The following is a 70,594-nucleotide window of genomic DNA, read 5'->3' as shown; positions in this document are numbered from 1 at the left end:
TTGTACATAGAGTTCCTCTGCCTAGAGCTCTCTTCTGCCCTTACATACACATCCCTTCTTTCTCTTGGCATAACCAACTCCCACATGCCCTTCGGGCCTCACTCAGGTGTCATATTCTCAAGAATGCCTTCCCTGACTGTCCCCTACCATCACCAGTCAGTCTCAGAGCTTTCTACACCTCTCCTTTGCAGCATTCATCACAGTTCCGGTTACTAATTGTGTATCACTCCCATTAGAATGTACATTCTACAAGGATTGGGTCCTTGTCTCCATAGTTCATCACCATAGCCCAGCATCTAGTACATAGTAGGTGCTCAACTAATATTGATAAAAGAATAAATGAATTCAGACACAATCACACATACAAATTACAGATGAGAAAAGTAGGCCGGGAAGCAGGGAGTGGCACTGTGGTTCACACAGAGTCACTGGTTAAGCCAAGATTAGAACTCAGACCCCCCAGCAACCGAGCTATGGGACCAATTCCTCTCCGACATCTGGACAAGCTCCTGTGGCCTCCAAGCACAGAGTGAGGTAAGCACCAAGACAGAGGCTGGTGTGAATTAGGTCTCCTTGCCTTTCTGTTCCCACACTGGGCTCTGAAAGTCTCTCCTCCCCCAAGTCACTGCCAAGGGCTGGGCCTGGAAACTCCTCCCAGCCCTAATCCACTACATCCTCCATCAAAGCCCCACTTGACTACCTACCGCAGAATGACAGGCTTGGATGGAAACTAACAAGCCTCTGTGTATCAGAAACAACTGTTCTGACAATTTGCTCCTGAGCCTCCACCTGCTAATTGGGGCAGTTCAGCGTCCCAGCCTTTGGAAGCCCTTCCTGCCTCTCCTCACTCCACATGGAGGCATCTATCAAGGTGTTATTACATTTCATCTTCACATTTCTACTTCACAAGAAGTAGATACTATTATTATCCCTATTTTACAGATTAGGAAACTGAGGCTTAGAGAGGTGAAGAACTTACCCAGAACTACACAACAGAAAGAAACAGGGTAAGATCTATCTAACTACAGAAGCAGTGTGCTTTGCCACTGTACTACCCACCCTCAATCCCTTCTCAGGCCTAGCACCAGGCCAACATGCAGTAAGTCCCGTGGATATTGGTAGGGTTCAGCTTCTTTCGATCAGTGAGGCCCTAAGAGTTCTATGAAAATATCTAAGGGACACAGTGGAGCAGAGAGGGAACCTGAGAACCCAGAGTTTTAGAACTCAAGCTTAGGAACAAACTTGCAGGTACACACATGTACACATGTGCATCCACACGCATATCCTTCAATAAGAGTAGGGCCAGTCTCCATTGCTTTTCCATGTAAGATGTGACTGAACAGAAGTTTCTGCTACCAAAAACCATCTGAAGAGCAAACCATGGCCTCCAGAGTCTCTCCAGATGAAGGATCCCCTCTTGTCTTCCCAGTGGGCAGGGAAGGGCAGCCTCCCCAGCTCCTCCCATTCCAGTCCCTCGGCAACAGGGGCTGGGCCTAGGTGGAGAAGCCCTGGTAGGATTTGGTGAGATCCACGGGCGGGTGAAGCATGCGGCAGCCTGTGGGTGGGATGATCCCAGGGAGAGAGAGGCCGGAAAAAGGGAGGAGAATATTTCTGCCAAAAATGCTTACCCTGAAACTAGTCATGAAGAAACACTTAAAAGTCTAAACCAAGGGACATTTTGCTAAATAGCCAATCTAGACTCTTCAAAAATGTCCGTATCATGAAAGATGATCCCAAGACAGGCTGGGAAATTGTTCAAGATTAATAGTGGCTAAAGAGTCATGACAACTAAAACACAATGTTCTAGAGGACATTATTTAGAAAATTGGGAAAATTTGAAAGTAGGCTATATATTATATAATAATATAGATCAAAGTTAAAATTTTAGGGCAACAATTATATTGTGGTTATAAAGGTGAATGTCCTTTTTTAAAGAGACACATGCTGAAATTTGAGGGGTGAGGTCTGTTACAAATGAAGAGAGAGGTGAGAGGAAGGAGGGAGGCAGGGAAGGAAAGAAGAGAGAGAGAGGAATTATGTGAATGACTGGTGGATCTAGATAAAGTATGTAGGAGTATTTGTTGTATGATCCTTTTAGTCGTTCTGTTCTTCTAAATTTTTCAACATAGAAAGTAGGGTAGGGTTATTTAGCTAGACTGAGAAAATAGGAGATGGCATCCCAAAGGCAGAGGTAGGAATGTCTAGAGGGTCGGTGGGGGAAAGAGTGGAGCCAGACTGCACTGGGAGAGAAGGATGGGGATGGGGAGCCTCCTGAAGCCAGATCACACAGCGCTTTCAAATCCAGGAGGAAGATGAGCTCCCGTTCCATGAAGCAATGGGCAAAAGAGAGGGTGGAGAGGAGGTCTTAGGGCAATGCATGGGACAGCAGTGTGGATGGGCTGATCACAAGACAGAGAGAAAGAGACAGCAAAACAGAGAGACAGAAGCAGACAGAGAGAGAATGAAACAGACAGAGATAGAGGCAGAGAGATAGAGAGACTTGAAGCAAGGAGAAGCCAAAAGAGAAGAGGCCCGGCCAAATGCTCTGGGGTGAGATCGGCCAAGATGAGTCTGGGCTCATCCACCAGCAAGTCCTGGCAATCGGTGGGAGGCCAAGAGGTGAGGGGCGGTGGAGGTTCTCAGGCTTGAACACCAGCTCACCCCAATCCTGGCATTTTTGCAGCACACGCACACCCAGTTGGGTGCCACTGGCGAGGCAGGAAGAGGGACTTTAAGTGGCAGTCCAGCCAGGACCAATCCTTACACCATCATCACTGCCTTGGTTTTCTTTGCACACATAAGAGTGACCACAGCCATGCCCAACTTATGGATTGGTTGCTGTGAGCATTGGCAAGCTAGAGTGTGTGAAGTGAGTGATAAATAGAAGAAACACAGAAAGCGAATAATAAATACAAGCTGTTACATTGCAACCCCTACTAACTCTCACCAACGATACAGGGATTCGCACATCTGCTGCTGTAGGTGTGGACGCAGCCGTGAATAAAGCAGACAAAAAGCCCTGCCCTCCAGAGAAACAGACAGTAAACAAAGCACATCATTAAAAGATACAGAGTGTGAGATGGCAGGAAGTGCTGAGGAGAAGGATGAGGCAGGAGGGGAGAGTGGGCACCCAGGTGGCAGGGCCAGACAAGGCAGGTTCCACGCAAAACCTGCTGTCTGGGAAAGATACACTGAAAAGATGACATTTGGGCAGAAACTTGACTAAGAGGTAAGGGAGGGCATTTCCAGATCCTGGGAAGGCCATTCCAGTCAGAGGGAAACAGTTCATGTCAGGTTTTTCTGGTGGGAGGAACAACCTGGAGGCCCGAAGGGAGAGAGGAGGAGGAATAGGAGGGGAGGGGAGCAGGGGAGTCTAGGCCAGGCTAACCAACATGTTCACCCAACCTCTGGCTCCAAAACTGACAGCAGACTGAAGGGAAGTGGGGCAGAATTTAGGATGTTAACTTAAGAATCCAGGAGTGAGATCCAGGAGGTGATGGTGTCTGGGACCTGGAGGGTAGCAGTGGAGGCTGAGAAGTGGTTGGATGATGAGTAATTGTTTGAGGGTAGAATCAGCAGGGTTTCCTGCCTGGTTACCGAGGGGTCTAGCGAAATGTGTATGAAGGTCTCAGTGCATATGCCACAGGCACAGACCTGACCCTCGGAGTAGAAGATCCCTAAGTGGGCTGTTAGGCCCCATGTAGGACTGTGTGGAAAGCAGGCGACTAGCAACAACGTTGCACAAAAAGCCTCCCTATTACAGCCAAGCAAGAAAGGGGTATCCCCAGAGCCTGTGAGCCCCTCCCCACCACTCCCTGCCCGAATAGGACTGCAGAGGCCACAGGTTATGGAGAGGGAGCTCACACCCCGGCAAAGATTGATGCCTTTTAAACAGACCCAGAGTGAGAAGGACAGAGAAAGTCAATATTTGTCCGAGCAAGCCAAACAGGCAGGCTCGCCCAGGAATGTGAGGGAGGGAGGGAGGCCCAGTGCCCAAAGAACATTATTTCAACAGACAGATATTTGGAAACCGTCGCTGTCCTGGAGGTGGGGGAAGGGACAGCTCACCCAGCCCTCATTCCTGCCCAGGGATGGATGGGACCAAACCTGGCAGCAAGGAGGCAAGAAGGGAAGGGAAAAGGGGAGGGTGAAGAGGGAAAAAGCAGATCAGGGCAGAGGAGCTAGAAACTGAGGGTCAGAAAGTGGAAGGGATTATCCAGGACGTACAGGTGAAATCCTCCAGTGGGTTTTCACATCTTTCAGGTTCAGCTGCAAACATTGTAGCCTGCTCTGGGTGGCTTTCCACCATCCTGACGCTGCCTACCTGTCTCATCTCACCTCCCTGCACCCCCTAGCCAGTCTGAGCATTTTATGGTCCCAAAGCACACTCAGAGCTGCGCTTGCTTTTGCATACATCGTTCCTCCACCAGACACACCTTTTTTTTTTAACTCCGATTCATTCTTCAAAATCTAGTTCAAGGTTCAGCTGCACCAGAAACTTTCTTGCTTTGAGGTTAAGAGCTGGAAGCTCAAATCCAAGGAGTGCGGGAATTGCCAGTTACTAGCTGTAGAACTTTGTAAGTCCTAGTTTTCTCATCTGCAAGACAGTGTGGGAGACTGAATAATGCTCCCCACCCTAAATATGTCCACATCCTCATTCTCAGAGTCTGTGAATATGTTACCTTACGTGGTGAAAGGGACTTTGCAGATGAGATTAAATGCAGGATCTCAGATGGAGAGATTATCATGGATGATGCGGGGGGGTGGGCAGTGTAATCACAAGGGTCCCTATAAGAAGGAGGCAGGAAGATCACAGTGAGACCAGGAGATAGGATGACAGAAGCAGAGATTGGAGAGATGCAGGGGCCATGAGCCAAGGAATACAGGTGGCTCCCAGAAGCCAAACAAGGCAAGAAAACAGATTCTTCCTCAGAGCCTCTAGAAGCAACAGCCCAGCCAATACCTTGACCTTAGTCCAGTGAAACTTGTTTTGGACTTCTGAACTCCAAGCTGCAACAGGATAAATTTAGGTTGTTTTAAGACACTAAGTTTACAGTAATTTGTTACAATAGGAAACTAATTCAGCTAAGTACCACATTCATACCTACAAGGTTCTTGTAAGAACGAAATAATTTTATATATTAAGTTATAGCATATATGTATATATATACTATATCTACATAGTTACTATATATGCACACACACACACATATACACATATATATATAGTCACTTAGTTCTTATAAGAACGCTGGAGGTAGGTATGAAGACCCCTTAGTATTGTACCTCATACAGAGAAAGCGCTCAGGGGCTGTTGAGTATCCTAGTCATGCTACCACATCCCTGACCTCTTCATAATTTCTTCCGGCTTGGTCTTTAATTGCCTGTCTCCATGTCTGCCTGCCCCTCCAGATAGTGAGCAATTTGAGGGTAGGCACACAGTGTCTATATTAGTCTTGGTATCGTCAATACAAGCCACTTAGCAAATGCTCAATAAATGTTGAATGAATGAATGAATGAATAAATAAATAAATGCTGGCATTTGTCCATACACAATGTGGCTTTAATCATACAAATTCTATAATCCATGGGACCAAATTTTAGGATCTAAACCCCAGAAGAGATCTCTGGAAATGTTGGGGTCCTACAGGGCAGGCAGGTGGATGGAGGATGGCAATCACCCACCTAGGCTTGTCTCAGAATTTTCAAGTGGCTTCTCCTTATTGACACTGTGAGAAGCTAAGGTTTCTTTTTTCTTTCTTTCTTTCTTTTTTTTTTTTTTTTTTGAGACAGCATCTGGTTCCATGACCCTGGCTGGAGTGCAGTGGTACAATCTTGACTCACTGCAACCTCTGCCTCCCAGGCTCAAGCCATCCTCTCACCACAGCCTCCTAGTAGCTGGGACCACAGGCGCACACAACCATGCCCGGATAATTTTTGTATTTTTTGTAGAGATGGAGTTTTATCATGTTGCCCAAGCTGATCTCAAACTTTTGAGCTCAAGCAACCCACCCGCCTCAGCCTCCCCAATTTCTGGGATTACAGGCATGAGCCACAGGTGCCCAACTCAAGATGGCTGACAACCTCTGGACCCAGGTTCCCACCTGTGGCTGCTGCCTCCAAGTCAAAGGTAGTGCCTTGGAAGGCAGCACATGCAGTCAGCAGCTTTGGGCATGGATCACAGTGATGAGGAAGTAGATGGTCAGCATCCAGTGGCCTTACTATGTGCCAGATATGTGCCTTGTGTAGTGTAAAGTGCTTTACATCATTTTTTCATTTCATGCTCAAGTGTCTGTTATTCTGCCCATTTACCAGGGAAGAAACTAAAGCTCGGATAGGTTATATAATTTGTCCAAAGTCACATAGCTTGCAAATCCCCGAGCTGCTTGCCTCAAGAGCCTGTTCTTATCACCACCACCCTCCACTGCCTGTCAAGCTGTCATGTTCTCAGATTCGTATTGTCCCTTCTACAGAAGCTGGATGGGACCTCAGGACAGACAGCTTAGTGTATTTGTTTTTGCCCCCTCTAGAGTATTCAGCAAACATCTATCAAGCCTCCTCTGGGTCAGGACCTACTCTGGGCATTGGATTCAGAGAGGTGACCAAGGCAGAGGGACAGACCCTGAACAATTGCAGCACAGTGCTGCATCCTGAAATAGTGGGACATATGAGGCCATGGGGGACCAGAGGCAGGCATCACTATCTGATGGACTTCTGAAATAAAGCTCCCTTGGTAATAGCCAAACACATGGTGGGGGATACCCTTTGGAAGGGGGAATTCCAAGCCAAGAGAATAGCATATGCAAAGGCCCAGAGGCAAGAGCATGGCACACACAGGAAAGTACAGATCACTGCAGGTGGCTGAAGAGTAGTGGGTCAGAGTGAAATGAAGCTGGAGCATGAGCAGGGCCAGATGTAGACCACAGTACCGAGGATTCATTTGAGCCTGAGAACAACAGGATGCTATGGAAATGATTGAAGCAAGAGAAGGACTTTGTCAAAATGTCCAATCTTATTAAATTAATAACAACAAGATCTATCATGTATCCAGTTCTTGTTATGTCTCAGCTACTCTTCTAAGCAACCTACATGGATTAATTCACTTAATTGTCTCTACAGCATCCTTGCTATCCTATAACGCCTCCAGTTTACAGATGAGGAAACTGCAGCACAGAGAGGTTGAGTAACTTGCCCAACACCACACAGCTAGTAAGTGACAGAAATGAGATTTTGAACCCAGATCATCTGGCTGTAGATCTGAGGTACTCACTCTGGCTGAACTCTTCTCCTGGGAGGCATGGTTTAGATGTGGCTGTGTGACACCAGAACCCAGCAAAGAGGAAATGTCCAGGAATTCTGGGCTAGGCTGCCCAGCAAATGGGCCTGGCTCAGAGAAATACAGTCTGCTCTTCAAGCTGCTCTGGGCCCAAGGCAGCTGGATGACTACTTGCAGCCCTGCCTCCCTTGGACTTGGATCTCCGGGATGGGCTGATGCTTCAGGAGCCCCCATCTGCCCCACTGCCCACCCGCCCACAGCGCTGCTGTGAGTTCTTGGGCATTGCCTTATCATCTTTGTAGATTTCTTTGGGGTTTCTCCCAGCTCTAATTTTCTGAAGGGCCCTCCGCTTTGCTGCAGATGCTATCTCCCTGTGTGTTTCCCATTAGCAAAACGATTAGCACTCATCCATTTTACATCAGCACAGAGGCCCCCCAGACCCAAGCGAGTCACAGCCTCTCCTTGGCTGGAAGGAAGTTCCCCGGCAGAACCTGCCTAGATGCCTTCTCAGCAGTCACTTGTTCTCTCTAGGTGCCTCAGTTTCTTTATCTGTAAAGTGAGGATAATGATATCTCATACTTCACAGGCTATTGTGATGAATACCTGTATGATAAGCATAAGCAACATGTATTCAAAATAGTTCTATACATAGGGGGCTATAATTATTATTGAGGTTACTTCTGCCATCCACTCATCACAGTTAAAGAAAGAGGTAGATTGAACATCCGATTCTGTCATAATCATTCTCTTTTTTAAAGAAATTAATAATAGTTTTGACAAATAGAATTACATATATTTAGGGTTTACGACGTGGTTTTTGATGTACCTATATCTTGTGAAATGATTACCACAGTCAAGCTAACATATCTAGCCCTCACATAGTCACCATGTTTTCGTTGTGTGTGCTGAGAACTTTAAGATCTACTCTCTTAGCAAACTTCAAGTAGACAATACAGCATCATTAACAATAGTTATCATGTTGTACAATAATTCTCTTGAACTTATTCTTCCTATCAAAATGAAATGTTGTGCCCTTTGACCAACATCTCCCAGCATCGCCTCCCCCTCACCCCAGGCCCTGGTAACCACCATTCTACTCTCTGCTATGAGTTCAACTTTTTTAGATTCCATATATGAGTGATATCATACAGTATCTGCCTTTCTGTGTCTAGTTTATTTCATTTAGCATAATGTCCTCCAGGTTCATCCTCATTGTCACAATGGCAGGATTTCCTTCTTTTTAAAGGCTGAGTAGCATTGTGTTGTATATGTGCATGTGTGTGTATGTGTGTGACAGGCACTTGGATTATTTCCACATCTTGGCTATTGTGAATAAGGCTGCTATGAACATGGACATGCAAAGGTCTCTTCAACCTTAGACCCAAAAGTGGGATTGCTGGGTCTGATGCAGACATTCTGAACAGCAAAAAGCAACAAGCCCACATGAAGAATCACTGACTCCGGGCAGGCAGCGAGGGGAGCTTTCATGACATTTCATGATGCTCTCTCGCCTAATTCCTCGGCTTCTCTGTGAGGTAAGAATTGTTGTCCCCATTTTACAGATGAGAAAACTGAAGTGTGGTGATCTGAGGTCAGCTGAGGTCATCTACCTTGTAAGTGGCTTTGAACCAGGGCCGCATAAGCCTGGGCTCACTCTGCTGGACCATGCTACCCACACCATGAAATGCAGCGAAGGCGGAGAGCCTTTGTGGAGCTGCCACTGACCCCAGTCATAAGACTCATGGCTTGGCATAGTGGCACATGCCTGTAATCCCAGCACTTTGGGAGGCTGAGGCAGGCGGATCACCTGAGGTCAGGAGTTTGAGACCAGCCTGGCCAATATGGTAAAATGCTGTCTCTACTAAAAATACAAAAATTAGCTGGGCATGGTGGTGCATGCCTGTAATCCCAGCTACTCGGGAGGCTGAGGCAGGAGAATTGCTTGAACGCTGGAAGTAGAGGTTGCAATGATCTGAGATTGCACCACTGCACTCTGCACTCCAGCCTGAGCGACAGAGCAAGACTCTGTCTCAAAATAAAGAAAGAAAGAAAGAGTAAGACTGACAGGAAGTATTCTTGTGCAAAATAACACACACAAGAGCCAGAATTTCTTAGACTGTTACTACATGTCAGCATTCTCATGAATTTAATCCTCACAACAACCCTGTAAGGTAGGTTATCCCCATTTTACAGATGAGAAAATGAAGGCACAGAGTAGAGGGACTTGCTTAAGGTCCTACAACTAGTAAATGGCATAAGCAGTATTTGAACCTGAGCAGTCTGGCTCTAGACCTTGTGCCCTTAACCTTAACATCTACACACAATACTGGAGATGCTGAGAGATGAGACATGTCCCCAATCACCACCACCACACACATATTCACACACACACACACACTCACACACACACACCCCACAACATCAGTGTCCCTAATGATCTAGGCCACTGTACCCATTCTGGCCCAGCCCTACCTTCCATAGTAGTGTATCCATTATGTCCCTGGATAGAATACCTGGGGGGAAGGTACATGCCCAGGTTCCCTTGCACCAGGTTCCAAGGCACCCGCTTTGGAGTGAGTCACCCTGTGATGTAAAGGAGGTCATCGGCCTCAGGGCCCACTTCCCTACCAGACCTTGGTGTCATTTTAATGTCACAGGCTTCAGATTGTGCTCGCAGTATGATGACTTGCAGCTGTTTTCCTGGGCTTCACTGTGATTCACAAGTTATGTTTAGTAGGGGCTCAGTGGTCCTGGCTGAGGGGCTGAAGCAGTGGCTATGTGTGTATGAGCATAACCCTCTCTGCTACCCTGCAAGCACGCGTCCCCAGCTTCCTAGTGGGCTTTGAGAAGAGAAAAGCACTCTGGTGCTCTCCATGTCTTCCTTTCCTTCACGGTTTCCTGGGTCTCTGGGCCCTGCTTCTCTTCTAGAGATAACCTGGGAGAGATGCTGCCAACCCTCCTGGGGACTCAGCAGGCCCAGGAAATGCCCAGCATTTTAACCATCAAGCATCCAAACCTCAGAACCATTCACTCTCATCCTCACCATCCCAGGATTCAGCTCATCCCCAACTGTGGGGATCGCCTGGGAACCCCAACCACAGAGGCCTTTGCAGATAACAAAGCCTTTCAAAGACTCTACTTCCAGTGGCTTGGCTGACAGAGACAAACAACTGACTGACCAACAGACAGAGGCAGTATCTGCACAAGCAGCTAAATTTTGGAGGAAAGGACACTAGTCTGCTGGTGTGAAAACAACTGCCTGCCAAGAAAACAACCTACTGAGTGCCGAGCCCATTGGCCCAGGCCTCCATCGTCTAATTTGTTCCCTGGATCAATGCCTACTGGACAAAGAAGCCAGTGAACTAAACTCAACACGAGATCGGAATCCTGGTGTATCCATTCTGTCACTGGCTTTCTACATGATTGATCTTAAGAGAAGACTTCCTTCCCTGGGCCCCTATAAAATGAGGCTTTGGCCTCTGCACCCTCCTAGAACTGAATGATACAGATTTCAAGGGCTCTGGTCCAGCATGATTCTGCTCTTATCAACTCCAGATTCTTGGTAAAGCACTCACTAATAACCAGATATGACCACAGAAGGTGTTTTCACTCACCCCACCATGCCTTATTCCAGTTTGCCCATACCTTGTCCCTTTTGGTAAGAGAAAGCAAAGAGGCCTGATGCTGGGACAGGCTTAGAGGAGATTCTCAGGACATCTTGGATCTGCCAGGGGGCGGACCTGTTGGCTGGAAGCCCCAGCCCTTGAGCCAAGCAATTGTCTCCCTAATTAAAGACATACCCCAGACTATAGAGAGAGCCAGTGGGGACTGACTCATTTACACTTGGACCATGAGCCAGGGTGTGCTGAGGAGTCTGCTCCATGGCTCAGAGGAGGAGGTGGACCTTTTTGTGGAAATGACTTGAGATTTTCCTCTCTCAAGAAAGCAATCTCTTTTTTTTGGAGTAAATAAAATATCTCAGCCAAGATAGAGGTTCTGCCATCAACTCCAAACCAAGAAATCCAAGTCTCATTGTAGGCACCTTCCCTGGAGGTTTCTCTCCTCTGTGGGGGTACCGGCTAAGGGACAATGAGACATAAAGGGACAGAATTGCTCAGGTAAGGCTGTAGCTCCAAAACCTGAAACCTATAAGATGCTCCAGAAAATGATGGGTCCAGATGGATAGGGGCCATCCCTTCTTAAGGTCCACCTGACTCAGACACCCCCCACTGCTTAGCACAGGGTCTCCCCAGAGCTTAGTAAGAGCCTAGCATATAGTGGGTACTCAGAAAAGGTGGGTTAAACTGAGCTGAACATTTTCAGGGAAAAATAAGGAAAAGTTGAAGGAGTTGGTAGGTTTTTATGTTGAGTCAAGAAATGCCCAGTGAGCTCTGTGTGCCAGGCTCTGCGCCATGGTACAGAAATCAGTCACTTTCATAGAATTACAGAGTAGAATCAAGAGTGATGAAATTATCCAGTACCTAGCAAAGTGCCAGAAACAGACTAAGTATTCAACAACAACCTGAATGGATGAATGAATGAATGAGTGGAGTACTAGAGGTAAACTCCAGCTGCCTTTATCCCGATGAACCACTAACCACCTAAGAATGGCCAATTTTTAATTTCTTTATTAAAAAGCCATGATTGGAAACTCCACCACCTGCCATTCTTCTTGACTATAATTTATTCTCTTCACAGGAAAGATAGCCTTTCTGTGTAACAGAATCCCTCCTGCCCTCTTGGATGCTCAATTCATCTTGTTCCTTCCAGAGAGAGGTCATTCCTCCCTCTCCAGCTGCCTGCTCTCTCACCTCCCTGTCCCACACAGCTGGATTGCTGCACTTGCTAGGAGAGCTATGGAGAAAGACTGGCTGCCATCTCTTCCTGTAGCTATCCTCATGGGACTCAGTTAGGGTAGCAATGAGCCTACCTCAGCTTTCTTGGCCCCACTTTCCCACAGGGAGCCCCCATTCTGAAAGGAGAGACACAAGCCATTCCCACCCCTAAGGAGGGGGTAGTAGGAAACCCCAGCCCCTCCCACTCACTGCAGAAGCAAGGGCTGTAGCTGCAGTCACAAATAGAGATGATAGGCCTTGCAGGAAGACGGAGGGTGAGATGAGTGGGGGAGGACCCCTGCTCATCATGTTCCAAATGACCCAGGCAAGAGGCTTGCCAAGGGCCCCTTCCCACTGAAAGAAGCAATCAGGAGAACCACATGCATATTTGCATAACATTTGCATTCAATTTGCTTCTGATTTACATACATCCCCTAGCCAGGGCCCATCTTCTTGGGCAGTTCTCTAGGTAAACATGTCTCTCCTATCCCAGAAAGCACCAGCCTTGTCTCAGCACATCTCAAGGCTCCTCTCTTAGCCTGCGTAGGTCACCGAGGGCATGGGCTGGGGGCTGGATTCCCAAAGATCAAGCAGGCCAGGCTGGCCAGGGTCCTGCAAGACACACAGCTGTGAAAACAACCCACAAAGAGATGGGAGCAGAAGAGAGGTGCCTGTCAGTCTCTAAACGGTACCTGTTCCCATTCTCCCGCACCATCTGCCCTTCAACAAAGCACAGGAACAATTAGAACAGAAAGCAGGAAATTCTGACAGGAGTGGAGAAAGCAAGGAAGACTTTATGAAGCAAGTACTTCAGCAAAGCTGTCAAGAAAGAGCGGGATGTGAATAGGTAAATAGGGACCACAGTGGTAAGAAAGAGGTCATTCATCCACAGCATGATTTAACTATTCATTCAATAAATTAGCTAGGTAGGTAGAGAGATGACAGATAAAAAAAAAATAGATAGATGGTAGGTAGGTAGGTAGGTAGATAGATAGATAGATAAGGGCCAGGTGTGGTGGCTCACACCTGTAATCCCAACACTTTGGGATCCTGAGGTGGGAGGATCAATTGAGATCAAGAGTTCAAGACCAGCCTAGGCAACATTTCTAAAAAAAAAAAATTAAAAAATTTAAAAGATAGATAACAAATAATTAATAGATAACAGATACATAGTTTACACTGATGGATGATAAACAATTGATAGATAATAGATACACAGATTACATAGATAGATAGATGACAGATGAAAAATAAGAGAGAAAGAGAGCAAGCAATAGATAGGTGGATGGTTGCTACTGGCACCCAGCTCTGTGCTGGGTGCCAGAGATTCAGTGATGGGTTAAGTGTGCTCCCTTCAGCCAGTAAGATGGAAGAGCAAGCAATTAATTAAAATTCATCGTGGCGAGTGCTATGCAAGAGAGAGGTACAAATTGTTGTGGGAGCACAGAGGAGGGAACTATTAATTTGGCTGGGAAAGGAGATACAGAAAGACATGAAAGAGACGGTGTCACAGAGTGACATGTGAGCTGAGTGTCCTGAAGAATAAAAAGGTTGGTGAATAGGAGAAGGTATAAGGAAGAGCACTCCAGGTAGAGGAAATGGTCTGAGGCATAGCGGTATGGATGAAATACAAAAGGGCCAGGCAGAAAGGGAGAATTTCAGTCCGAGGCAGTAAGACTAAAGCAAACCATGCCAAGGGATACCCTAGTAGAAGGACAGCTACAGAGTCTAGAAAACTCTCTGAGCTTTAAAAAAAATTTTTTTAAGTAGTTATAGATGCTTGTAGAGGTACCTACAGTGTTAAAGGGACAGTTATAAATTGGAAGGTAAGGAGACTGGGAAGGCCACTCAGAGAAACTGAGTAGCTGAAATAAAGATATGCCATGAATGAGTCCTTGTCTGATATTGGGGGAAAAGAAAAAAAAAAAAAAAGAAATGCTATGGAAAGGAAATCGTGAAGGATGGATGAATGGATGAAACATTAGGTTCACTATCAGGTTTATCATTGTTATAAATATTGGGTGAATTGAATCGGTGAGTGGGTAATTCCTGGTGGGTGGATCAGCGTATGCAATGGAAGAAAGGGAGGGAGGGAAGGAGGGAAGCAGGCAGGCAGACAGGCAGGCTGACTGAGAAGCTGAATGTACACAAATGATGACCCCAGTGTGGGACAGGAACCCGATCATCTGTAAGGAGACGCAGGAAAAGACCTCCAGGTTGATAGAGAAGATAATTGCTCACCTCAAGGAAGATGTGGAGATGCTATTAATAATAGTAATAGTAATGATAAACATTTACATTTACTTTTGAAGATTAACTCTTTTTTTTTTTTTTTTTGAAACCGAGTTTCGCTCTTGTTACCCAGGCTGGAGTGGAATGGCGCGATCTCGCCTTGCCGCAACCTTCGCCTCCTGGGTTCAAGCAATTCTCCTGCCTCAGCCTCCCAAGTAGCTAAAATTACAGGCACCCACCACCATGCCTGGCTAATTTTTGTATTTTTAGTAGAGATGGGAGTTCACCATGTTGGCCTGGCTGGTCTCGAACTCCTGACCTTAGACGATCCTCCCACCTCAGCCTCCCAAAGTGCTGTTATTACAAGCGTAAGCGACCATGCCCAGTCATTTCAATGAAAATTTTTTAAGATGTGAAACTCAGGTTTGACACCCTAGACCCACCTCAATTGGAAATTGTACATACCTAGTGACAAGATTTTCCTACCTGACATTCACCACACCTGCTAACTCCCGCTCTGGGAAATAGAGTGATAACAGAGTGGAGCATATGACAGAGGTATTGTCCTGAAGAACCTGGGAGCTGTGGTGGCTGTCAGCATGGCTCCAGTCACCACCAACAATGATGGCGAAGGTCTAACCCACAGGCATCCACTGGGTGAGAAGGCGGGAAGGGAGAGGAAGGAGAGTAGTGAGTGGAAAGGGTATATGAAAGGGAAAGAGTGGGCACACACGCATCCTAGACCAAGACCGCACAGAGGCACCAGTCCTGCTAAGCCTGACATGACCAGAGCTTGGCAGAGGGAATCAGGGAAGCTTCCTGGAGGAGGTGACACCTAGGCTTAGGTGAAAGATAGTGTCTTTGCTGAGACAGGGATACCAAAGGAGGAGCAGTTTGGTGGATGGGAGTAGAGGTGGCCAAGGGGACATGGAGTTGGCAAATTACAGATTCAATTAGCCCCCTTCTTTCCATCTATTACTCCATCTGTCTAAAAACCTTCCCATGCTTGGAGTTTTAAGGGGCAACTCTGGAAAAACATGCCCACAGCTCCACTCACATGTCTCCTGCTAGAGCTCAAATATCTTTCTGCCTGTCGTAGGCCAGCTTGGCCACTTTCCCTCCCCTCTTCCTGCGTTCCCCAGCTGTCATAACTGGAAAGGATTTCTGCCTCCTCTATCCAGAAGAAACAAGGTTAGCCATGTGACCTTAATCAAGTCAGAAACTTCTCCAGTACTCAATTCCTTTGCCTGTAAAACAAACTTAATAATCCCAGAGGTTTTAATGAGAATGAAATAAAATGCAAACTGTCACCTACTGTACATCCATCAAAGGTAAACAAACACAATGACATTAAGCTAATTTTTTATTCTCTTTTTTTTGCTCATGGTCATTTTTAATGTTTTTATAATGAATAGGAATTGTTTAATAAGGTGAGAAGGCAAAAATTTGAAAATATAAATTATACTTAGGGATTGAGAAAAGTTAGCATTTTAAAATTATAAGGGATATTTCCTGTATTGCTATTTCTTGTAAGGTTTCTGGATTATAGGTACTGTTATCATCATTAATTATGGATTATTAGGAAACTGAGGCTCAGGAATACTAAGTAACTTGCCCAAACAAGTGTAGCCAGTAACTGATGCTGTCAGCACTCAAATCTTTTGTCTCCAAATCTAGTGGCCTTTACGTTATAGGACATATGTGCTTTTGTATGAAATCTTCCCAGTGTTGACAGGGTGCAGTGGCTCATGCCTGTAATCTCAGCACTTGGGAGGCCAAAGCAGACGGATCACCTGACCAGGAGTTCAAGACCAGCTTGGTTCAACATGGTGAAACCCTGTCTCTACTAAAAATATAAAAATTAGCGGGGCATGGTGGTGGATGCCTATGGCATCTGTAATCCCAGCTACTCAGGAGGCTGAGGCAGGAGAATTGCTTGAACCCAGGAGTTGGAGGTTGCGGTGAGCTGAGATCCCACCACTGCACTCCAGCCTGGCAACAGAGCAAGACTCTGTCTCAAAAAAAAAAAAAAAAAAAAAAGAAACCTTTTCAATGTTAACTGCACTTTCGTTTAATTTTTAATTATCACATGTGTCCAACTGTCACATATCTAAATATATATATGGTAAACTTCAGCTATCTGGAACCTTTGACTAATGTATTATTCCAAATACCTAAGCTTTTGGATGACTACAGACTTAAGTATCAATTAATCATTTTTAGAAATTGTTCTTTAAAAATATGATACTCTTTCGTTAACTTTTTTTTTTTTTTAGACAGAGTCTTGCTCTGTTGCCAGGCTGGAGTGCAGTGGCATGATCTCGGCTCACTGCAACATCTACCTCCGGGGTTCAAGCGATTCTCCTGCCTCAGCCTCCAGAGTACCTAGGCCTATAGGCTCATGACACCATGCCCTGCTAATTCTTTTGTATTAGTAGAGATGGGTTTTCACTATGTTGGCCAGGATGGTCTCGATCTCTTGACCTTGTGATCTGCCCGCCTCGTCCTCCCGAAGTCCTGGGATTATAGGCATGAGTCACACACCCTGCCTCTTTCTCTAACATTTTAATCAGAATATGCAGAAAGCAGTTTACCTGTATCTTAATGCCAAAGGGCAGTCATTCTAGTCCCAGCTCAGCCTGAGTGCATGCAGCCCTATCATCTCTCTTCTTTCTCAAACTTCCATTTTCTCAATAATAATAATTAATGATACTTTTTATCATACAGTTGCCACATGTATTGTTCTAAGCAAGTCTTACTTCCATTTTCTCAATAATAATAATTAATAATCACACCTTTTATTACACAGTCACCACATGCATTGTCCTAAACAGGCATTAGCTCATGTCACCGTCCTACCCCCTGGCAGGTAAACGTTGTTACTCTGGCTTTGTAGACAAAGCAAGGCAGGCACTGAGAGGTTAAATGGCTTGCTCAAGGTCACAGAGCCGGCAGGCTGTGGAGCCAGGACTTGAACCCAGGCTGTGCAGCTCTGGCAGTGGGACCAGGTGCTTCTAGCTCTGGCATCTAGGGCCTCATCTTCCAAGCCTGAAGAGGGGTCTAGTGGGCACAGATCCCTACCCCCAGTGTAGCCAAGGCTCTGTGGAAAGAAAGCACACACCCTCCTCCAGTAACTCCACAGAGCCTTCCACAGGCCACAGCAGATGCTTCGTGGAAATTCTTCTTTCTCTTTTTCCCCAGCTCCTAATGGTTGCCGCAGCTTACAAAACTCAAAGATTCTCAGCCCTTCCCCTGTCTGCCCTCCAGCCCCTGCCAGTTCTGAACTTTATACCTTCCGTTTTTTTCTGACTCTTGACAAACGGAAAAAAAAATCATTCTTAGGATTGGGGTGTGTGTGTGTGTGTGTGTGTGTGTCCCTATTCATATTTTAAAAAGGACATTTGAGGCCCCTCCCCCAACTCCCAGTTTCATAACACCAGAAGAGACAAGGAGCTGGACAGAAACTCCAGGAGGTGGCCGCAGACTCCTGCCCACCCACCTCCATCCCACCATGGGCCACACAGCAAACCCTCTGTGGCCTAATCCTTTCCCTTTCCCTTCTGCAGGGAATTACTGTTGTGGCCTCAACTCCAACCTGGAAAATGTTGCATTCCTGCCCACCTTCCAACCTCATTGCCCACAACTCCCTGGCACAAACCCTTTTTTCCAGACAAACCAGGCTCCTCATTGATCTTAACACATGTTTCATGCTTTCCTACCTCTGTGCTTTTGCCCACATGACTTCTCCTCCAGGAATGCCCTCCCTTCTCCCTCTCTCTCCTTCTCCAAATCCTACCATCCTTCAAGGCCCTGCTGGAGACAAGCACCTGACTGAGAACTTACGATGTGGTGGTAGGTTCTGGAGATTCAGGGGTGAGTGGGTAGGGTCCCTGCTCTCAAATAGTAATTAGAAAGGAATCACCCCATCGCAGGAGTTTGAAGCCTTCCCGGTTATCCCTCTGCTCAACTTCCCTCTGCCTGAGCGCATACTCCATCAATTCCTGCAATGCGTGCACAGAGTGGCAAATAACCGTCCATCTCTCCCTTCCACTACCATCTCCACTGCGAAAATTCTCCTAAATCTTTTAAGGCCTTCAACCAGTGCCCATCTCCTTCAGGGAAACTCCCATAATGTCCTGGCCCTCTAAACTACCCCCCATTGGGCAAGGGGGGCTTCTCTGTGGGCAGCCCTGTGCTGAATCTCATTATTTCACCTTCCACAGTGGGTGTCATCACCAAACCCACAGCCTCGGGGCCTCTGACCTGCAACTTTCCTTCCACTTGTCCCAGTGTACATTACAAGGACCATCACATCTGATGTGTGCCATGCCACAGCAAATCTAGGAGCACTTCAGTGGAACACCATGATGTATACAGGGTATTTCTGATGTTGTAAAAGTCTGCTGGTGCCAGGCATGGTGGCTCACACCTGTAATCCCAGTACTTTGGGAGGCCGAGGCAGGCAGATTACCTGAGGTCGGGAGTTCAAGACCAGCCTGACCAACATGGCGAAACCCCGTCTCTACTAAAAATACAAAACTAGCCAGGTGTGGTGGCATGTGCCTATATTCCCAGCTACTCAGGAGGCTGAGGCAGGAGAATCACTTGAACCCAGGAGGGGAGGTTTCAGTGAGCTGAGATAGTGCCACTTGCACTCTAGCCTGGGTGACAAGTGAGACAACGTCTCAAAAAAGAAAAAAAAAAGGCTGCTGGTCTGTAATATGTCAGTGTTAACTGCACAGATCTAGATGTTTGTGCTGAGCAGTGTCATTCTTATGGTTAAAGGCAGATCATTTTGAACTTTATTTTGCTCAAAATTCCTGTTCTGGGTGGTCCTTTGATACTGCCTTAGTAGCTGTTGAATGGGTTGCTTGACAAACAAGACATAGCCTGGCAAACAGGTACAGCTTCAACCAGCAAAATTCAGCTGTCCATCTACTGCCCCAACATTGTTCAGGAAGTGGAACAATGAAAAGTTTTCATTAATGACTACTGGTCAGAAATAATCTGGTAAGATACGTAAACTCAGTGTGGAAAGGGGCCAAATCAGTGTAAGGTGGTGTTCTTTGTAGAGTACATTTAAAAGGAAGTGAAAGCTAACTCAAACTCTGTAATTCCAGCAAGCACATTATCACAAAGATAATGAGAAGCCAGTCAAAGATGCACTCATGTCTCAAAACTCTTGGACTTATAATTTGACTTTCCTACTCCCCATCAGCACCGAGACCTGCCCATTCTATTAGGCTAAGCAGTAACCTCACTTATCTGCTTATCCTAATAGAATGGGCAGGTCTCGGTGCTGATGGGGAGTAGGAAAGGCTTTGCTACTGAGCGGAGTAGAGATATAGTTTAGAAGATGTAATGTGATCTTGCTCCAGCTTACCACACTCTCATCTGATGATCCCATGACATGCCCACCCAGGCAGCTGCAGGGGCAGCCATCTGCCATGCTCAGGATCATCTCTACTCAGCCAATAGCTTTAGAAGCCACTGTCCCAGGTGGCTCAGCACGTGGCCACCAGAAAGACAATCATCAGAAAGACACATCAGAAAGACAAGCATCATGGTATAAAGACTTACCTTTCTGTAGAGGGTCCTCATACCTCTCTGGGCTGTGCTTGGAGATAAACGCACAGAGTGCTCAAGACTCATCCAACAGACCTGAAACCATTGGTTCAGATGTCGTGAAGGAGCAGAAAGTACCTGGAAGCCTTCCAGCTTACTCTAAAATGGAAGAACTCCCTCCTGCTTCTTCCAGGCACACACCTGTCCAAGGCACCATCACTACAGGCAGGACTTCACATAGGTGAATTCAACATCCAAAAGCCAGTCATTGGAATCGAAGCAGGGCCACCCATTAGTGCATGAAGAAAGAGACCTTTGTGGAGAACGGAAAGCTGCAGATAATCACAATTATTAGTAGTAACCATTATGAATATTATTAGCTTGAGGAGGAGTGGAGAGATTCACTGCTCCTTTTATTTTTCTTATTTTTTGAGATGGGGTTTCGCTTTTGTTGCCCAGGCTGGAGTGCAACAGAACAATCTCTGCTCACGACAACCTCCGTCTCCCGGGTTCAAGCAATTATCCTGCCTCAGCCTCCTGAGTAGCTGGGATTATAGGCATGCACCACCACCCCCGGCTAACTTTGTATTTTTAGTAGAGACAGGGTTTCTCCTTGTTGGTCAGGCTGGTCTCAAACTCCCGACCTCAGGTGATCTGCCTGCCTTGGCCTCTCAAAGTACTGAGATTACAGGCGTGAGCCATCACATCCGGCTGATTCAATGCATCTTTACAAAAGAAAGTAACTACTCTAGTAACCATTAAATGACTCAAGCCATAGGGATTTGAGCTACTGGAGAACTTGGTCCCCTCCACTTGATAGGAAACTCGTTCCTCAAGTGGGTCTGATGAGGAACACTGAATGTGGTGCATGAGGGAGTTGGCATAACCTAGCCAGACTGAGAGGGGTCTTGCAATAATTTACTGGAGAAGGGTAGAAAAAGAAAAGACACCTGCTTACAATGTATGACAACATATCAAGTTCTTCTGCAGAAAAACAAACACCTCCATGGATATAGTTCAGTGGATGATCAGACTCCCAGTGCAAATGATGCATCTATCCCTACCTCACAAAGTTATAATGGGATCTCTAAAAAGGTGGAAGATAGATGAAGTAAAATCTTGAGGCATCTAAGTGGTGGGTATACAGGGGGGCTTATTGTACTGTTCTTTCTACTCCTACATAGGTTTGAAAATGTTCATAGGAAAGAAACGTTCATTCTTTCACCCAGGCTGGAGTGCAGTAGTATGATCACGGCTCTCTGCATCCTGGAACTGGACTCAAGCAATCCTCCCACCTCAGCCTTCCAAGTAGTGGAGACTATAGGTGCGCACCACCATGCCCAGTTAATTTCTTTTATATATTTAGAGATGATGTCTCACTATGTTGCCCAGGCTGGTCTCCCATTCCTGAGCTCAAATGATCCTCCTTTCTCAATCTCCCAAAGTTCTGGGATTACAGGCTTGAGCCACGGCAACTGGTCAAGAAAGAAATTTCTAAGAAGTGGCCTCAAAAATTCAGACACTGCTCCTTCTTTTTAAAAATGGTTGAAGCTTTTATTTGTGGTCTAGGTGACTTTTGATTATACCAGACTTAGAACTACTCTCTTTGTGATATATGCAAAATAAAGATTCTTGTGTGATTGCAGTAAAAAGAAGGTGGGAGTGAGGTGGGAGAGGAGAAGGACAGGGCAAAGTGAGGGGGCACAGCAGAAAGAGCATGAGATTTCACAAGAGCTGGACAAGTTCCCATCCCAGCTCCATCACATTCTAGCTGTGTGATGCTGGGGAGGGATGTGCTACTCTCTGTGCATCTGCTTCTTCTGGAAAGTTAGAATACTGCCCCCCATAGGCTCGTTGTGAGGCTATAATGAAGTAATAGATGTTGAATATTTGGTATACAATAAGCACTCAAGAAATCCTGACTATTACTACTTTATAAATATCAGTACTTTAAAAAGTAGATACATGTAGGAGATTCTTTGCTTTACAAAAGAATTCACCACAGGGTGCCTGTAAGCCCTCGGTCCTGCCAGTGCATTTTAAATGGGATTGAGTTTGCAAACATCCATTTACTCATGACTTTTTAAGAATGCAGCCAAGGTACTAAAGAAGCCAGGCGGATCTACAGCAAGAGCTCCCCGGGCACACTCTCTCAGTCTCAGATCCTGTCCAGCAGGATTCTCTGAAAGATTGGAGACTAAAAAACATTTTCTCTGAAAATCCGCAAAGACCCACTGGCTGCCCTCTGGGAAGCCTTTTTTCCATGCATATTTGGAAGGGCTATGGATCCAGGCTTATGAGGACAATAGCAATAGGCTAACAACATTGCCTAACTTTTATTGAGGGCTTCCTATGTGAGAGATGCTGTGTTAATTCCCATGCATTATCCTGCACAAAGCAATAAAAGCTAATGTCTGCATAACCACAACAAGTGCTTTCAGATGAAAGAAGTCCTGGTCACTCCTCACAAAAGTCTTGCAGGGTATTATGATCAATGTTGTTGTTGTTTCACATTGAGAAACTGAGGCACAGAGTAGAAAAGTCATTTGCCTAAGGTTACCCAGCTGTAAATGATGGGTTATTTAGAACCTGTCTGGCTCTGAAACCCACCCCATTACAGACTCACTGCTTCCCATACCATACCCCCTCCCCAGTAGCACTAGATCCAGCAGAGACCCTATGGTAGAGCAGAGGGTCCCTGTGGGAGGCTCTGCCCCTCCCTCTGCCCCCTCCCCATCTCACTTAGCCCTCTACAAGCTGTTGTCAATTGCACTGAAGTATTTACAGCAACCAGCAACCGATGACACCTCTGCCCACGTGGGCTATAATTTGATGCTCAAGTTGTTAAACAGCCGCTTTCAAGCGCTGAGCTCTTCATACATGAGTGTTTCTCCCAAGAGCCAGACTAGCTGCCTCTCTACTGCCCCTGATGCTTGCACAACTTCTGCTGGCGCCAGGTGTGCATATATGTGCACACATGCCAAATACACCATCACACACAGACCTCTGCACACACACCATCACCATCACACAACAATCTCAATTTGCTATTGAGGACACAGCCACCAACACACACGATATGTTTCACAGACGCCCAGCCTCCCCTAGTTCACACCCCTCTTGTCATCAGCATGCGAGACACTACAGACAGAGATAATGGCCGTAGATACTCTGTGTAAAGCAGTATTCACGAGTGAGTGATTGCTAGTAATGCCCATCCCAAATAGAGTCCCAGGAAATACATTCTTCCCCCATAATTATCTATCAGAAAATTACCCACATGCTCAACTCTGTATTAGGGTAACCAGATAAACACTAAACATATTTTTTCATTTCCTTGTGCTAAAAGTAGCTTTCACTTGGATGCACTGCATTTGTATGTGGCTTCCATCCTGGTGTACTGACTCCATATCTATTTGCTAGGGCTTGTATGTGTTGTGGGATGGGGGTCAGCGATTGTGGTGTACATGTGCTCACACACCATCAGATGCCTCTATGTGTCTGTTTGAGCAGATACAGCAATTTCTTGATGGACTCCCCAGGGAGTCTCTGTAGAGTAAAACTGCCTCTGTATAGCTATCCAAGAGCAAACACATCCCTAAACCAGATCCCCAGCCACTCCCCCCATTCATATAGCAATGGGGGGTCAGAAAGAAGAGAGGGCAGAGGATAAGGAAGAGGAATGAGAGGGGTTAAGGCCCATGTGAGCAGAGGAAGAAATGAGTCCATCCACTCAGGAGAGAACAGGTTCCAAAATATGTGCTGTCAATATAAAGATGGCCCAGAGGCTGGGTGCAGCAGCTCACACCTATAATCCCCACCACTTTAAGAGGCTGAGGCAGGCGGATCACCTGAGGCGAGGAGTTCAAGACAGGGCTGACCAATATGGTGAAACTTCATCTCTACTAAAAATACAAAAATTAGCTGGGCTTGATGGCGGATGCCTGTAATCCCAGCTACCCAAGACGCTGAGGCAGCAGAATGGCTTGAACCCTGGAGGTGGAGGTTGCAGTGAGCCAAGACCATGCCACTGCACTCCAGCCTGGGAAAGCGAGACTTCATCTTGGTCTTAAAAAAGAAAAAGATGGTGAAACCCCATCTCTACTAAAAACACAACAAAAATTAACTGGGCATGATGGTGCACTGCTGTAGCCCCAGCTACTCGGGAGGTTGAGGCAGAAGAATCTCTTGAACCCAGGAGGCAGAGGTTTCAGTGATCCAAGATAATACCATTGCACTCCAGCCTGGTGACAGAGTGAGACTCCAGCTGAAAATAAGATGGCCCAGAGTTGACCAGCCAAGGATCTGAGGAGGATGCAGGTTTCCAAGCCCTCTGGGGCCCTCCTGGATCCTTCCTGGATCCCCTGCTCTGTGCAGTGCTTTGGGAAGGGTGTCTAGGAGGCTCCATAGGATGCAGGCAACAGAGTGAGCTCCAGCTAGAAGCCCTGCACAACTGCTTTTGTATGGAGGTTTGGGCCTGTGTAAGACAAGGAGAGTCAGACTAGGCCCAGAGATTGTCCAGAAAGATAAATGGGGAAAGAAAGAGTGAGACTAGCAAGCGAGAGGCAAAAGAATGCCTGAATAGGATGCACGGGGAGACGCAAGCCCAAGACAGATCCAGAGCTACACTCAGAGACAAACCACAGGAACTGTTTCTCGTAGCAAGAGCTATCGATGTAAGGACTCAGGGCAGAGGGATCTCTCCTGCAGCTTTAACAGGCCACTGAGAAACAGCAGGTCCCGCCCTGTGCCCCTCTCAGCAGATCGGGATAGGAACAATCCCAGGGGCCTATAGCGGCAGACCAGGAGAGGAGTGAGCCTACCTCCCAGCAGACCTGCAAAAGGATCTGACTAGGGTCCCTAGGACAAGCAGGAAGCCAAGGGGAGAGAATAAAAAGCAAACCTTTGAGTGGGGGGTGGGGAGCACCTGGACCCATGGATTCAGATGTTCAAGTCCTGATGCTGCCATTTATGACGCAAAACTGCGGCAGCCACGAAACTTAACCAAGTCTCATCCGGAAAATAGTGGCTACAAGTGCCCATTATGGCACTGTGAGGACTCAATAAGGCAATAAAGATAGAAATGCTTTCTAACAATTTCTGTGAATCTCCTAGTTAATCAAGATTGCCAGGAGGGGCCGTGTCCAGTGGCTCATGTCTGTAATCCCAGCACTTTGGGAGGCCAAAGTGGGTGGATTGCTTGAGCCCAGGAGTTCAAGACCAGCCTGGGCAACATGGTGAAACTCCATCTCTACAAAAAAATACAAAAACTAGCTGAATGTGGTGGTGCACACCTGTGATCTCAGCTACTTGGGAGGCTGAGGTGGGAGGATCATCTGAGCCTGGGGAGGTTGAGGCTGCATTCATAGTAAACTATGAATGCACCACTGCACTCCAGCCTGGGTGACAGAGTAAGACTCTGTCTCAAGGAAAAAAAGGTTGCCACCAGAAGGGGAGAAATCATAAATCACAAGGTGGAAATGACAGAACGTAGTTCTCCATCAACATGGAGATTCTATTATCACTAATACTTATGTATGCTTGTGTGTCCTGCCTAATTCCACAAAGAAGCTCATTCCACATATAAACGTGATCATGCAGCCAGGCGCGGTGGGTCACACCTGTAATCCCAGTGCTTTGGCAGACTGAGGTGAGTTTGAGGCCAGCCTGACCAATATGGAGAAACCCCATCTCTACTAAAAATACAATTAGCAAGGCGTGGTGGTGCATGCCTGTAATCCCAGCTCTGGGGAGGCTAAGGAAAGAGAATTGCTTGGACCTGGGAGGCAGAGGTAGCAGTGAGCCTTGTCCAGCCTGGGCAACAAGAGCTAAACTCTGTCTCAAAAATAAATTAATTAATTAAATAATAAATGTGATCATGCAGTATTTGTCTTTCTGTGTCTGGCTTATTTTCCTTAACATAATATCCTACAAATTTATCCATGTTGTCGAAAATGACAGGATTTCATTCTTTTTTATGACCGAATAGTATTTCATTGTCTATTTATACCATATTCTCTTGTGGATTTTTTTTTTTTGAGACAGAGTCTTACTCTGTTGCCCAGGCTGGAGTGTAGTGGCATGATCTCAGCTCACTGCAACCTCTACCTCCCAGGTTCAAATGATTCTTGTGCCTCAGTCTCCCAAGTAGTTTGAACTACAGGCACATGCAACCATGCCCAGCTACTTTTTGTACTTTAGTGGGTTTCACCATGTTGGCCAGGCTGATCGCAAACTCCTGACCTCAGGTGATCTGCCAGCCTCAGCCTCCAAAAGTTCTGGGATTATAGGTGTGAGCCACCATGCCCAGCCAATACTACATTTTCTTTATCCATTCATTCGTTGTTGGGCACTTAGATTGATTCCAGCATTGTGAAATAATGCTGCAGTAACATGGGGATGCAGATATCTCTTCAGTATATTGATTTCATTTCCTTTGGATGTACACCCAGTAGTAGGATTGCTGTATCATATGGTAGCTGGATTTTTTTATTTTTTTGAGGAACCTCCATACTGTTTTCCATAATGTTGTACTCCACAAAGGATTTGAGTTGGCTGAGAGGGCAAAATTACTGACAGACTGTCTGAAGGACAGATGGACAGACAGAGGAATGAGGACAGAGGCAATAAGAGGGCAAGAGATCTCCAGGGAAAGAGCATCATTCATTCAGGTGTTCAATTCAACATTTATTTAATGAGGACCTATTATGTGTTAGGTACTGTTTAAGTCCTGGTTATGATAAGGAATTCAGGTGACTTTACCCAAATCAAAGTTATGACAAATGTGACTTGATTCCTCTCCCTTCCACACACACTCATGTGAGCCTCTTTCATGTACCCAAGTCCTACCATTCTCAAAGAAGGATAAATTCCAATGGCATTTGGTGACGAGAATGAAGTGAAGATTGAAAAGTATTATCCATGGAGCAAGTATCCATCTGGGGATCCCGCAGCCTGCTGGGAAGGCTGTTCTGGGTAACCTCTCTGTGCAGGGTAGTACATAGGGTGTGGAGGAGCAGGAGAGGGGAGAGGTGTACTTGATTCTAGGAGCCACTCAGCAAAGATCAGAGCTCAGACATCTGCGTGCCACCTGAACTGGACTTACTAGACTTGGAATGTCTCTGTCCTCCTCTCTCCTTTTCAAGACATGATGCCCTCTGTGTTTGCCAACCAAGCTAGTCACAGTCTCTCACCTGGACCTTTAAAACACTGAATGGGCCCTGGGTGCAGTGGCTCATACCTGTAATCTTAGCACTTTGGGAGTCCAAGGCAGGTGGACTCCCAACCTGCCTTGGCCAACATGGCAAAACCCCATCTCTACTAAAAATACAAAAATTAACCAGGTGTGGTGGCACACACCTGTGATCTCAGCTACTCCAGAGGCCGAGGTATAAGGGTCACCTGAACCTGGAAGATGAAGGTTGCAGTGACCTCAGATCACACCACTGCACTCCCACCTGGGCGACAGAGCAAAACTCTCTCTCAAAAACAACAACAACAAAAAAGAAACACTGAATGGAACAGAAGACTCAAGAAGGAGACTACATGGCAGAGTCAACATTGCACAGTCACCAAATCCCATTTCTCTTTCCTCTTGCACATATAGCAAGACTTCATTTCCCACTCTCCCTTACAGTTCAGTGGAGCCAAATGACTGGGTTCTGGCCAAGAAATGTGGTCAGAAGTGACATTTGCCACCTGCAGACTTGACCCTCTAAAAAGATGATTTCCCCCTCAATTGAGCATGGTGGACCATGCCTGTAATTCCAGCACTTTGGGAGAGTGAGGATTGACCACTTGAGGCCAGAAGCTCGAGACCAGCCTGGGAAGCATAATGAGACCCCATCTCTAGAAAAAATTAAAAATTATTTAAAATAAACTAAAAAGATGTCCCCCTAAAATCCTCTATACTCTCTTTCTCCCTCTTTGGCTGAGTTTAGAAGACCCAGTGTGGGATGTCAAGGGCCTAGAACTGGGTCTGGATAGAATTTGTTGAGTGTGGTTAGGCACAGTGGCTTAGCCTGTAATCCCAGCACTTTGGGAGGCTGAGGCAGGCAGATCGCTTGAAGTTAGGAGTTCGAGACCAGCCTGGGCAGCATGGCAAAACCCCACCTCCACTAAAAAATACAAAATTAGCTGGGTATGGTGGCACATGTCTGTAGTCCCAGCTACTTGGAAGATGGAGGTGGAAGGATGGCTTGAGCCTGGGAGGCAGAGGCTGCAGTGAGCCAAGATCACGCCACTGCACTCCAGCCTAGGTAACAGAGCCAGACCATGTTTCAAAAAAAAAAAAAAAAAAGAAAAGGTCGGGCACAGTGGCGCCAAGGCTAGTAGACTGCTTGAGCCCAAGAGTTTGAGACCACTCTGCGCAAAATGGTGAAAGCCTGTCTCCACAATAAATACAAAACTTAGCCAGGCATGGTGCCACACACCTGTAGTCTGGAGGTGAGAGGGTCACTTGAGCCTGGATGGTGGAGGTTGCAATGAGCTGAGATCATGCCACTACACTCCAGCCTGGGCAACAGCGTGAGATTCTGTCTCAAAAATAAATAAATGAATTAAATAAAAGGAGAAGAAGAATTTGTTGGATAGGAACTCCATAAACTTAGACGGGAAAAAAATTGTATCTGTATTTACAAGTCTCTAAATTCAAATTCTGCATTTTATTCAATTATTAAGGGAGGCAACAACTCACAGTAATTCCCCATCCCTGTAATTTTGCCAGCCATAGAAATTGCAGATATTGGCCAGACACAGTGGCTCATACCTATAATCCCAACACTTTGAGAGGCAAAGGCAGGAGGATCACTTGAGCTCAGGGAGTTTGCTCAGGGTAACACAGCAAGAACTCATCTCTACAAAAATTTAAAAAATCAGTCAGGCATGGTGGCATATGCCTGTAATTCCAGCTACTCTGGAGGCTGAGGGAGGAGGATCACTAGAACCCAGGGGTTCGAGGCTACAGTGAGCCATGATCATACCACTGCACTCCAGCCTGGGCAACAAAGCAAGACTGAGACCCTGTCTCAAAAAAAAAGCAACAACAAAAAAAGAAATTGCATGTATTTTTTATATAACATGTTAAGTTGTTGCAGAAATATCAAAAGGTCATTTGTGCCGAATACACTTTGAAATTACACTGTTTTATTTAACTTGTTATATTATTATATCACAAATTTATTCAATTGTCTTATCACAAATATTTTTATGTCACTAAATTTTTAAATGACTTTGATAATTGAATCACAATATAACTGACTTATTTTGTAGTCCTGTAAATTTGACTTCATGCATTAAAAAATCTTTATTTTCAGGAGTCCATAGCTGATCATTAATCTACCTAAGGGGGTCCATGGTATAAAAAATATATATATATACCAGCTCCACCCCTAGAGAATGATGCAAACCCAAGATGGAAGGCCATTTGGTCTCTGAATGACTCTGTAGAAGAAAGCTTCCCCCCATCTAACTACCACCACTAGAGATCCAATATTTGGACTATGAGATGAGTGGAAAATAACCTTTATTTGTTCAATAACTGAGACCTTGAGGAGGACCATTTATGATGTAGAGGGAGTCTATGTGACCACAGGAAGAGTAGAGGGAACACCTCTCAGCTTAAATCAACTTTGAACTCTCTCAGTTCTCTCAAATACCCTCGCTCATGAAGGCTGAAATGCCCTAGATGCTTTCTCTTCACATCCAACCTTCTACGGTCCAAATTCTCCCCAACCTTCAAGGCCCAATTTAAATGCCACTTTCTCCAGGAAGTCTCCTGTGCCTGCTCTTCACTCACAGAATGTACACCCCAACTTGAAGCGCCAGAAGCTATTAACTTCAGACTATGAGCTTTCCCTGGGGAAGACAGTTGCATAAATTCCCTTCCTGTCCCCAAACCTAACCCCATGCCCACGGTGGGCCTTGTCCAGAGATACCCAGCCATGGTAGGATCAGTAAATGTTGCATGGGAGGCAAGAGGGTAGTCAGAAAACAGTTTGATTCAGCTCTATCCCCCGACAGCCTGGCCCAGGTCCCCACATGTGTTTAAGGAAAATGTATGATCCAAGCAGGGTTTGGGGGAAGTACTAGTGCTTTCCCACATTAGGGCCTCAATTTCCCTTCTTTAAAACTATCTCCACCCAGTCTGGATTTTCAACTGATGTATATCATCTTCTAAGTCTTTGTAGTTTTGGTAGCCAGACAAGACTAGAAGTCATGACAGGGTTAAAAGCAAGACGGGTCCTCTCCAACTCTGGAGAATGACACCTCCTCAAGGGTCCCAGGCTAGTCACGTCACCCTCTTTGTCCCACAGCCTTGAAAGCCGCTCCCTCTGTTCAACCCTCCCTTCTTCTCTCACCTCTGCCCCATCCCCAACAAGCACTTGGAGCCTCTGTCCTTGGGCTGGGAACACTCATCTTCTCTGTGGAGCGCTAGAGAGCTAGGGCCTACTCCCTGGACAGCTGCTGCACCATGGGAGTGTGGGGATGGTGGGGAGACCGCTCTCTAGCCCCCTCCCTGACTCCCCCAGGCCAAGCTCCTTTTGTCTTGAGAATGGAGATGCCCCAAGCTTGAGTACAGGTTCCCTCTCTCCCTTCGGGTTATCTTGCAACACTGGGGCTCAGGAGCCCCCAGCCACTGCTGCCCTGGACACTGTGCCCCTACTCCCTCTTCCCTACAACACCAAGTACCAGAGATCATCATTGCTCTATGAAGGGCCATATTTCTGAACCACATTAATTCCACTTGTCTTTGGGCAATTTGACACATTTTTGGAGCCCTTCTACACATGCAGTTGATTCATTCTTTCATGTGTCAGGCCTTGTGCTGTGTACTGGAAAAGATGAGGGAAGGAGAAGAAAATAACACAGCACAGTAAGTTCTTAGGATTGGGAGGCTGAGGGGGAGGATTGCTTGAGCCCAGGAGTTTGAGACCAGCTTGGGCAACATAAGGAGACCCCCATCTCTACAAATAAAAAATTAGCCAGGCATGGTGGCTAGCCTGTAGTCCTGACTACTTGGGAGGCTGAGATGGGAGGATCGCTTGAGCCTGAGAAATCAAGGCTGCAGTGAGTCAGAATCATGCCACTGCACTCTAGCCTGGGTGACACAGCAAGACCCAGTCTCCAAAAAAGAAAAAATAAAATCTGTGGGAGTGGGAGATGCAAGTGAAGGCTTACAGGGCCAGGGGAGGGGGAGATGACCCTGAGTAAGGAATGAACCAGGTAGAAAGTGGAAGAAGGAACAATCAGACCATGAACCACAGAATCACTCTGGCTGTTGGGCTCATTAAAGAGAAGACTCGCAGAATTATTATTCTATTTAACAACTATTTATTGTGCCAGACAGCATGCTGGATAGAGATCTCAGTGTGACTGTGGCCTTCAGTGAGAGAGAGAGAGGAGAGAGGGGGAGAGAGAGAGAGAGAGAGAGAGAGAGAGAGAGAGAGAGAGAGAGAGAGAGAGAGAGAGATCTCAGAACTGAAGCGGTCTCATATCCCAAAGTCAGCCTCGCTTCCACACCCTGGTCCTTTTTTTTTTTTTTTTTTTTTGAGACAGTCTTGCTCTGTCGCCCAGGCTGGAGTGCAGTGGTGCAATCTCTGCTAACTGTAACCTCTGCCTCCAGGTTCAAGTGATTCCCCTGCCTCAGCCTCCTGAGGAGCTGGGACTACAGGTGCCTGCCACCACACCCAGTTAATTTATTTTTAGTAGAGACAGGGTTTCACCATGTTGGTCAGGCTGGTCTCGAACTCCTGATCTCATGATCCATCCCAAAGTGCTAGGATTATAGGTATGAGCCACAGCACCTGGCCACACCCTGGTCTTGAGGGGCAGACTGCCTCTTCCAAATCCAAGGACCTAGGGAGAGGAAGCTGCTCTGGGTGCTGGAATGAAGGGTGAATCCCTCCTGGTGACACTGGAGGAGGGCTGCTCAAATGGGAATCTGGGACTGATGATGACATACTGAGAGGGGCTCCTGACTCCCTATAGCTGCCATGACCGGCATGCCCAGTGGTCAGAGGTCTGTTGACTGAAATCAGAGTCAAACAGGATCAAGGATGGGGTGATGAGTTCTCCCCACAACAGGCTCCAGAGCTGGGGAGGAATCCACCCCCGCTCCCCCCCCCCCCCCCCCCCCCCGCCCCACCGACCTGCTCATGACATCCTTCAGCTATTCTCTCTCAAGGTTGTCAGTATTCTTCCCTCAGTGCCCATATTACAGCTTTAATTCCACATGCATTTGTGTGTTTCTTTCTCTCCTCCGCTAGATTGTCACCAACCTGAGGATAAGAACCACATCGGTTTTGTTCACCACTGTATCCCCAGTATAGACGAGAGGATCAGGCACAAAGTGAGTAATAAAAGATTGAGACTGATGGTGGATATGGAAGGGCATTCCAGCAAATAAGGGCAGTTTGGTGATGAGCTCGTTTCATTTTACAGAGAGCGAGATTAGGCCTGGGAAGATGGAGTGATGCAAAACTAAAGCTGCCTATGTATGTGGAGAGGGTGTGGGTGTGGCAGGCCCGGGCTTGGGGCAGGAGCACAGACACAGAAAAGCACTCCCAGTCCTGGCCCCCAAGATGCCCCAGCCTCCATAAAATCAGCTCCCTCCCCACAACTCAGCCACCACCTTGAGGTTATGACCTCCTCCTCCCAGAGATGCAGTGTGTGCCCAGTCATGGCAGCTTCTCTCCAACCAGGTGTCTCAGAATTGCCCCCAAAGGGCTAGGGGGAGAGGAATAAAGCAGCTACCAGTTTGGGGGTGGGATAGGGCATCCCTGCTTCGGTGCAAGAGCTACAGGGACCATAACAAGGACTGCATGCCTTAGCACCCAATTTGTGCAGTGTGAGCCTTAAGAGGGAGCGCACAAAGCCAATCTAGGTAGCACAGAAACTTCCCGGTTAGCACAGGGTCACCCCCGGTGGCATGGGGTCATCTCTTTTTAGCGCTGGGTCGTCCCGCAGAGGAGCAAGATCGTCTTGGTTTGCAGAGTCAGCCTTTAACTGAGGGTCAGCGCGGGGCGGGGCGGGGTGGCCGGATGAGCGGAGCGTAGGGTCGTCTCTGCCAGCCAGGGTGAGTCCTGGTCAGCGGAGGGTAAGCTCCCGGTACTTTGGGGCCAGCGGCGCCCCCAAGTGGCTGGGCCAGGCCTGTGCTGAGGATCCGGTGCTCGGGAGGCTTTCAGGAACCTCGGTCCGGAGCCCTACACCCAGGATCAGCTCACTGGAACGGGGAGCCTCGCCAACTCAGTCTCGGGCCTCGACCTTCAGAAACTACTTCTGCTTCTGAAACATTCTTTGCACGGATGTTTGAGACTCTTTCTGTTCACAAAATGCAATTTGGGTGCGCCATTGCATCGGAGACGCAGAATCCGAGGTGTAGGCAGAGAGAACTTCAGCTGGAAAATCTAGCCCCAGCTCCCGGGAAAGCGGCAACAGAGCCCGCCTGTACCCATTCCCCTCGCGTCTACATTCTCAGACACTCACTCCCTACGCGGACTGGTCTCTGAGATCTCCGGTTCCGGCTCCCAGGCTTCGAATACTTCCAGCTATGGCCCCACAAAAGCAAGTTCGGAAGTTTGGCCTTGGGGGAGACTTTTAGGGAGGGAGTCAAGCCACACAGTCCCCTCCCCACTTGGGCTTTGGGAGTGTTCTGACCCCTCCCCCACGTAGGCAGGTTCCAGCTCTCCAGCTTCTGTGGGGTGCCCCGCCTCTCCCCACTCCCCAGCACTAATCCGGGCAAGGCTTCCTCTGAAACAAAGGCTGGGTGGCTCATGGTGAACAGAGACAGGAGTAAAAGGGAGCTGGGTTAGAGGCTCCCTTTCCCATTTTGTGCCACCCTATACCAGTGCCACAGGAGACACAATGGGATGGGCTGAGCTCTGCTGGCTTCAGGCAGCTCACCTTCACCCTCCTCCACACTCCCCCTTCTCCTCAAAGGAGGTACATTTATGCAGAACCTGCGACTAAGGAATAAACAGATTTGGCCACCCCTCCATGGCCCTGCCATGGTTAGGAAAAAGCCCTGGGTGGAAGCCTCTTGGATCCAGAAAGGAAGTGAACCAAGCTCCTTCCTTTAGTAGGCAGCTAAGACAGAAGTCCTGAGGCTGCTCCTGAGATGTCTCCAAAGTCCAGCACTGTCCTGTCCAGCACCCTTGCTGCAGAGGGAATGCTGAGAGAGGGGCAAGAACTGTGGAGCAGACTAGAGGGAGGAGCTGGCAGGCAACCACTGACCCCAGACCCAGCAGGTGGATCCAGGCTAACTTTCCCTAGCTCCATTTCTGAGACAGAGAAATGGAGGCCCAGTAGGGGTAGGAGAAGTACTGGCCCAAGGCCACAGAGAGTCAGCACCCAAGGGAGAGTCAGGAATCTTCTCACTTCCTCCCCTTCTCTACTCCCAATATTACATAAGTATCTTCAAGGTAGGTGCTAGGATAAAGATCCAGGAGGAGTGGAGAGAGGCACCAAAAAGCCCTGGTAGCTTCCAGAGGTAAGTGTAATTCAGAATTCCTAATGCTACACTTGTGCACACACACACACACCCACACACACCCCAAAGCCCTGAAGCTTGGCCAGCATATCTGACCCAGGAAGAAATGGCTCCAACCAAAGCTGCCTGGGACCTGAGTGGCCCAGATTTTCTTTATTTATTCTTCACTTTATAAAAGGCCTAGAGTCAGGTGGGGTGAGGGAAGTAAGGCTTGGAGCACTCCAGCGGGCCGATGGCAGACAGATTCCCCAACAGACTCATGGAAGCAAAGAGGCAGGGGAAGCCACCACACTGGGAAACCTGAAAAATAGAGACATTTACTGGCAAACTGTGACCATTCCCCCACCCTTTCCTCTCCTCTAAGGGGGTCACTGGCGCTGGACCTTCTATTCTGCCTAGGGCTAGGAGGAGAATTCGGCCACCTCTCCCAGCCCAGGAACCATGGGGAAAGTGGAGTGCCAGATGCTATTGCTAGCCTACACTTCTCCCTAAAGCCACCAGCACCTCTCTCACCTAAAGGTGATCTGGATAATTATCTGCCATCCTGTAATTTATCTGGATAATTATCTGCTATCCTGCACCTTGATCTTGACTTTACTCCTGCCTTTAGGAAGGAAGGGGCATTCAGAAGCATTGACAGCCCAGATGACATTTGCGATTTCTCTAGAGACAAGAGGAGATGCTAAGTTTTGAGTTTTCTCAAAATATCTACACCTGAATGAAAAAATTGCAGCAAGATAGAAGAAACAAGTTCCAGCATTCTATAGCACTGTAGGGTAGATATAGTTATAATTATTATATATTTTCAAAAACCTAGATGAGGATTTCTAATGTTCACACACGCAAAAAAGATAATGTTTGAGGTGAGAGTTATGCCAATTACCCTTATTTGATCATTACATATTGTATGCATGTATTAAATATCATTCTGCATCCCACAAATATGGGATTTAATTGTATGCAAATCCCCTATTGGTGGGATTGTAATAATTGCAGTAAATTATTTGCTACATTATTATGCATCAACTAAAACTAAAAGGGAAATATCCGAACCAGTGTTTATTGTCTATGTTATTTGTCCGTGTTAACTGTCTACGTTAGTGCATAGATGCTGCAGAGTCCAACTTTATTTCCAGGATCCTGCTGAGCAACTCTGAGCAAATGCCACTGCTCAGCCCCTCTAGACTAGTTTCCCATACAAGGTTAGCCTTGGAGATTCTGCAAGCTCTGGCATTTCAGGCTCCATAGTCTGCACCTGCCTTCTTGATGTAAGAGGATAGTTTTCTGACAATGCAAGGGAAAACTCCACAGCCACCTAGGACCAGTAGCCAAGACCCTCTGCGCTGTCTAGACAGGAGGGGACTAGCAGCACCCGGCCAGAGAACAGGTCCGAGGCCACACAGTGGAGCCTTTCAGCTACTATGGAACAACCTGGATCCTGAGCCCAAGAGCAGGCTTCAGGGGCTGGGCCTAGCAGGAAAGGCAAGAGGTAAAAACCTCGGGAAGAGAGCAGGCTGCTCCACCGCTGACCCTCGCTGCAGTCCATTAGCACCTTCACTTTGCGCTACCTGTTCCCATCTTTGTCTGCAGTGGGGAAGGAAGCTGGAAGGAGGACAGGTCCTAATCTTTGCTAAGGAACAGAGGAAGAGGCTGGGAACTCAGGCAGGACCCATTCCTAACCCTTTCACTCCAATCCACTTCACTCACATTTCTCCAGCCTCAGGGAGACTCACTGCACTCACAGACTCACACTGATATGTCACAAGTATACCTTAGCACATATATATTCACCAATATTCACCCCTAAGCACATTCTCCTGAACACACTGATACATATCCATACCCTCTCACACACAAGCACAAACACAGTCACAGACCCAAAACACCTAGAAGGCACACATCTATGGGCTGTGATACCTGGAGCCATCATGATAAAGCAAAAAGCTACTTAACCCTTAAAACCCATCATGATAAAGCAAAAAACTTAACCCTTAAAACACCAATTTTTTTTTTTTTACTTCAAATATGGTGATAATCGATCTCTATATCTTTCTTTGGTTTCTCAACTACCAAGTTAGATTGCTTGTAATGATGCCAGGCAGATGTTCACTACTTGTATCTCCAAGACAATGCCCAGCACACAGTAGGTGCTCAGTAAATATTTAAGGAAGGAAAGAAGGAGCCAGACAAGAAAAAGATCTCCAGAGTTGGGGTCAAATTAATTCGCCTGTGTTTGAGCATTACCAGGTAATTCCTCAAACAGGAAAACTGTTCCTGGTCACACACTGAGCCCTGACACTGGTCTTACACTTTTTAGATGGTCAGCAGAAGGACCAAGGTGAGGGGTGTTCAGATCAGGGGTTGGAGAGGACACGTGGCTCTTCGGAACCGGAAAGGCTTCGTAGTTTGTCTGATGTCACATTTCAAGACCCATGGGTTTGTAAACAGACACTCACAATCAGTCCTTGCTCGATCCTTGATCTGCGATCCTCCTGCCCACCTTCGGGCTCCACATATCATAGCTGAAGTGGCCGAGATCTAGTGAACTGGGGCCAAAGCCAGCCTTAGGATACATATCCTCATACCGTTCAGATCCAGGGCTCATCTTCCCAGCTGCACAAACTGATCTGTTGTGTGACCCCCGCAAGGTAGGTTCCACTCTAAAGCGGAAATTAAGAGCTGTGCTGTCCTCAGAACCCCAAAGCTCCTGCCGTCTGGGTTCGAGGCTAATTTACGCGATAGCCTCACTAATTGCCCTCTTTGACTAAGGAGACTGTTGCGGAAGCGAGACCTATCTCAAAAAGATTTGCATGCAACTCAAAGTTGAGACAGAAGAGGCGTCGGGGAAGGAAGGCGTGGGCCAGGGGAGGGGTGTGGAGGTGGACTCCCCACACTCAACCCGAAGCCAGCACATTTGCATCTGAATAAGATGGGGCATCTAAGCCCAGGAGTCCAAACTGCACAGACACCTGCTGGGGGAGGGAGGTGCGAATCGAGGGTCCTCTGTAAGCACCGGTGAGTTAATCTGAACAATAAAGTCCACTCCTGTACCTCGGAGCTTCCCCCACCCTCCGCCACCACAAACACACTGGCAGTGTCTACAAAGATAACTTGAAATACACTTTTCACGTCTGCAGTGATTTTTATGAACCGAAGGGACGGATTTGAATTTTTTGTTCCCCCAATGATTCGCCCTTTCCAGAACTAAGATCCATGCAACCGCAGTTCCAAAGATCCTTCTGCCTGCGTAGACAGAAATGCCCCAGAAGTGAGAGCAGCCCGAGACAGCTTTCCAACGCCTGCAGAACCGAGCACAGATCTCCAAGTCCCGGGCTTCCCGTGGTGAAACGCGCTGAACCCGTGTAGCGGCATCGGAGCGCATCCTTCCCAGCGGAGCGCACTTGCGGGGTCTGATGAAAACCCCTCGGGAGCCGCATGTCTCTTAAATAACCGAGCAGAGAGTGGAGGGGCAGTAAAGACTGGGACTCGGTTACCTTCTACCAGACTACAAAATTTCGGCGAGGAGGCTGGCGTGCCAGGAGGAAGGCGCAGATCCCTGCGGCGGGAGAAATGCAACATCGCGGAGAGCGAGCGATGTCTGCTTGATAGGAGTCCGCGTGGAGCGAAAAGACAGAGTTCCGCAGGGACCCAGGACTCCAGGCTGAGAGAGAAGGGAGCGCCACAAACAACCCAGGAGGTGTCGGTGCAGAGTCCAGCTCCGGGTCGCTGCGGAGGAAAGGAAACCGCCTTCCTTCCCTAGCAGTCCAAAGCCTCCGGGCCTCCGGAGCGGCCACAGCCTAGGGCGGCAGCTCTCACTCTGCTACGGAAGGAGGCGGTGCCCGCTCCGCCCAGCGCCGCGCCGCGCCCACTAGCCCACGGAAAAATCCGTTCCCGAAACCAGAGCTGGGAACCTCGGTCCTGTCTACAGGTTCTCTGTTGGTACGTGTCTGCGCCGACCTTAAAGAACAGAGTAATTCCTCTCCAAAAAATCCAATCAACATTTGTTTTGCTCACAAACGCTTTAGGAGGATGAGTTATCCTGTCTGACCACTGCCCATCTTTAGTTTTCTTTCAGCGTTTCTCCAGAAACCTCAGAGCGCCAGCCCCAGAGACAAATGTGGGCTGGATGTCATCGTCCTGGTTGGCCCTTCTGAATGCCTCCCCAGGTCCCAGCCTAGACAGCTTTTTGAACCACTTATCGGAATTAAGTTAGGCGCAAACCCAAACTCACCCCACTTCTCTTTATAGCGTCATGCGTAGGGTTCGAAATAAACTACGAATTCGATCCGTAAAGACTGTAGGCGAGCTGCCTCCTCCCAACTCCCCCTAAACAAGAAATCTTACGAGGCACGCTCCACACTCAAAATCTTTTCTCCCTTTCTTTTGCAGGGTCCCTCGTTTAAACAGCGTCGGCGCCTTTATTCGCCTGACCCTGTGCGCAGGAAAACCCGCCTGGTCGGTCATTGTCTGGTCCGCAACTGCCCCCGCCCCCGCCCCAATCAGTGTCACAAAACGCCCCTTTCAACAGATTCCAAACCCTCTTCACCCGGGCTCACCGAGCCTTCAACTTCATTAAGTGCGCGCTACGGCGGCGCTGGAGGAGGCGAAGTTTAAATAAACCGGAGCGGAGAGGGAGGAGGGGTGGGCCTGGGGAGGGTTGCTAGTTGAAGCGGGGAGAAAGAAGTGTTTTTGAAAAGGGGAAAAAAGTCATCAGGGGAAAAGCGCTTTGTAACCACGAAGACGCGCCCGCTGTGGCGAGAACAAATTGGATATGGAGGGGAAGTGTCTGCCCCCACCTCAACTCCGGCTCCTGGGTGGTCCAAGGAGCTCCAGGAGAAAGAAAGAAAGATGGGGAGGAATAAGCGGTGAAAAGAATTAACCGCTTTAATTGGGCTGCAAGAGAGAAGTGCGGAGAGGCTCACCGATATGCTTCGATCACCCAAACCAAATACCTTTCAATAAAATAAAATGTCAGCTCTCAGCGGCGGCTGAAAAACATATGTCAAAGTTTCAGAATCAAGGCTGTTCTTCACAGCCCTAGAAAGTAAATCTACAAGCTGAGGGAAATTCGCCCGGAAAGACCCCCTCCCCTTCCCGGCCTCGGGCCTCCGGGCGCTGGATGAAAAGGAATGAAATTGAACGAAATTGAACGAAATGAAGTGAAATTGACCAGTGAAATTCGCCAATTTTCTTCCCCTTTAAAATGCCGGCTCTCAGCAGCACTCTCTGAACCCCAGGCCGATTTCTTACCTTCTTTTTTTTCTCACCTTCGAGAGATGAAGGTATGCCCTGGATATTTTCTTATTATTGCCACCAATTGTTGGGGCCTGCAGGGCAGCAGAACCTCAGCTGCCTCCACCCAAGCACGGAGGGAACCTACAGGAGCTGCTTCAGATGGGATAGCCTGTTTATCCTCCCAGGAGGCCTAAGTGAGCCTTCTTAAACTGAACACCCACCCTAGGCACCCACAGGTTGGGAGAGAGTCACTAATTAAGTCCTTCCAGTCCGGAGAAAGAAAAAAACAGCCAGGAGGATTCTACCACAGAAATTCTGAAACTCCCTCATCCTTTGCCTTGAAGTCCAGCTCCCAAATGGGCCCTTCCCAGCTCCTAACAGGTTCCCCACAAAGACAACCTAAAGGAGCCCGGAACTCTAAATACCCTCCCTTCTCTGCCTTCAGCATCTGGAGCCTTGGGACTCCTGCAGCCTTTCCCTTTCTGGGTATTTTTCAAGGCCAGTTGGGCATCAGTGGCTTCTGACTCCCAGTCCTCAGACCACAATCTTCTCTTGCTCAGGTCTACCCTTCTTGGCCCATTGAGAAACTGGGGCCTGAGTCATGGGTTTGGGGCTCCAAGATCCCAAGAAGTCCTATAAGGGTACACCTCATTCTTATTCCCCTGTCTTCTTTTTTCTACCTTATCCTGATATGGATCCTCCAACACACATAGACACCAAGCAATATTCTCTGATAAATTCTGTAACACACACACACACACACACACACACACACACAGGGGTCTGCTGCGTCTCCTATAAATAGCAGTTTGTGGAAGTATCTCATCTAACTATCCACCATCAGAGATAACTTAATTTTCTCCTCTAAAGAACCCGCAGTACAGATATTTACACAATTGATAAATCTTTTATGTAAAGCTCCAGTCTGATATCTAGGAGTCACATATTCATGGTAAATGAGATCACATAGCTACAAAGTGCTTTATTGAGTGCGTGCATGCGCACGCACACACACACATGCTCACTTGTGTGCGTTCATGTTTCTTCAGTCACAGTCACCCTTTCTCCAGTGAAAAGAAACGAAATCAACCTCAAAGAAATGGAAGTAAATGGAGCAACCAGCCAGAGACCATCATCCCAGCATCAGCAGGCATTTCTCCCTTTATACCATTGAACCTAACCTTACTTCACCTGGACCATTTGATAAAATGGTGGAAAGGTAGCCCACTGCATTCGACCTCCCTCCACACCCACAGTCTCTCAACAAGGAGAGGGGTGCCTTGCCTCTGGCAGAGGGACTGCATGTACTATAAGCACCTTGAGTCTGGTCCCTCCTCCATTGGTGAAAGCCATGAGACACTTGGGAATCCCAAACAACCCTTCCCAGCTCTGGTGTGTTCTTCCCACCCTAATTCTGATTTTGACACTCTTCCTATAGTAATCTCAGTACTCCACCTCCTCCTTCTTTCCTACTATTGCCAAAGGCAGGGATCCTAGCTGAAGAGGCCTCTGTCGCTCACCCCGCTCAAGTTCTCTGCATCTGGGTCTCTGACCCTATCTTCTTCCTTCTCGGTCTGTCACTTCATCTCCCAACCCTTGCCCTCAACTTGCGTCTGTTTTCTGTGAAGGCTACACTGCCTCTTCCTGCACCTCTGTGTCTCCTCTCCTATAATCTCACTAGAATATACAGAGAAAAGAGCTAAGCAATCATCTTTGCTTCACCCAAAGCATCACCTCTCACTCAACACCCTGACAAGTCTGGCCACTGGGAGTCCTGGCACAAGCAGAGAGCTCAGAGACTCAGTGGGTTTGTGGAAGACTCCAACCAGACCAATGGATTTGCACTCAGGCAATAGCTTCCAGCTGAGTCTAGCTCAAGGCATAGGAAGTTTTACCTTGAGTGAAACCCACTGACTCTATCATTCAGTTCATAGTGCTCAGCTCTAGCTGGAGGAAAGAAAGGTATCACAGTCCCCAGTTCAAGCCTTTCACTCTGTTAGATGTGTTGGGGGGTAGTAGGGGGAGAGGGGATTCCAGACAATGCCCTACGGCAGCCAGGGAGAAACCTCTCTCTCCTCTCAGAAAGACAGCGACTGAGAATCACAAACACACACAAAGACATATTCACCAACATACATAGAAATAAAAATGCATATATTCTGAGATGTATTTCACACACATACTAAGACAAAAAGCAAGGAGCTGTGCCCACTCAAACACAAAAACGTATCATAAGTTCCACAAAAGCCCCACACTCAGAAACAGAGGCATACGGAGTATGCATCACCAGACATACTCACCTTAAACTGTACTTAGTAGGTAGAGTGTTCACGAGCACCTAGCACCCATATCTGCCCAGGCTGTGCTAATGTCCAAACTAGAAGGACATGGGAATCCTCAGGTGCATTTGAAACACCACCCCAGGCAAAACTCCAGGTAAAAACCTGCTAAGGACTAGAACGAAAATGAAAGTGCTGGAGGGGCCACAAGCTTCCCAGAGATCTGGCCTCCTTAACAGCTGAAGGCCAAGACCAAAGTGTCCCTTGCATCCTATAAGCTCAAGCCCTCCTCTGCCTGCTTATGCTGCCCAGGGAACTTTCCTCACTACCCCTCTGCTGGGGAGCTAAGCGTCTTCTGGGAGAGCCCCATAGGGGCAAGGGAGTGCAGGCAAGCAGAGAGAGCTGGTGACTGCTGAAGTTCACATACATTTATTCAATTGACACCAATGGAGAATAGGGGGTAGACAGATTTTTCTTTTCTTCCACACAGACCATCAGACGATTTCACAGAGTTTCCCCACAGTGGAGAAGTCTAAATCAATGCACACCCAGTGGACAGAGAACGCTGAAAGCAGCCCGCTGTACAGATATTTACACAAAATTACAGGACCCCCTGCCACAGTGTGCCCTGCCCACTCCACCCCCGCCTCTCCAGTCCCGGGCCCAGACCCCTCTCTTCCACCCAACCTCATTGCCTTTTGCCACAATAAATATCACAGGGCCTGGGACAGGGTGGAACACTGACAGGACTGCTGGCCCGGGATGGCTGGACCCAGCCAGCCACGGGAAAGAAATTCCTTTAAAAACTCCCAAACACAAAAGAGAAAGGATTTTCCTCAGTGGAGTGGGTTCCAGGGTTTCTGCAGGGAATATAAAGACTCCTGCTTCACCTCTCCATTCAGCTCCCCCTGCGTAGACACTGGTTTAGGCTTCAGAGGAAATGAACTTCCTTGGAGAACAGCAAAAAAAAAAAAAAAAAAAAAAAAAAAAAAAAAAAAAAAGGTTGAATTTTTCTTTTAAGCACAAAGCAGATAATAGATGTCTTTAAATTCTAATGTTGGACAAGCAGGGTCTCAACTTTGGGGATGAAGTGAGGGAAGAGAAGCAGAAGGGGAGACCCTCTGTTGGTTTTTCTGGCAGATCCGTGGGGCCTGGCCAGGCATCTCTCCGGGAATGATTTCGCCGAGAGGCAGGGAAAAAACGAAGCAGCCCCCACCCACCTCCAGCTTTTAATTCTCAAATGGTTAAGGATTTTGGCTGCGACTTCTTCGCGTAGCCCCGGGCCTGTCGCCCTGAGCGACAGAGCCCGCTTAATCCCAACTATCTGCGAGATTCTGTGCGTGGAGCATGAAGTGCGGAGTCACGCGTGCCGGTCCAAGGTCTGGAGACTTCATAAATAGACTCCCTGAGTTCCACTGGGACCGCAAGAGCTCCCGGGAGAGGCTGAGGAGTGCGGACTTAACAGGCCCTGGGCCTGATGCGGTCAGAAGTGGCAGCCACTGAGACCAGCGACTTTGCTGGCAAACGGGGACCCTGAGGACAGGAGCGCGTCCCCGGGATGCGAGAGGCGAATGTGGCCAGCTACGGGAGCCAGGGCCGGAGCAGTCAGCATGGCCAAGACCTGGGCTTGGCCCCCAGGCCCCGCGGCTGCCCCGAAAGGCGGTCCCGGAGAGCCCTCGCCGGTGCCCGGGGGTGCTGCCCCGCCGCCACTGTGGCCCATGATGTGGTCTATGGAGAAGGAAGGCCTCTGCCCTGCCCCGGCGCCCCCGCCGCCCGCACCACCGCCCGCGTCTGTCTTTAGGCCCTGGCGCAGAAGTGCGGTGGACAGACCGGCCGCGGTGCCGGCTGCGGGAGGGCTCAGGGACGCGGGGTAGAAGGCTTTGGCGCAACCCAGCTCTGCGCCCAGGAAGGCGGGCAGGCCGGCAGGGCCCTGGCCCGAGCCTGAGGCGGGCGCAGGAGCTGGGGCCGATGCCGCGCCCGCGAACACGGAGGCTGTCGGAGGTCCGGGTGGAGGCGCGGCGGTGCGGCCTGTGGAAACCGAGAGCTGGCAAGGAGCGGCGGCGGCGGCTGCCGCGGCGAAGGCGAAGGCGTGCGGGTGCGGCTGCGGATGCGGGGCCGGCCCTGGCGGGGGTGCGCCGTAGGCCGGGAGAGCCAGCCCGTAGCCGTAGCCGTAGGCGCCGTAGGCAGCGAAGCCAGGCAGGAAGGCGCCCGGGTCCCCCGCCGCCGCGGCCCCGCCACGCAGCAGCAGCTCCGGGTGAGGGTGCGGGTGTGGGTGCGGCGGCGGCAGGGGCTGCCGCTTGAAGCGCTTGCGGCGCCGCAGGAAGCTGCCGTTGTCGAACATGTCGGCCGACTCCGGGTCCAGCGTCCAGTAGTTGCCCTTGCCAGGGTTGCCAGGCTCGCGGGGGATCTTGACGAAGCAGTCGTTGAGCGAGAGGTTGTGGCGGATGCTGTTCTGCCAGGCGGGGAACTTCTCCCGGTAGTAAGGGAAGCGGCCGCTGATGAACTCGCAGATCTCGCTCAGCGTCAGCCGCTTCTTGGGGCTCTGCAGAATGGCCATGGTGATGAGCGCGATGTACGAGTAGGGCGGCTTCACCAGCGGGCTCCGCGTCGCCGCGCCCCCCGACGGCGGTCCCGGGCCGGGCCCCGCTGCACCCCGGGCCGCCGCCGCGCCTGGCCCTGGGCTCCCCGCTGCGGCCGCCGCCCCCCGAGGCGCCAGAGCGCGGGGCTCGCCGTCCGAGCAGCCACCCGACTCCTCCTCGTCCTCCGCTACGTCTGCCTCGGCTTCCTCCGGGGGAGTCTCATGGCCGTGGGAGAGCACGTCCCGGGGGGCGCGGGGCCCGGAGCGGGCTGGGAGTTCCCCCCCGCCGCTACCGCCACCCACCACGTCTATGTCTGCGTCGGCCTCGGACAGCGCGGCCGGGGAGCTCTCGGAGGACATGATCTCGCAGCAGCAGCTGCCCAGGGTCATGGTGCCGCTGCCGCCGCCGCCGCCACTCTCCGGCTCCGCTCCGGCAGCGGCTCCGGCTCGGCCGTGCTGCCTCTAGGGCGAGAGTGTTTTGCGCGCGGGCGGGGAGGGGGCGGGGGACTGAGGCGGGCAGGGAGGGGTGCCCCTGGCTCCGCAGCGCCCCCTGGCGGCCCAGCTCGGCCACGCTCACCTTCCAGGGCACGCCCCGCCGGCGGCCCCCGCCGCTATCCCGGGAGCCCAAGCCCGGACCCGCTGCCAGAGCGCGGCGGAAGGAGCTGAGGCCTTCCCTTACCTAGGCGGGCCTCCGCCCCTAGTCCCCTCGGGGTGGCAGTAGGGGGTGAAGGATTGTCCCTCCGGCCTAGCGGCTGCCTAAGGCGGAAGAGCCGCGGGCTAGGGCGGAGCTCCTTGGGCGGGGTGGGACAAGGCGGCAGGGGCGGGCGTAGCGCCTCGGCTGAGGGGCCCGGCGGGAGTAAACCGCCGCGGCCGTGGGAGCTGGGCTCGAGTAGCCGGAGGCGGGCCCTCGTCTTCGCCGCAGCTCCCGCACCCTGCGCTCCCGGGAGCCGCCGGCTCCAGAGCGCTCAGCCCCTGGATGTTAAGGCCCGCGCGGATGCCAGCCGCAGCCAGGGAAGTGGCGGCGGTCCACACGCGTCCTCTCCTCAAGGCGGCGCCCGGGCCACCCGGGCCGAAGCGCAGTGGGAGCGCGATCCTGAGACGTCGGGACCCAGCCGCCCCTGTGTGGCCCGCCGGGGCCCACCCGAGCCCGCAGGGCTTCCGGCCCGAGGGGAGACGCATTCGAGTGATCGCGAGGAGCTGACTTGCCGCCCGCAGCCTCGGGCGTGGGAGAGGTGAGATTGCGGCGGCGCCCTCTCCTCCCTCCACAGTCGGGCCCGCCACCCCTCTCCGCGCGGGGAGGCCGGGGAGGGCGCCGGCCGCTGTGGCCGCGTTCCCGGGGAGCGGGCCGGTTTGCCGCTTGGAGTTTGCCTGTTCTACCGCCCTCTCTGTCTCGGCATCCGTTTGTCTCAGTCTCTGTGACTGTCTCTTACTCTCGTGAGTCTCTGTGGAAACGGCATTTGTCTAGGTTTCTGTCTGTTCATAGTCTGGGAATCCGCTTAATTTCTCTCTCCCCTCTCCCCGGCCCCAGTCGCCCTGAGGACTGGACGCCCCCACCTTCCTGACTCCCAGGCTTCTGGGCCCCACAGACAGGCGGCAGGACCCCCTCCGCCCCCCGCCCGACCCTCCTCTCAGTGAACCCTGACCTCGACCAAGTATTGCCTTCGTCTCTCCAGAATCTGGTGCAAGTGAGGTTGGCCCTCTGCATTGTTTCTCCTCAGCCGGGTTCTTGCCCATCCTATTAGACCTCTTTCTCCCCTGGTCTCCAGGACCCAGAAACAAGCAGCTTCTTCAGAGTGGGCCCATTTCAGCCTCTGGGGCACGGAGCGGGAGATGGGCGCTGGAAGTGAGCAAGAACTGAGCGGTTGCCTGGGCTGCTGCCCGGACAGCGCCGCACAGTGGCCAAAGCTCGGGCGTTCGAGGCTGGAATCCCAGCTGCCTCCGCTGTCCCAAGGCTGTGCGAACCTCATTAGGTGACTTCCCCGCTTTGGAGCCCCCGTTTCCTGGTCTGCATAGTAGTTAAGAGCAGCGACCTGAAGTCAGGCTCCTGGGGTTCCAATCCTGGCTTCACTACTTACCCTCTCTGTCACCGTGGGCAAGTTTCTTTGCTCTGTTTCTGCTTTTGTAAAAATAAGACTAGTAACACCTAACCCAGAACTAATGTGTTAAGTGTAGCCATATTCTAGGCCATTCATGAAAACGGTATTGACAGCACTTTGCAATTTCATTTAACAGCAGCCTCCAATCTATGGGATAGCCTGGTGTTAATCCAACTCTCCCATTCCACAGATGGAGCAACAGAGGCCCAGGATAGGGAGGAAGAACTCAGCCAGGCTCCTGCAAGGAGATAAAACATGGATGGGTTGCCATGCTTTTCACAGAATCCTCAAAATAGAGTATCTGCCCTCCCAAGCTAAGGGCTGAAAAAAATGGAAGGCAGGTCTGGCTGCTCCTGCCCTGTGAGAGCAAGTCGCCTGGGCCCCATCTGGGACTTCTGACCAAGGGGATCCACTTAGCGTGCTGTTCCAACATAAACTGTCCTTGGGGGAAAAAAAGAAATATAGTCCTCAAACCATGGACAGTAAATTGGACAGGGACTGGTGGCCCTGGAATTGGAATTTACTGGGTGACAGACTGTCTGGGGCAAAAGGTCTTGGAAAGAAGCTTCTTGCATGAGTCCGAGGAAACTCACATACCTAGGGTTGCTAGATTTAGCAGATTTATTTTATCTGGCAACCCTACACATACCTCAGACTTGCTCTTGACTACACCAATATCTGTCTTACACTCCCAGAACCCCGCTCACAGATAAGTCACACCGTGGACCACACACCAATTCCAACCCAGCTCAGCTCTGCTAGTGTCTAAATAAGTAGAGAAAAAAAGTGTTGGCATCATCCTACTCCATTTCACCTTCTGAATGTTCTCATTTCATTTCATTTCTTCCTTTTTGAGATGAGTTTTGCTCTTGTTGCCCAGGCTGGAGTGCATGGCACCATCTCGGCTCACGGCAATCTCTGCCTCCCAGGATCAAGCTATTCTTCTGCCTCAGCCTCCTGATTAGCTGGGGTTACATGCGCACCAGGCCCAGCTAATTTTTTTTTTTTTTTTTTTGGACACGGAGTTTCACTTTTGTTGCCCAGGCTGGAGTGCAATGGGGCAATCTCTGTTTACCGTAACCTCCACCTCCTGGGTTCAAGCAATTCTCCTGCCTCAGCCTCCTGAGTAGCTAGGATTACAGGCACCTGCCACTACACCCAGCTAATTTTTTGTACTTTTAGTAGAGATGGGCTTTCTCAACGTTGGTCAGGCTGGTCTCAAACTTGCAACCTCAGGTAATCTGCCAGTCTCGGCCTCCCAAAGTTCTGGGATTACCGGCATAAGCCACTGTGCCCCGCCCTGAATGTCCTCATTTCTAAAATGGCAATGGGAACCAGTAGCTTCCTTCCTTGCCAGCACTGCCCTGGCACCCCAGGCTCCAATCAGGGTAGTACTAGCCAGGGCATTTGCTGCCCAAATTTCCTGCTTCAGACAAGAAGTTCTACCAAGAAGCTGCAGCAGCCAGCCCTTGCCTCTGCCTGGCCGGTTCACCACTACTGAGACCTACACTGGGGAAGGGGAGTACAGAATCTCCAGCCTCTGCTCTGCAGGGTTGGGGAGGGAGAATCCAGACCCTTCCCATACATACTTTTCCCCCCGCTTCCCTCAGGAATGGAAACTGAGGTCCAGGAGATCATGTTACTTGTCAGGCTTTTGAGGGGCCCTAAGCTGAGTAGACCTAGGTGTCCGGGTTCCCAGCCCAGAACTCTGTTTATCCAAATAACTGTTTTCCTAACGGAGCTCCACCCTATAGAGGGATTTCTGTCCCTCTTCTTATCCTTCCCAAGGTTCTGGGCCAGTTTGTTTTCAACCGTGTCTGGATTAAATGCATTGGGGGCTGGGAGAAGAGCAACCGAGGAATTCGGAATTGATTTCGTTTTCTTTGCTTCTCCATGATCCCTGCTTCTTTCGCCTGTGGGCCCAGACTCTTCGGCGTATTGGAGCGGTGCCTGCGATCCCGCTTGGGTCTGTCCCTCCCTCCACAAAAATCTGCACACTTTCCCGGAAGCCTTTGGCTGCAGCCGCGGAAGAGCAGGAGGCCACAGGCTCTTCGGGTCTTGGTTACTGGGTCTCTGGTCGTGCCTGGCCTCTTTCTGCATCTGCTCCACGACCCAGTCGTCTCCCTCCGGCAGCCCAGAACAATTGGAAGGAAGCGTTGTCGGGCGAAGGGGGATGCCTGTTGGAGTTTTCCACTAGTTACTGAGTGTTTTTTGCGAAGAATTTGTTGCTATTAGTGGCCTCCCGGTCATCTCTCCCCTCTCTTCCTTAGAGTTCGCGTAACGAGCTGTTCTCGGCTCCGGGAAAGAAAAGCCCTCCAGCGATTATGTGGATCTAATTAAGTCAATCGGGAAACAAGCAGAGAGCGGCACTGGCTGGAGGCGGAGCTTGTCCGGAAGCACTGCGGAAGGGTCGCTGCGCTGGGGAAGTCTGCCTGCAGACGTCTCCAATTTTATTCACAAAACTGGCCAGCCTCGGGGAAAGCTTCGAGGCTAACTCTAGCCTTCCCACTCCAGACCGAGCTACCGCTCCAAAATGAGACGGCTGTCTAGCCTTAGCCGGTACATTTCCTTTCTCCACCCGGATCTTCCGCTGCTCAGGAGCGATCAGCTCCCTTAGCCAGGAGACTCCAGATCCTGTGACCCGCGGGGGCAGACCTCAGACGTGTTCCCGTTCCCATGCACAGAAATGACTGGGGCCCCAGTGTGTGCACCTTCAACTCTGCAGCCCACCTGCCCTCTTCCAGGCGCTGGCACAGGGGCAGGTGCCTCCGCCTTAGCCTCCACACGTCTGCCAGGCAAAGTTCGAGAGTATGAATTTCCATCTTCTCTTTCCACTACTCCTGGCCACTGTCCCCTCCCAGCCCCAGCCCCTCCACCCCCAACCATGAACTATGTGGTAGGGGGCTCGCTTAAGCACCCTGCATTCGAGCACTGCCGTGGTGGCGACCAAAGTGAGCTGCGGAACCTGTCGGCTGCTGTTTGTGGGAAGAGGGTTGTGACCTCAGGAGAGAGTGAAAACAGTGCCCCTTGAAAGGCACCAGTCCCGAAGATCCACAGAGTTCATGGCGTGGTAGAGAAGCTCCATGCTGTTGAGAGCAGAGGTGGACAAGGTCAGTGGGGGACGCTTCCAGGTGTGTGGGGGCGAGAACCTCAGGTCTAAATGCGCTCTTCTGGGCCGAGCCTCTCTTTATCTGCCCTCACGTGTCTGCCCTCTGGACAACAGTGGCTCCGTATGGTGGACTGCGACCCTGACTGACGGGCGCCTATATTGCGTCCTGCGTCCTCCAGACCTCACATGCGGTTTTCCCTTCCAGACCTGACGCTTGGTGTCCAACAGTGGACCCATCAGGACTGCCTGGAAGGCTCCTCATCCAGGCCCACAACTTTCCCCCAGAGTCTGAAGCCATGTTACCTGGTCGAGGACTGCAAACCTGCTTGGAGTCAGCAGTGAGACCCCAGCGGGGAAGGAGGATGTGTAAGGGTGCGCCTGGGTTGAGGGTCTGTGACTGTAGCATGGAAAAGGAGTTCACGCAGGGATGGCCCTTTGGGATAGCCAAGAATACTTCAGCGGCAGCTTCCTTCCCACCAATTACACGCGGCCTTCTGACACGGTGGCACTTCAGCAACCGGACGCCCTTCCCAGGCCCTGAAATGGGGCAGGGGAGTAGGCAGGGTGCAGAACCACAGGGACCTGTTTCCCAGGCAGAGTAACTGGCAAGGCCTTAAGTCTTCTCGTGGGCGCAGAAATATTGCCGGGTCCCTGTGTCCTCTGGGCAGGTGCAGAGCCGCGTAAGCCTCACAGAAGCGGAGCCAGGGGAACAGCGGGAGCTCTGGCATGGCGGTGCGGACGCTAGTGATGGATTCCTGGGGGAACAGGGAGCTCTGGCTTGGCGGTACGGACACTAGTGATGGATTCCTGGGGAACAGCGACCTCTGGAGGAACCTCTCATCCACGCAAAGAGTCAGGAACTAGTTAGAGGACAAGGTCTGAGACCCAGCACGCTTTCCTCACCCTACTCCCATTCCACCCGCCTGGAAAAGTTATCCAAAGACTTAAAACCTCCGGACTCTACTCTTTGCTTATGTCTGCCTTTTTTTTCCAACCTGTACCCACGTTTCAAATCCCTGCTCCAGTCCTGCCTCTTCCAGAAAGAAGCCTTCTGGAGAGCTCAGTTCATCTTCCCCCTTCCTGCTCTGAGCTCATTCTCAGGCCATACTGTACTGCATAGCCGACCTGTTTCCTGCCGGATCTTCTCCAAAAAGACCGTGAATCCACTCCACGCATGCCTTGAGTTGCATGCTGGACATCCCATTCCCGCCCCACCACCTCACCCAACCCCCCAGTAAATAAAGACTGAAGTTATTCATTCCAAAATTGGACTGTAGATTTTTTCAAAGCTAATTTTGCCGATGGGAAAATTGAGACCCAGAGAGAAGGATGACTTGCTCACAACCACACAGCAAACTGGTAGCAGAGATGGCACTAGAACCCTAGTATCCCATTTCCCAGGCCAGGGTCCTCTTCATCTCACCTGGATGGGGAGCAGGTAATCTGGTGGAAAACTCACTTAGATGGGTGAGAACGGAATTGGAGAGGGGGGTTGGCATAGGAATGGGGAAATTCTGGAGGAAACTGAGAGGGTGGTCACTGCTCCAGGATGGAGCAGTGAGGAAGGCAGGGAGGGCAGTGCCAGGCTGGGAGGTCAGACCCTTCTTTCCCCCATCCTCAGCCCAGATTAAGCTACTTGGAAGGGCTCTGTATTTCAGGGCTTGGCTTCATTTCTTCCATCAGCAGGTGGGAAGGGCTAAGGTCTGGGAACAGATTCAACTCCAGCAGATACCACCCTCCCCCATCCACCACCACCACCCAAGGGAAAGAGCAGCTGAGAAACTTCTGCTAATACACTCAGAGGGCACTGCTGAGACCCCAGATCAACAGGAGGCCTTCTGGTACTTATAATTACAGAGTTAATGGAGAAGGTGGAAGTGTGATTTGCATGAGGCTCCAGTGATACCTGCTCGACAGCCTGAGGCTTTTGAGCCTGATGCAGGCTGCATCGCTTTCTGGATATAGGGTGCTTGTCTGCCTGGGATACCTGGCAGCCTGGCCTCTACCTGCTTGTCCAGCCTTACCTCCAACTCCTGCACTCTACTCATACCTGAGTTACTCTTTCTTCCCTCTTCACCTTTGCAGGTGGCTCACTCCTGCCTGGCTCACCTCTCCTAGTCCTTAGTTCATTTCACACATCCAGTTTGTGAGATGCTTTCCCTGACAACACTTCTGCGCTCACCTGACTCCAAACCATGTTCCCAAAGCTCTTAGCTCTGTCTGTTTCCATTATTTGTTTTTCAGTCTGTAGATTTTATTATAGACCAGGGGTCCCCATCCTTTTTTGGCATCGGGGACAAGTTTCATGGAAGACAGTTTTTCCGCAGACCAAGGTGGTGGTGGGCAGGTTTTGGGATGAAACCATTCCACCTCATATCATGCCATCAGGCATTAGTTAGATTCTCCTAAGGAGCATGCAACGGGCTGGGTACAGTGGCTCACACCGGTAATCTCAACACTTTGTGGGGCCGAGGTGGGTGGATCATTTGAGGTCGGGAGTTTGAGACCAACCTGGCCAAACCCTGTGAAACCCTGCCTCTACTAAAAATACAAAAATTAGCCAGGCATGGTAGTGGGTGTCTGTAATCCCAGCTACTTGAGAGGCTGAGGCAGGAGAATTCTTTGAACCCAGGAGGTAGAGGTTGCAGTAAGCTGAGATCGCACTACTGCACTCCAGCCTGGGCGACAGAGCAAGAGTCCAGTCTCAAAAATACATAAGGAACATGCAACCTAGATCCCTCACATGCGCAGTTCATGATAGAGTTCGTGCTCCTATGAGAATCTAATGCTGCCACTGATCTAACAGGAGGTGGAGCTTAGGTGGTAATACTCGCTCACCTGCAGCTGACCTTCTGCTGTGTGGCTGGGTTCCTAACAGATCACCAGTTAGGTACCAGTTAGTGGCCCAGAGGTTGGGGTTCCCTGCTTTTAGACTGAGCTCCTTGAGAACAGGGCTCATAGTGTGTTCATCTTTATCTTTCCCTCTGCAAAATGGGGATAGTAATTGTACCTACCTCATTGGATTGCCATAAGGATTAAATAAGGTGATACACATAAAGCACTTAAGCTACTGCCTGAAACTGAAAGAGCTCAAACAATGTTTTGCATCATCATTATTAATCACTCTACCTCCTGCCAGGCACAAAGCCTGACACACAGTAGGTGCTCAATTAATGTTAGATATGTGGATATATTAATGAAAGAAGAAAGAAAGGTATGACCTAGCTCTCTCTGTCTGGGACCCCTATAGAATTCTAGGGAGTTCATCAGTAGATCATCAACAGAACTCTGTATTCATTGAGAACAAAGGTTGTAGCTCAGATCATCAATAGAACTATGTGTTCGAAGAGAACAGAGGTTGCTTCTCCCCCATCAGTCTCCATCCTTGAAGGGAGGAGAACATGTCTCCCTCAGACAGAGTTCCTTCTCTTCATCTCCCGCCGAGGTCAGCCCCAAATGGTGACAACTGCTACATGAGCTGACATCACAGGTCTGGGCAACCCAGAGGTTCCCAGTCTGCCAAGGGCCTCATTTCCAGCCATGAAGTTTGACTCCCCATTAGTTACAGGAACACTGCTCACAGGGGCCCTGTGTGATCTTCCCTCATCCACGCCCTCCTTTAAAGCTGGGGCCACTCATTTCTGAGGGACTAGAGGCGATGAAATAGGAAATCTTAAACAGTAGGGGAACAGATTTTTTAGCATGATCCTATGGTCACAACCCAGCTGGGGGAGACAGCAGCATTTGGCAGGAAGCCTGGAGGCCTGAATGGAAGAGGTCCAAAAAGCTGATTCCCTACACTGCCATGGATGCCCAGGTTTTGGGGTTAAAAAGGAAAAGGAGCCACCACCGTGGATGGATTGACAGCCAGAGCAGAGCATACCACAGGGTGGGCGTGGCAAGTACCCATGCTTCCCAAATCCAGAGGCCAGGATACCTTGTGAAGGGGCTCTGGTGGCAGACTGATGGGAAGGCCCTGGAGAAGAAGGAAGTGGGGTTTGAGAAGGTGAAAATCTGACTATGGCCACCAAAGATCCCTTTGAGAAATAAAAGGGGACTGCTGTTGAAAGGAGCTAGTGTGACCGCACAGGGGGCTTGGTGCCTTGGCAAGGGCTGCATAGAAACCCACTTCCAGGGATTTCTCCTGTTGCTGTACCTTCACACATATGGTATGACATGTGTACAAAGTCATATTGCAGTGCTGTCTGTCAAAAGGCTGGAAAAAAATGTCCATCACTAGGGTACTGGGTAAGCAAATAATGAAACACCAAAAAAAGGACTGGTGTACTGTACAAGTAGAATATAGAAGTCTTTATGTACTCATCTGGAAACGGCTCCAAGATACACTGTTTGTTTGTTTGTTTGTTGTTTTTGAGATGGAGTCTTGCTCTGTCACCCAGGCTAGAGTGCAGTGATGTGATCTCGGCCCACTGCAACCTCTACCTCCCAGGTTCAAGCAATTCTCCTACCTCAGCCTCCCAAGTAACTGGGATTACAGGCGTGTTGCCCTGGCTAATTTTGTATTTTTTGTAGAGTCAGGGTTTCACCTTGTTGGCCAGTCTGGTCTCAAACTCCTGACCTCAAGTGATCTACCCACCCTGGCCTCCCAAAGTGCTCGATTACACACATGAGCCACCACGCCCAGCCAAGATACATTGTTGAGTGAAAAAAAAAAATTCAAGATGTATACAGCAGTGTAAACATGCATCTAGTTGTGTTTTTCAAGGATAAAATAATGTGTATTTGTATTGGTTTATATGCGCAACAAAAATATCTAGAAGGATGAATAAAAATCTAGTAACTGATTATCCACTAAGACAAATTGAAAACAGAAATGGGAGACTTCATGGATAACATTTTTGTAATTGTAAAGCCAAGTGAAGTGAATGTATTACTTATTCAACAATTAAATAAAAACTTTAAAAGAAACAGTTGGATTATTTCAATAAATAAGGCTGAGTATGTAGAACATAAGAATAATAAAAACCATTACTATGTGCTGAATGCTTTTTATAGGCTCCAACTTGAGAATATGGTTGGTGGCTGTGAATGTTGAAAGCAAGGGATGTGAATTTAGACATGTGAGGTGCCTGTGAGTGTCACCTGCCTGCCCATCAGACAGGGAAGCAGTTGAGTCTTCTAGCTAGGACCCCAGATTTTGCACCTCTCCCCCTGTTCTGTTCCCATCCCTCTGTCTTTGGCTCCCTCTCTCTGTTGGTCCCATCTAAATTACTTTGAAAGTAGTCAGTTTTTTCAGTCTGTTGGATGGACAGGGATTAGGATGGATAGAGGAAGAAGGGGTTTCATAGGAGCAGGAGCAGCAGGTCCTCCCTTTCTCCTTTCAGAACTCCAACCCATCACCTCCAGGAAGCCTTCCCTTGTGAAGCCCACAAAACCATAGTCGCTTCATAACTCAGGGAGACAGACTGATGCCTAGGGTGGGGCCTATATTTCCCTCAAGCAGGGTCCAGGCCTCTTGTCTCTAAGCCTCATCAACCCCCTCAGCCCCAAGTCCAGCCTCCAGACAAGGACAGTTCAAACCAAACCTGCAGTATGCCCAGTGCTGGCCAGGCTGCCCAATGAGGGACATAGTGGAGCAGGGAAGACACGGTCAGGTAGGGTAGAAAATCCTCACCCATCACCACCAGTGCTTTAGCAGTCACAAAGGCTGTCCCTACCCAGGCAAAGAGGATGGGGCACATTCTCTATTTCCAGAGGTGACTGAGGCTGAGGTCAAGGTAGAGGCTGGAACTGGTAAGTGACTAAAGGGACCTAGCAGCCCCTCATCTCATAAAGCACTCTACATACTATATTGTCATCTGCCATCATTTGAGCTCTCTGAGCAGGGACAGTGTCTGATCTATCTCTGAGTCCTCAGCTGGGAAAGAGAACAGGACCTGGCACAATAAAGGCACTTGGGAAGAGGCAGTAATTGCTATGAAGGGCAGAGAAAGGAAAGGACTTGCCTAAATATTTGACCTGGGATGAGACCCCAGGTTTTCTGCCCCCAGCCCAGTCCCCTTTCCTCTGTCTCCCTCTTACAGAGTAAATAAATTGGCTGCACCTAGAGCCACCAACCTCACACCCATTCCAATTTCATTTGCAGTGGCAACTACCAAATCCTGCCAAGAGGAAGCAGGGAGGATGGAAGATCTGGGAGAGCTTTCTAGAGGAGGTGGGAACTGCAGCTAGTTTTCTTCTTCTGCACCAAACAATTGGGTTCCCTGCTAGAGCAAGTGCCTTTCAGCCACCAGAGGACCCTGTCAGCCCAAATTAGCATCTAAATGGATCTTAACTTCATTCCAATGATTTCCTGCTCAAATCAGGTGCTTATGAGGTGGCCAATAGGTGGCGCTTTTATCTCCAAAAATTGACGGGAGAAAGGAGATTAGAAAGAGGGAAAGGGGAGAGAGGGGAGTATAGGAGTGTGGAGAGGGAATAGGAAGTGGAAGACAGAGACAAAAAAAAAACAAGAATAAACCAAAGGCCGGGCATCATGGCTCGAAAAGGTTCCTTTCAAGATTGGGACTGTGGGTATGTGTATGTGGGTGTAGGGGAAGGGGATATTAGGATAAACTGAAGAATTTTATTGGTGCCTGGGGCTTTTCAATCAAGTTTCCACCTCCACTTGTTTTTTCCTGAGAGAAAGGAAATGACTTTGAAGTCAGGCAGACCTGGAAGCAAGTCCTGGATCAGTCACTTTGCAGCTTGACCTGGGTAAGTCACTTAACCTTTATGAGCCCGGTTTTCATCATCTATAAAGGTGATGATGTACAGCTCCTACAATGGGGAGCAAATAATTCTAAGAATGTCTTCGTTGCATTGCAGGAATAAACTGCACAATTGTATATTTTTTTGTAACACAGTAAGTTCAATTTGCTGATATTTTAATGATAAGCTTTGCATCATCTTTCATATATAAGATTAGGCTATATTTTGTGTATTTCTTTAGTGAGTTTTGATAACATAATTAGATAACATAGTAGGTAGAATTGAGATGACTTTCATTTTTTCTGTGTTCTGGAGCAATGTATGTAACTAGAGAAATAGGTTCCTCAGTGGTTTGACAGAATTCACAGGGAAAAATGGCTAACCTAGGTGCTCTCTAGTGGGAGCAGTGGAGGAACCACCTCTGAAAATGTTGTCGGTAACTTCTGAGCTAATAGGTCTATTGAAATGAGTTATTCCTTTAAAAAAAATTTTTTTTTAATGAATGAGAGGTTCAACTTATGTTGCCCAGGCTAGGCTTGAAGGCATAGCCTTGCCTCCTCAAGCACTAGGACAACTGGCCTGAGCCACAGCAGCTCCCGAAATTAGTTACTCCTTAAATCAGCAAAGCCAGACCAGGGGTGTCTACCAGCCAAATGACCACTCTAAGCTTTCAGGGTTGGCCTGAGGCTAAATTCAATTAAATGTGAAAATGGTTGGCCTTGGTGGATTAGGATGATGTTAGCCAATGGCTGATTCTTTTTATAGCTTTGCATATCTACTTTTTTCCACTTGCATATTGCCTCTATCAAACCATCATTCTTTCCTGCCTCGCTGCTGCAGTGCCTTGCAACTCATCTCCCTGCCCCACCCCAGATCCCCTCTGGTCCTGTCTCCATAGCATATCTGGGGCTATGAAATTTCCTCTGAGCACAAGTTTGGCTATATCCTTTAGGTTTTAATATGTACTGTTCTTACCTTTATTAAGTTAGAAATAGCCTGTTAATGGCAACTTTCTTCTAACCAAAAAGTTATTTATTTAGATAAATGTTTTAAAATGTTTAATTGCTTAGTTTGAAGTATGGTCCAAGAATGTATTCTTATTCATGTAGGAATTTATAAAAAATTTTTAATGTCTTTTTTCTCAATAGTAAGCACATTCATATAAGCATATTCTGGATTGCATAGGTGACTTCTTTATAAGAGATACCTGATACTTAAAGTCTTTTTTTTTTTTTTTTTTTTTTTTTGAGACAGAGTCTCGCTCTGTTGCCCAGGCTGGAGTACAGTGGTGCAATCTCAGCTCACTGCAACCTCTGCCTCCTGGGTTCAAGCGATTCTTCTGCCTCAGCCTCCCGAGTAGCTAGGACTACAGGTGCGTGCCACCACGCCTGGCTAACTTTTTGTGTTTTTAGTAGAGATGGGAGTTCACCATGTTAGCCAGTTGGTCTCCATCTTCTGAGCTCATGATCGACCTCGGCCTCCCAAAGTGCTGGGATTACAGGCATGAGCCACCATGCCCGGCCCTTATTTGCATTTGTTATCAGGTAGTGCTATTTTAATCTTGAGGGAAAAAAAAATGGAGATTTTATAAATGCATGCTGTGTTTGGGCCCACTGGTATCATGGCCTGCTACATGAAGGAATACCTGCAGTTCATTCAAAAGAAAAAAAATGGTGTTAACCAGAATGCTAGTGCATGCCTGTAGTCCCAGCTACTCAAGAGGCTGAGGTAGGAGGATCAATTGAACCCAGGAAGTCAAGGCTGCAGTATAGTATGATTGCACAACTGCATTCCACCCTGGGTGGCAGAGTGAGACCCTGTCTCAAAAAATAAATTAATTAAATTAAAATTTAAAATGGTGACTTTAGTCATCACATGGCCCAAGGAATGACAAACCCGGAAAACCTGCTATGGAGAAACCAGAGTCACATTCATTGTGCAAGTGATGTAGTTTCAGCAAAACTCCCGAGTAGCTGGGACTACAGGCACGTGCCACCAGGCCCCGCTAATTTTTTGTATTTTTAGTAGAGATGGGGTTTCACCATGTTAGCCAGGATGGTCTTGATCTTCTGACCTTGAGACCTGCCTGCCTCGGCCTCCCAAAGCGTTGGGATTACAGGTGTAAGCCACTGTGCCTGGCCACAATATGGTCTTTTACATTTGACTAACGTTATGAACTTGAATTTTTATCGCATTGTTGTTTGAATTTAACTTATAAACAATTTTAACAATCACATAAGAAATACTAGTCTAAGGAATTTATACCTGCAAATACTGACATCATAACAAAAAAATTAAAGTCAATACTGGAAGTCCACAGAATTCTTTCCCTTTAAAAGTTAAACCACAACAACCTGTATCGTGCAAAATCCCCTCACCGGATCTCCCAGAGAGGTAATATACTTGGGCTCAAAACCAATCTAGTCACTACAGTGGAGGGCTCTCCTGAAGGAGCCTCTCTGTTGTCATGTTTGCCAGTGTTCCGGCCAAGGGCTCACTTTCCTGTGTACTCAATTTTCTGTGTGCCAGAGTGATGTTGGCTTCTTTCTTGAGCTGGATCCAGAAGGCCCTCAAACCAGCTCAGCACCATCCTGGGCCCAAAGCGACCCTCCCTGTGTTCCAAGTCCCCCTAAGTCAGGAAGCCAACCATCCCAGGGCTTCTCCTCTCAGATTTCCTTCTCCTGTAAGGAAGTATCAAGAGTTCTCCTGCCAAAACTGTAACCCCTCATTTCCATAATACTACCCCACCTTCCCTGCTTCCCTGCAGGTAAAGCATACTAACCAGAGAAAACATCTCCCATTCTCTGATTCCCTCCAAAAAAAAAAAAAAAGTCTACAGAGAAGCATAGCATTGACTCAAATATTTCATTGTCAAATGACCTATTAGCTCAGAAATTACTGACAACACGTTTAGCTTCTCATGCTAAGACAATTTCAGATGTGCAAAGTTTCCAAAACATTTTATCTTGATGGAAACAAGGGATAAACTAAGAAAAAGGGAAGATACGGACATCAGGAAATAGATCCAAAACAGGATTCCCAAGGTAATGGTGAAGGGAAGTTCTAGCTCCAGCTCTGTTCAGCAGACCTGGAGCACCATCAGTCCGGATGAGCTGAAGGATGGAGGGCGCTGGGAGAGATGCCCCAGAGAAGGAAAAACACAACCACCAAAAGCAGTGATAGGTTTCCTGATAAGTTTGACCTCACCTCATGAAAAGTGTTACTGGAAGGTATGGGAAGATTTAACTTCCCATAGATTTAGCTTTGTACCTTTGTAGGTACAAAGGAAGTTGAGCAAATGAAAAATTAAGGCATTATTAAGTCTAGGTAAAATAAAAAGTTACACACACACACAAAAGGAATTATAATCTTAGTACACTAGTAGCTTATCACAGAACAATATTTACATAGTAACAATGTAAAAGCTAAAACTTTATTTCACCAAAAGTTGGTAATTTGAGGAGGAATGGAAGGAGATAGAGATTTTAGAGGTAAATGATCCTCTATAATAATAGGAAGTTTTAATCGTTACTGTTTCAAAACAGAGGAGTATAAGCATAGAAATTTGGAATTATATTTCAAGAGAAGGAAATATGAATTGAAAGTAGATTCTTGTATGCAACAAAGTAGAGATCCTGAGAATGGTGCAAGATACCACTATAAGCCTTTGATTGCTATTTGACTTGTTAGATTATGTACTTGTTTCGATTTTTTTTTTAATTTTTTTGAGATGGAGTCTTGTTCTGTTGCTCAGGCTGAAGTGTAATGGTGGATCTCGGCTCACTGTAAACTCTGCCTCCCAGGTTCAAGCGATTCTCCTGCCTCAGCCTCCCAAGTAGCTGGGATTACAGGAATGCGCCATCACACCCAGCTCTACTTTTTGTATTTTTAGTAGAGACAGGGTTTCACCATGTTGCCCAGGTTGGTCTTGAACTCCCGACCTCAGGTGATCTGCCTGCCTCGACATCCCAAAATGTTGGGATTGCAGGTGTGAGCCACTGCACCCAGCCTGACAAAGGAAAATTAAGGAAGCATTTAAAAAATGAAAATCTGATTTTTAAGTTCAGGGGTGACCCTCCTAGTATTTCCCTACAGATATTTTCTACCTGTCCTCAAAGCGTTTCAAGATCCTGGGACCAAGACCTGCAGGGTGGTAGCAAGAATGGAATTCAGAGCTCAGGAAGCCGTTCCTGGCTTCAGGAGAGCCACAAGGGTCCTTTCCTTCTCTAGGATTTCTTGGACTAGGAAGGAATTTATCAACAGGTGCTCTGAGGCAGGAGGAGAGGCTATAACACCATTTGGAGCAAAAGGTTTGCATTTTGATCTTTACGGAGCTCTACTTCCTAGAGAATGAAGGGCTGGATCTTTTGCTACCTACTGGGCCTAGCGACGGGCAGTTTTCAAAACTTACAAGTGGGGAAATAGCTCTACCTTCACTTCTTTTACCCTTTCCATAGGTCACTGTGAGGATTTCGAGTGAGAATGGATAAGAAGGTGCCTAAGTCAAAGTACTATCCACTAAGTCATTATTCTGTAAGTCAGGCACAGTATCAGACATCAGTGATTCATGCCTTCAAGCAGTCAAAATATGTTAAGTGAAGGACTGCTGTGCATCAGGCAAATCAGATCTGATGCTCACTTTTTCAAAGGGGCTAAGAGCTGAGGGAGGGGGTATATCCAGGTCACTTCCTAACACACTGTGCAAACCTACTGCCCTATCCCCAAAGAGGGCCTTCCTGGATTTTCTTTTTTTTTTTTTTTTTTTCTCCAAAGCTACAGCAAACCTGGATTTTCATACTTTCTCCTCTGTGAGTGTCCCATAGTCCCACCCTCACCTTCCATCACCACCCTGAGCTTCAAACTCTGGTATCCAAGAGAGGCACATCTGCATGCAGATCACACTCACCCTGGGTTCAAGACACACTGACTCCCTCCCCCATCTTCTACCCCTAATGCAAGCTCAACTAGACTGGGAGCCCTAAAAGCTTGAGGCTTAGCATTTGGGTCAGCACCAGACAGCAGGACAGGGTCAAAAGCCAACTCCCTCCCTCACACCTCTGAATCTCAACTCAGTGCTGCCCTGTCCTTGGTGCTGGAGACAGTCACGAAACAGCTGAGGTCCCTTCTGCCCCGTCTTAAAATCCATCAAGGGAGGTAAGACAAGGGGCATAGCCAATGTGCAGTGTCCAGAAGTTCAGAGGGCGTGGGTTGTGGTTCTGTGGCCTGGCCTCACTTTTTATAGTAAGGAGCTTTAATCTTTTAGACTGAGCCCCTTGCTGGGGCCAGTGCCTTTCCTCCAGAATATTATGCATACTAGTCACCTGAGAATTTTGCTAAAATGCATAATCTGATGATTCAGTGAATCTTAGGTGGGGCCGATATCCTGCATTTCTATCTTTCTATCTATCTATCTATCTACCTACTTACTGAGATGAGGTCTCATTATGTTAGGCCAGGCTGGTCTTGAACTCCTGGCCTCAACGGATCCTCCTGCCTTGGCCTCCCAAAATGCCGGGACTACAGGCATGAGCCAGCATGCCCTGCCAGATTCTGCATTTCTAACAAGCTCCCAGGTGATGGTGTAGGTCTGTGGACCACACTTTGAGTGTAAGGCTCTAGAGTACTTACTTCACTTATTTATCTGAGTGGTGATGGTTGGATTAATGTCTCTTCCCCACTGGCCCACAACCTCCATGAGGCAGGGATTTTGCCCATCCATTCAGTGATATTTCCCCAGTGCCTAGCACAGGCTCAGCACATTAACTAACTGGACGAGTGAATCAATGGCCCATGCTCCTTTATCTATGGGAGTTGGGGATAACCCCAGATAGCAGGCAACCCACTGCTCAGATATATTCACACAGTGTGTACACACACATGCCCAGCCCATCTCATCTCTACCGGGCTGAGATGCAGGAGATGGCATTACACTAGGCCTACTATGTGCACAGCTATGGTGGAATCACCTCCTTTTTAAAACAAAATTATGTTAGCCACTAATCCTGCTGGAGAATCGCCTCCTAATCCCACTTCATGAACTTCTGATTGATGCCTGATGAGGAGGTTCACCCCATGCAGCAACCCAAGATCTGAAACAAAGCTCCCCTGGTCTCCCCAGACCTCTCCTGAAAGTCACCAGCCAGCACACCAAGCCCAGAAAAAGGGTTTCTTTCTTTTTAATTAAACCAGCTTTAGTTAAAAATAATAATAATAACCCAATAAGCCCTAAGTTTTCCAGGGGGTGGGACAGACATAAAGGCCCACTAACTCCCCTTTCAGTTAGGCGCCCTAGTGCTACCTGTCTCTGAAATCTCCAAGAAGAGTCCTCAGGGCGTGAAGAGGGCAGCCAGGAGTGTCTACCTGGAAGGGAGGCTCTCTCCCAGGAAGAAGCTGAGGGCAGACAGGTAAGTGGAGGTGGGGGACAAACTTGTGGGGAAATGAAGGGACGCTAGCGAGTAAGTCATGAACCCAGGAGTCTGACCTCTAACGTGTCGGAAAAACCTGAGGGAAGCTTGATGAAGTACAGTCGGTGGAAGAGGCGGCTTGGCATCGCAGATCTGGCTTCCGGAGGCTTGGAACTCACCAGGAAACCTGGGTGGGGACTCACTGGAGGCGGGGCAGCTCCGGGGCAAAGGACCCACAGACAGCGCTGGGGGAGAAGGGGCCGCAAAGCTGGGGGTGCTCACAAGTGGAGGGAGAAGAAATGAGAGGCTCGCAGGTCACAGGGGACGCTTCGGTCCCGTGGCGAGATGGTAGTAGCCTCCCCAGGGATGGGGGACAGAGAACAATGTAGCAGGAATCTGAGTCCAGGAGGCCAAGATGAGACTTGCGCAGGGTGTGCTCCCAGCTGGGGTGCTCGCGGGCGGCGTCGCAGGCCCAGGGGACAGGGCGCACAGGTGCCTGCCCGCGGGGCGCAGACTCACAGGTAGCGCTCCAGCCCCGACGCGAAGCCCGGCTGCCTCAGGTAGGCCTCCCCCGGGCTGAGCGGGCCGAGCGCGGCTGCCGGCCCCGCCAAGGCCAGGAGGGGCTCGGCGGGCAGCGGGCCGGGGCCGGGGCGCGTCGCGGGCAACACTAGGCGGTCGGGGGCCTGAGAGTAGAGCGGCGGGGAGGCGGCGGCCGCGCAGGGCGGAAAGGCGGAGGCGGCGGCGTCGGGCGCGGCGCAGCAGGGCGGTTCGGGGGCGCCCAGTCCCCCCAGCTCGGGCTGCAGGCTGACCAGGCTGTCGACGCTGAACAGGCGCGCGGGCGGTGCGGGGCCAGGGCCGGCAGGGGGCGGCGGCGCCAGCAGCGCGGGGCCGTGCGCGGGCGCGTAGGGCGCGTAGGGGAAGGGGAGCGGCGGCCCAGGCGGCGCGGCCGCGTGCGCCGGCAGCTCGGCGCGCTTGAAGCGCTTGCGGCGCCGCAGGAAGCTGCCATTGTCGAACATGTCGGCGGCCGCGGGGTCCAGGGTCCAGTAGTTGCCCTTGCCCGGGTTGCCCGGCTCGCGGGGCACCTTGACGAAGCAGTCGTTGAGCGTGAGGTTGTGGCGGATGCTGTTCTGCCACTTGCGCGGGCTGTCGCGGTAGAAGGCGAAGCGCTCGGTGATGAAGCGGTAGATGGCGGCCAGCGTCAGGCGGCGGCCCGGGGCGTGCGCCAGAGCCATGGCGATGAGCGCAATGTATGAGTAGGGCGGCTTCCCGCGCTGCAGGGGCCGCCGCCGCCGCCGCCCCGGGCCAGGCACTGGCGTGGGGGCCGCCTCCCCGCGGCCCGCCGCTGCCTCCTCGGACTCCCGCCCCGGCTCAGCTCCGGCGAGCGGCGACGGCGGCGGCCTCGACGGCATGACCGCGGGCAGGGCGGGGAAGCCCGAGAAAGCGGCGGGCGGATCCATGTCGCTGCTCCCCGCCATAGGCTGCGGCAGCCCCTGCCCGCGCGACTCCGGGACAGCAGGGGCCACCGACCCGCTTTTTATGGACAGGGCCCTTTCCCTCCCCCCACCATTCCTCACCACCTCGAGGGGAGAGGGCTCAGGCCTTCCCTGCTGGCCAGCACCTCCCCTCTTAATTTCCTCTCCCAGCCCCCTTACTCTGTTCACGGTACCCTCCTCCATTTCGCCCCTCCCTCTTTGCCTTTGGATCATTTTTTCCCAGACCCAGTCACCCCTTCCCCATCTGGGTTAGGTCAGCCCCTGGCCCTGGCCCCATCCCACTGTATTGGTCAGCCCCCTTCCCTTTCCACCCCTCCCTTTACCCCCTCTCCTTTGGATCATTCCCAATCACAAATCCACCCATTCACTCTCCCAGCCCCCTCCCCATTTTGCTCCTCCCAATAGTCGGTCCCCACAGCCTCCTCCTGGTCCTTCCATCCCTAGCTGGGACAGAGATGAAGGCCACCTTGCCAGCCTTCCGTGTCCTGATGGGTAGGCTTCAGGCCCACTAGTAGACATTAGGGAACCTGGGCCAAAGTAATGAAGCAGCAGGGCAGGCAAAGCCAGGCCGATTTTGTCTCTGGGAGGATGTTTGGCTGCTCCAGATCAGGGTCACCATCTCGCCTCCCTGCCACCCACCTCCGCCATACCCCTGTCCTGCCCTCCCTCCAGGCCCTGAGGTCATTCTTTGAAAAAACAAAATCGTGGAAAGTGGTGCGACCTCTTTAAATCAAGAGCCCCCAGGAAGTCTACAACTTGGAGTTGCCCTTCTGGCTGCCGCCTCTCCACACCCCTCCTGTTGGAGAAAACAGCTTCTTTTCACACACAGACACACACACAGTACGAAATGCAGGCTTCCACAGACTGAGTCTGAAAGAGCCACATTTCTGACCCAGAAACACCACACTCACATCTCACTGGGGATGGGGGTCTTTGGCAGTTTTTGTCAAAAACTCAGTCTGGGAAATTCCACCCACAACTACCATCCAGAGGGATGCAGCACCCAGCCTATTTTGGGAAACGTCTTCTCCAAAGAGACAGCAGAGACCCATCCCCAGCTCCGAGGGAACCACAGGGTGAAGGAGCCTTGTCTTAAAGTGTCTGGTCCTGGGGACAGGTAGATCAACAGACTTGGACGTGGAGCAGAGCTGGAAGGAAAGTGAGCCCAGAGGTGCCTGAGGTGCTGAGTTTGAGAAGAGTGCAATCTCAGAGTCTTGCAGGTACAGTTAGCACTTGAAAGCCAGGGCCTCCTTAAATTTGGGGCCCTGGGTGTCTCACTTGCCCCACCCTAGTCCATCAGCCATGCTCTAGAGTGTCCCCAGGTATAGGTGACCAAAACTAGTTATAGCAAGCCTGTTAATTCCAAACTCAAAATCCAAACTCAAAGCATGGAGCTCAAGGGCCCCTCTCAGCTCCAATCTCAGCTGATGACATCACAGTCACCATTACTGAGCATTTTGTATTTGGTAAACACTTTATGTACATTATTGCACTTAAGTTTGGGCACCCTGTGAGGTGAGTACTGTTATTATTCCTATTTTGCAAATGAGAAAACTAAGGTTCTGAGAGGTTAAGTGGTTTCCCTGACTTCACACAGCTAGTAGTAAGTGGTAGAGCTGGAATTAAATGTGAAGTTCAAAGCTGTAGCACCCCACTCTTCTAAGAATGCCATCCTTTAAAGCTGAGCTAAGACATTAGAGATTAATAGTTAAGAGTATTTCCAGCTTCCATAACTTAAGCTGCCAAAGTCAATTCTTAGCTTCTCTCCTCACCTCCTGCTCAGTATATCGAGTGCCCATTGGTCATAACCACATGGATATTTCAAGTCATCTCAAACCCAGATGTCCTAATGAAATGCATTTCTTCCTCTACCCAGTACATCCTTAAGCCCTGGCCAGCTCTCCTTCCAGCATTCCATACCTCAGCAAATGGACCTCTCCGCTCTCCTTCCCACCACCATCAGACTAAAGTGTGGTTGTCTTCGTCTTGGGCTCCTCCCTCCCCACTCACTCTCCACATTCAGGCAACTCCCAAGTCCTGTCTATTCCACATGGATCCCAGATCCATCCCTCCTTCAGTTCTCCTAGCCTCCGTTCAGCCTTCATCACTTACTTACCAAGCACTTCTGCACCAGTCCCTTTGCGAGTGTTCCAGGCAAGACAGAAATGAAGACTCAAAATCTGGTGAAGAGACAGGCAACTGCCAGCTATGAGAGAGGTGGGCAGAGGAGCTGTGGAAGCAGAGAGGAAGGAGATGACACTTGGAGATCTAGAGACAATCTCTAACCCACAATAGTGAAAAATCAGCTCAGTTTATATTCTAGCAGGTCCTGACTCAGAACCCTCTTCAACCTCCCCACCAGTCTGCATCTTTTTTTTTTTTTTTTGAGACATAGTCTCACTGTGTCACCCAGGCTGGAGTGCAGCGGTGCAATCTCGGCTCACTGCAACCTCCAGTTCCCAGGTTCAAATGATTCTCCTGCCTCAGCCTCCTAAGGCTGGGTTTCACCATGTCCCTACTAAAAATAGAGAGACCATTGGTCAGGCTGGTCTCGAACTCCTGGTCTCATGATCCACTCTCCTCAGCCCCCAAAGTGCTGGGATTACAGGCCCAAGCCACTGCACCCCGTCCCACCCTGCATTCTACCGCCTGAACGCAGGCCATATGGAACACAAGATGGTACAGTCACAATGCCCAGCTCACCAAGGAAGTATTAAACCAGGAGAGAGAGGCAGGGCCAGAGGAGTTAATTCAGCACCTGCATATTTTCAACCAGGTGCAACATCATCCTGCACCTAGACTCAGGCAAAGAGCAGAGCTAACAAAGTCTTATACACTGCCTTTCCCACCTTCTCTTAGGGATGGAGCTCCTCTGAAGCCCCCACCCCACCCCAGCCTCCACCTCACACCTTCAGGGAGTGAGGGAGTTGAGGGAAAAGTGGCTTTTATTACCACCTGTGCCTATGTGCAGTTTCCTTGTACTTTCAGTTTTCCATTCAATGTGTACAGCCTAGGACATAGTACATGTTCAATAAATGAAACTGAATGTGTGGTTGACTATGCTAATCCTGGGAAGGGTGGGGGTGGGGAGATAGGCCAAAGGGGTGAGAACCGAGACTTTTCCAGTTCTTTGTGCCTGTCTGGTCCCCTCCATTGGGCCTGCTTCCCGGAGCTGGAGCCGAGCAAGCTGGTGTCAGGGGGCGGCCCAAGGGCTAATCCGTGTTTTCAGCGTGGCTGGGCCCTCTTTTCACAGGCCCTGGGCCGGACGTGATGCGGCTGAGCATCCGGGCATAAGATGGCCAGTGAAGGCGGCCCCTTTCTCATGGGCTTGGATTCCAGGCGGCCCAGTGTCTGAGTGGAGCCCCTGGGGCGGGAGGAACACAGTGGCTGGGCTGGGCAGTCCTTTGTCTGACCATACTGGGTGGATATTCGGGCTGGCAGGAGGGATTAATGGCCAGGGATTGGCCCTGGGGCCGGCCTTCCCACTGCCCTTTGGAGGCCAAAGGCCCAGGTCAGGGCACACAGTGTTGATGACTCTCTAGATAGGAGTGGAAATTCCCACCCTTGTCCAAAGCTGTTAGCAGTAGCCCCCAAGACTCCCTGCCCCCAGCCCCAGCTCTGCAAAGGCACCACTAGCCAAGACAGACCTTGAGGCGAGGAACATGGGATAGGGACCAGGGCTTCCCAACTACTCTGCCTAGGAGAGAGGGCTGAGTCAGAAAGCCCCTTCAGATCCTTGGCCCAAGATTCCCATCCTCATGATTGCCCTGCAGAGCTCTGGGAAGAAAGAGCACGTTAACTCAGACTGAGGCTCCCGAAGACTTCCTGGAATGTTCCTCAAACACCTCTAGTTTGAGGCCATGCCAGAGTCATTTATTTCTAAAGTCTTCCATCACAGCTTCTACCAATCTCAGAATCCAGAGGCTGCAGAAGGGGCTCGGGAGCCAAGGAAATCTCAGAGATTCTCCAACACCATCTTTTGCCACCCAGAGGTCCTGAAGGCTACTGCAGGGCTTCCTCCCTCTTATCCCCAAAACTAGAGCTTATTCCTTATTGCCCAGGATAATGCTTATTCCTCAGAAGCCTGAGGCAGGCAGTTCCCCACTGGCTGGGGGACATCCTGGGAACCCGCTCTGCAAGTCCCTTTCTGACCAGGCTGCTCCTAAACTAGGAGTGACAGCTGCAGCCTCATCCTTACCAGCAGGACCTGGCTCCAGAGGGCCTGAGCCAAGCTCAGGAAAGGTAGCAAGTACAGGCCTGACTCTGGAGAGAGCGTCAGGGAATAACCCAGGAGGAGGATTCCATCTTTGTCATTCTTTATTCCTCATGCTCTTTAATTCAGCAAATTCCAGGCATCTGTGTCCAGGCTGCCCTGGGTGCTGGATCCCATGGTAAGTCAGACTGTTCTCTGCCTTCACTGTGTCAGGAGGAAGCAGCCCCAGAACTTCCCTATAAAAGGTGGTTGGTGTGTGGTGTGGGTAGAGTAGGGACTGCAGGAAAAAGACCTCACCCTGTCTGGCAAAGTGGGGAATGCATCCCAGAAGGGATAAAGCTCCAGATGGCCTGCCTCCCTCAGCAGAATGGGAGCAATTCCTCCTTGGACCCTTTGATAGGCTGCAGAGAGGCACGGCTCAGTGAGCATTTGTTGAGTGCCTGACTGACTACCTTGCTGAATGAATGAGCCCCAGACTGGATTAGGGGCTCACTCTCTGTGGCTCCGTAACATCACCGTCACTGCACTTACCTTATGGTGTTATAATTGTACCTTCTTGTGTCTCTCCCTTACTCAACTTTGTATGCTTTGAGGGCAAGTACCACATCTCACTCAACTTTGGATCCCTGGGACTTAGTATAGTGCCTGGGAGAAGTTGATGAGCAATAAATATGTATTTATTGTCTACCAGGTGGAGACAACTTTGGGTGCAAGATCTGAAGGCAAGAGTATCTTGTCAATTCTGGGATGTGCAAGACTTTTTGGGAAGTGTTTTTCTTAGAGTTATGCAAGTTAATGTGTAAAGTTCTTAGAACACTGCCTGATATATATCAGTGCTGTGTAACTGTTAGCTGTTGTTGTTGCTACTGTTATTCACTGTGGCTTCTGTAGATTGTCAAGGGACTGAGATAGGAAAGTAGACAGGCTCAGATTGGAGATGACTTTATGTGCTGGGCCAAGGAGCTAGGACCTTTCTAGAGACAGGGAGTCTTTGAAAATTTTCCAGCCGCGAAGTGACATGATCAGATGTCTCATTTAGGTCACTCAGTCTACCAGGGCATGGGCTAGAGAGGGAAGAGGCTAGAGACTAAGAGACCAGATAGAAAGCTGACCGTGTGATGAGGTGTGAACCAAGGCTGTGGCACACGGCCACATCAGATACTTCGTTCCCCTTCACCCCCAGACAGGCATGGAGAGAGAACCTTCAACCATCCCTCTTGGATGGTGGCTTAAACATTGACCTTTCACACAGTCCAGAAACTGGCCCTCATCCTCTCCTTTTTCTCCCTTTCCAACCACCTCCAGTCACCAAGACCTGTCGAATCCATTCTCTTCTCTTGCTCTGCTTTCTCAGTTCTTATTCAGGCCGGTATCAGTTCTTCATGGCAGTCTGCAGCAGACTCCTGGCTGGTCTCTTTGCCTCCTCCTCGGATTCCTTCTCCACTCAGCAGCTAGGGTGATACCTCACCTGTGGCCCCTGCTTAAACACCTCCATTGACTCTCAGGGCTCAGGCCCCGTCATCAGCACGGCTGGCAGGCACCACATGCCTGGCCACGGGACCCCTCCTTCCTCATTTCTCACCGCTCTCCCTGTGCCCTAATTCCTCACAACACACACATTCTATACCGAGCCAAGTAAGTGCCAAATCTCCTCCCACTGTGCATTTTTGCTAATCAAAATCACAACAACCAGACTGGCCAGCTTTAGATACAAATACCGTCTCGTATTTTTCTAAGCAGCACCTCCATCGCCAAGATCTTTATAGCAACAAGTCTCATCTTTCCTTCTGAAAAACTTCATTTCCACACTGTCAGATAAGCAAATAAAAACCCAGAGAGTTTTCCCATTCAAAGGTAGAGCGAGAATTAATCACTTCTCCCACTGGCTCCTCTCCCAGGAGGGCCCTTTCTCCCCTGACCTGCCTGGTGCACTCCTGCTTGTCGCTTGAGAACCACTCACAGAAGATAACCATTTCATCTGCTAGAAAACATTTCCCAATTCCTTGCTCCTTCTCCAGGCAAAAGGCCCGCTGGCACCTTTGGCCTGACCATCCCCAGAGAGACTAGATCACATGCTCCA

At 49.4% G+C, this 70,594-nt stretch overlaps 3 protein-coding genes and 1 long non-coding RNA gene across 5 annotated transcripts; 1 reads left to right on the top strand and 3 right to left on the bottom strand.

Annotated features, from left to right (window-relative positions):
* Positions 1-34,519: 34,519 nt before the first annotated feature.
* On the bottom strand, positions 34,520-38,593 carry LOC144577153 (uncharacterized). 2 transcript variants are annotated; one of them, XR_013520468.1, is made up of 3 exons: positions 38,411-38,593; positions 37,891-38,122; positions 34,520-34,696 (listed from the first exon to the last, which is right to left on the bottom strand). It is a non-coding gene; the product is annotated as an uncharacterized LOC144577153 (long non-coding RNA). The 2 variants fall into 2 exon arrangements; XR_013520467.1 differs by lacking the exon at positions 38,411-38,593 and having other exon boundaries at positions 37,891-38,215.
* Positions 38,594-42,875: 4,282 nt separating this feature from the next.
* FOXD2 (forkhead box D2) lies at positions 42,876-44,941 on the bottom strand. Its single transcript, XM_035251403.3, has one exon. The coding sequence runs from the start codon at positions 44,876-44,878 to the stop codon at positions 43,394-43,396; it is 1,485 nt and encodes a 494-aa protein (XP_035107294.1). The 5' UTR covers positions 44,879-44,941; the 3' UTR covers positions 42,876-43,393.
* LOC118143133 (uncharacterized) lies at positions 44,877-50,959 on the top strand. Its single transcript, XM_054236738.2, has 3 exons — positions 44,877-44,910; positions 45,156-45,720; positions 48,510-50,959. Exons 1-3 carry the CDS (start codon positions 44,877-44,879, stop codon positions 48,817-48,819), a joined length of 909 nt encoding a protein of 302 aa, XP_054092713.1. The 3' UTR covers positions 48,820-50,959.
* A 6,364-nt stretch (positions 50,960-57,323) lies between these two features.
* On the bottom strand, positions 57,324-64,314 carry FOXE3 (forkhead box E3). The gene has a single exon (XM_078333012.1). It carries the CDS (start codon positions 64,281-64,283, stop codon positions 63,324-63,326), a length of 960 nt encoding a protein of 319 aa, XP_078189138.1. The 5' UTR covers positions 64,284-64,314; the 3' UTR covers positions 57,324-63,323.
* Positions 64,315-70,594: the final 6,280 nt, after the last annotated feature.

This window comes from Callithrix jacchus, chromosome 7, assembly GCF_049354715.1.
Source record: "Callithrix jacchus isolate 240 chromosome 7, calJac240_pri, whole genome shotgun sequence".
NCBI lineage: Eukaryota > Metazoa > Chordata > Mammalia > Primates > Cebidae > Callithrix > Callithrix jacchus.
This window is presented reverse-complemented; position numbering and strand designations above follow the sequence as displayed.

Coding starts and splice junctions, on each gene's coding strand:
- FOXD2 (XM_035251403.3), bottom strand. CDS start 44,878: ATGACCCTGGGCAGCTGCTGCTGCGAGATCATGTCCTCCGAGAGCTCC.
- FOXE3 (XM_078333012.1), bottom strand. CDS start 64,283: ATGGCGGGGAGCAGCGACATGGATCCGCCCGCCGCTTTCTCGGGCTTC.
- LOC118143133 (XM_054236738.2), top strand. CDS start 44,877: ATGGTGCCGCTGCCGCCGCCGCCGCCACTCTCCG. Junction 44,911..45,155: donor GCCGCCGCCGCCACTCTCCG/GCTCCGCTCCGG, acceptor GAAGGAGCTGAG/GCCTTCCCTTACCTAGGCGG. Junction 45,721..48,509: donor CAGCCTCGGGCGTGGGAGAG/GTGAGATTGCGG, acceptor CTGTGGGCCCAG/ACTCTTCGGCGTATTGGAGC.